Source organism: Neoarius graeffei, chromosome 1 (assembly GCF_027579695.1).
Source record: "Neoarius graeffei isolate fNeoGra1 chromosome 1, fNeoGra1.pri, whole genome shotgun sequence".
NCBI lineage: Eukaryota > Metazoa > Chordata > Actinopteri > Siluriformes > Ariidae > Neoarius > Neoarius graeffei.
The window spans coordinates 15,010,795-15,082,883 of NC_083569.1; the positions used below are offsets into that span (position 1 = coordinate 15,010,795).

General features: G+C 41.6%; 2 protein-coding genes and 1 long non-coding RNA gene across 5 annotated transcripts in view; 2 read left to right on the forward strand and 1 right to left on the reverse strand.

The window, feature by feature from the left end:
* Positions 1 to 1,152: 1,152 nt before the first annotated feature.
* On the forward strand, positions 1,153 to 50,720 carry c1h22orf39 (chromosome 1 C22orf39 homolog). 3 transcript variants are annotated; one of them, XM_060929909.1, is made up of 4 exons: positions 1,153 to 1,234; positions 44,580 to 44,747; positions 44,850 to 45,004; positions 50,355 to 50,720. In XM_060929909.1, the coding sequence occupies exons 1-3, from the start codon at positions 1,205 to 1,207 to the stop codon at positions 44,967 to 44,969; spliced, it is 318 nt and encodes a 105-aa protein (XP_060785892.1). In that variant the 5' UTR covers positions 1,153 to 1,204; the 3' UTR covers positions 44,970 to 45,004; positions 50,355 to 50,720. The 3 variants fall into 3 exon arrangements, with proteins under 3 accessions (XP_060785892.1, XP_060785901.1, XP_060785883.1); XM_060929918.1 differs by lacking the exon at positions 50,355 to 50,720 and adding an exon at positions 45,395 to 45,929; XM_060929900.1 differs by lacking the exon at positions 50,355 to 50,720 and having other exon boundaries at positions 44,850 to 45,929.
* Positions 45,337 to 52,933, reverse strand: LOC132883798 (tripartite motif-containing protein 16). The gene is made up of 7 exons (XM_060917822.1): positions 52,512 to 52,933; positions 50,707 to 50,802; positions 50,363 to 50,605; positions 49,845 to 50,004; positions 49,688 to 49,747; positions 49,044 to 49,598; positions 45,337 to 45,353 (listed from the first exon to the last, which is right to left on the reverse strand). The coding sequence occupies exons 1-7, from the start codon at positions 52,860 to 52,862 to the stop codon at positions 45,337 to 45,339; spliced, it is 1,482 nt and encodes a 493-aa protein (XP_060773805.1). The 5' UTR covers positions 52,863 to 52,933.
* A 7,792-nt stretch (positions 52,934 to 60,725) lies between these two features.
* LOC132891862 (uncharacterized) overlaps positions 60,726 to 72,089 on the forward strand; it is a 15,373-nt gene continuing 4,009 nt past the window's right edge. Inside the window, exons 1-4 of the long non-coding RNA XR_009655371.1 lie at positions 60,726 to 60,962; positions 66,834 to 66,859; positions 68,871 to 69,016; positions 70,027 to 70,118. This is a non-coding gene — a long non-coding RNA (uncharacterized LOC132891862). The remainder of the gene's footprint in view (positions 60,963 to 66,833; positions 66,860 to 68,870; positions 69,017 to 70,026; positions 70,119 to 72,089) is intronic.

The following is a 72,089-nucleotide window of genomic DNA, read 5'->3' on the forward strand; positions in this document are numbered from 1 at the left end:
TCCCGGATCACACCTCAGTCCTCCTGACTCAGCCATTGCTTCCCTCCTCAGAAATCTCCTTCGTTCATGCCATGATACACTTCCACAACCATGTGTTGTGGAACACCTGATTGTCATCCCATTGATTGAAAACACCTGACTCTCATTTCACCTTCAAATTAACTGCTAATCCTAGAGGTTCACATACTTTTGCCACTCATTTTCCTCAATAAATAAATCTCATCTCATCTCATTATCTCAAGCCGCTTTATCCTTCTACAGGGTCGCAGGCAAGCTGGAGCCTATCCCAGCTGACTACGGGCGAAAGGCGGGGTACACCCTGGACAAGTCGCCAGGTCATCACAGGGCTGACACATAGACACAGACAACCATTCACACTCACATTCACACCTACGGTCAATTTAGAGTCACCAGTTAACCTAACCTGCATGTCTTTGGACTGTGGGGGAAACCGGAGCACCCGGAGGAAACCCACGCGGACACGGGGAGAACATGCAAACTCCACACAGAAAGGCCCTCGCCGGCCCCGGGGCTCGAACCCAGGACCTTCTTGCTGTGAGGCGACAGCGCTAACCACTACACCACCGTGCCGCCCTCAATAAATAAATCTCATCTCTCATCTCATTATCTCTAGCCGCTTTATCCTTCTACAGGGTCGCAGACAAGCTGGAGCCTATCCCAGCTGACTACAGGCGAAAGGCGGGGTACACCCTGGACAAGTCGCCAGGTCATCACAGGGCTGACACATAGACACAGACAACCATTCACACTCACATTCACACCTACAGTCAATTTAGAGTCACCAGTTAACCTAACCTGCATGTCTTTGGACTGTGGGGGAAACCGGAGCACCCGGAGGAAACCCACGCGGACAACATGCAAACTCCACACAGAAAGGCCCTCGCCGGCCCCGGGGCTCGAACCCAGGACCTTCTTGCTGTGAGGCGACAGCGCTAACCACTACACCACCGTGCCGCCCTCAATAAATAAATGTCCAAGTATAATATTTTTGTCTCATTTGTTTAACTGGGTTCTCTTTATCTACTTTTTGGACTTGTGTGAAAATCTGATGATGTTTTAGGTCATATTTATGCAGAAATATAGGCAATTCTAAAGGGTTCACAAACTTTCAAGCACCACTGTAGCCATTAGGTGGCAGTCCAGAATCAGAAAGCTCAATCCAGCCCAAGAAGAAGTGGGCGAGATGGGAGAGACACAGCCGTTATCTTGGCGAGTACGTTTTTCTTTCTTTTTGAATTTGTTTATATATGAGTTTGTGTATGTTTGTCTTCTCTGCTTTAAGCTATCGCTCAGGCTTGTGTAATGTGTAGTTAGTTCGTGTGAGGACCGCGCGCGAGCATGTCTTTTTGCATCTCACACAAATATACGCGTTATATAACGCAAAGTTAACGCAGAACCACACCGAGCGTTTAGAAAGCTAGTCAGATAGAGATATATACACTTACGGTTTATGTACATTTGTATAGCCCCCCCCCCTTCACTTTGCAGTAGACTGCATACACATCAGCATCCCTGTGCGATTTCCTGGAGGAAAGTTCAGGTAGACAAAATGGCGGCTTCCATGAGGTACCTGAAGACTCTCCAGGTCCTCTGTCTCAGGGTCAGTGTAAGGGGTTCAGACAAGGATTAGGCTCAAAATAAAATCTTTGGGATTCTCAAGTCACACTTTAAAGGGGAGCTGAAGGCAAGTTTTTTTTTTTTTTTGGAACTTATTTTTTATTTGACAACTACATACATACATACATAACTTAAACACAGGGGAGATGTATATTATATACAGTAGGGTGCATTAGTTGCCCTCACTTTCATAAAATCTGAGGCATTTTTGTTTGGGTGTTCCTTTTCACCAATAAAGACATCCTGTAAAATTTTTTGACCATATTCAAGTCTAATGGTGGCACCATGAGGTTCATTTTTTTTTTTTTTTTTTGCCAAAAACCACTTATTTTATGTTTTCGTGTAAGGTTTGAATCACAATGTTGGACTCCATTTATTGATTTCTTGTGACCCAGAGATCATGTTAAGATAGGGTGACCAGACGTCCCGGCTGTACCGGGACAGTCCCGATTTGGGGTTGTGTGTCCCGAGTCCCGACAAAAGTCTGTCGGGACACGGATATGTCCCGGTTTTCGCCACTCGCGACGTTTGCGACTGAACAGCGTGGGAATCATTAGCGGAGAAATGTCTGCATTTACTATTTTGATGAATTGACAGGAATCACAAACTTTCCTGGTTACTGCCCCCTGTGGCATGGGTGTTTATTTAGCCACATTATTCCAGACAACAGAATGTGTTGCCATGCAACAATAAAATAAACATTAACTGGCGCGAATGTTCTTTGTCTAGCAGCTAGCAGCAGTAATGCCGCAGCAATTATGCCGAAAAGAAAATGTACCTTTTCCAAAGATTTACAGGGCACCTACCCCTTCCTCCGAGAGGTGCAGAACAATGCGCACGAAGCCTACTGCACACACTGTAAGTGTTCCTTCTCCGTAGCCCACGGTGGTAACGCCGATATACAGGATCACATTAAAACTGGAAAAGATTCACTCTTCTTGTAAATATACGTAGGCTAATGCATTTTGTTTAGGGTGGGTGGATTGACAGTCGCTTTAGCTTTGTTCCTGTGCTTTGTTCTTGTACTGAGTTGGGTAGCCTATGTTGCAAATGATGTGCGCTCCTGTGGGAGCTTTCCTCGGGCTGTTGCCCCTCTCCTCCTTTAGTGCTATTTTGCTTGAGTGTATATTCTCAAATCACTTGTCTCTTTTTTGTTTCTGTTTAACATACCATTCTGACAGTTTGGCCATACATTGATAAATGTGAGCTTCAACAAAATGATAAGCGCACCTTTCTGAGTGTTACGTTTATGTAAAATAAAAGGTGTGCGTGCATGAGCATGGTCGCGCGCAAAAGTGTCCCGGTTTCAGACTAGGGAAATCTGGTCACCCTATGTTAAGAACCGTTGCAAGGGATTGAGAAGCATTAATGTGATTTCATAATACATTTGTATTGTTTAAAAGTAGTTAAACAATGATTCAATGAACAGCTAAAACTCAAACTGTGCTTGATAATATATTTAGAATATGTACTAAAAATGTGTATCTAAGATATTTGGTATACTCTATAAGGTGCCATAATGTTTCATGAAAAGTGATCAAAATTTTGTCATAAAATAGCAGCTTTTTCCATAACTTTGAGCTCCTGGTGCCACCATTAAACTTTTGAATTTTGTCAAAATATTTCACCCAGTATGTTTTCTTACCAAAAGGAACATAAAAATACATCATGATTGGAGGAACTTTTCATTTGTAGGGGGCAACTGATGCACCCTAATATACAGTTACACTTGCTTGTAATTCTAGAAATTGAAAATTTCTTTTTTTCTTCTTTTCCCCCCTCCCTTGGTGTTGAATATATCTTTGTAAATATCAGTCCGTATTCTTGTACTTGTACGTCATATTTCTCCTCGACCAAATCTCGCCTCCATTCCGTTAGCCTTGATCAACATTCTCTTTAGTACGAGTACTTTTTCAAGTAAGAAAAAAAAAAACCCAGTACAAAGTACGTGTAATTTAGGCCACCCATTTTTTTATCTTTAGGTTCACTGATTTTTTTCAACATATTTTTGATGTCGGTTGAAATAAAAATAAGTGTCCTTGTCCAGTTTTTTTTTTACATGGCAAAATTTCAATGTCGGATTAAGATTTATATATATATATATATATATATATATATATATATATATATATATATATATATAATGTATGTGTGTGTGTGTTCTTGTGTATAAGTTTATAACACGGACTAGCATTCCAGTATTTACTTCTCTGAAGGTATGTGATCATATGACCGTTGAGCTCTCATGAGCACATCGAAGGCTGATACGTTCGTGCTGCTTGATTCGATAGGACTCTCTGCGGCACCATCCTCTTCTAATTCCACAGTCAGATACTTGCAGCCAAAATCGCGAACTAACGTTATGGCAGGCATATTTGGCATCGCGCTCATTACATCACCTTCTTTCTGAGAACCAAAGATCATTTTGATCTTTTCGTTGTTTACTTTCAACGCTTGAGAGACGAAATCGCCCACGTTTTGGTTAGTGAGACAGTTAAAAGACTTTTCTTTACCACACTTTATGCTTACGTACAGTTGAGGCGATAGCTCGGAATCCATGCTGTCAGCGTCAGCCATGGTCAGCACGAGGTTGACACTGTTGTAAAGCGGTCGTAAATACCATAAAAACATTCAAGTGAATACTCAATGTCGTAAATAGTTTCGTTTTCGGACTCGGCTGAAGTGGATATATACAACACACATTGTCGTTTGTATTTGCGATTCTAATACTTTTTACTTAAAGAAATATGACCCTGTACCAGGGATGCAGTGCTGTTGCAAGAAAAATATGTGAGGTTTTTTTTTTTACATTTCTTTTTGTACGTTTCGGTGGTTAAAATAAAAATACGCACAGACTTTTTATTTTTCTAGCGGTACTATTTAACTGCCGTCAGCGGATCTGTGATCCAAAAAATCTAAAATGAGTCGCCTTACAAGTAAGAAGATCAACAGTACAGAATACGTGCATTTTCGTCTCGTCTCGTCTCTCGTCTCGTCTTCTTCCGCTTATCCAGGACCGGGTCGCGGAGGCAGCAGTCTAAGCATGGAAGCCCAAACTTCCCTTTCCCCAGACACCTCGGCCAGCTCCTCGGGAAGAACACCGAGGCGTTCCCAGGCCAGCCGAGAGACATAGTCCCTCCAGCGTGTCCTGGGTCTTCCCCGGGGCCTCCTCCCGGGGGGACATGCCTGGAACACCTCCCCAGGGAGGCGTCCAGGAGGCATCCGAAAAAGATGCCCGAGCCACCTCAGCTGGTTCCTCTCGATGTGGAGGAGCAGCGGCTCTACTCCGAGCTCCTCCCGAGTGACTGTGCTTCTCACCCTATCTCTAAGGGAGCGCCCAGCCACCCTGCAAAGGAAACTCATTTCAGCCGCTTGTATCCGCGATCTTGTTCTTTCTGTCATTACCCAAAGCTCATGACCATAGGTGAGAGTCGGAACGTAGATCGACCGGTAAATTGAGAGCTTCGCCTTTTGGCTCAGCTCCTTCTTCACCACGACGGACCGGTAAAGCGACCGCATCACTGCGGAGGCTGCACCGATCCGCCTGTCGATCTCACGCTCCATCCTTCCCTCACTCGTGAACAAGATCCCGAGATACTTAAACTCCTCCACTTGAGGCAGGACTTCTCCACCAACCTGGAGAGGGCAAGCCACCCTTTTCCGGTCGAGAACCATGGCCTCGGACTTGGAGGTGCTGATTCTCATCCCAGCCGCTTCACACTCGACTGCAAACCGCCCCAGTGCATGCTGAAGGTCCTGGTTTGAAGAAGCCAACAGGACAACATCATCCGCAAAAAGCAGAGATGAAATCCTGTGGTTCCCAAACAGGATTCCTTCCGGCCCCTGGCTGCGCCTAGAAATTCTGTCCATAAAAATTATGAACAGAACCGGTGACAAAGGGCAGCCCTGACGGAGTCCAACATGCACCGGGAACAGGTCTGACTTACTGCCGGCAATGCGAACCAGACTCCTGCTCCGTTCGTACAGGGACCGGACAGCCCTTAGCAAAGAGCCCTGAACCCCATACTCCCGAAGCACCCCCCACAGAATACCACTGGGGACACGGTCGAATGCCTTCTCCAGATCCACAAAGCACATGTGGACTGGTTGGGCAAACTCCCATGAACCCTCGAGCACCCTATGAAGGGTATAGAACTGGTCCAGTGTTCCGCGACCAGGACGAAAACCGCATTGTTCCTCCTGGATCCGAGGTTCGACTATTGGTCGAATTCTCCTCTCCAGTACCCTGGAGTAAACTTTCCCTGGGAGGCTGAGAAGTGTGATTTCCCCTATAATTGGAGCACACTCTCCGGTCCCCTTTCTTAAAAAGAGGGACCACCACCCCAGTCTGCCACTCCAGAGGCACTGTCCCCGACCGCCACGCGATGTTGCAGAGGCGTGTCAACCAAGACAGCCCCACAACATCCAGAGACTTGAGATACTCAGGGCAGATCTCATCCACCCCCGGTGCCTTGCCACCGAGGAGCTTGCAAACCACCTCAGTGACTTCGGCTTGGGTAATGGACGAGTCCACCTCTGAGTCATCAGCCTCAGTCTCCTCAGTGGAAGACATGACGGTGGGATTGAGGAGATCCTCAAAGTATTCCTTCCACCGCCCGACAATGTCCCCAGTCGAGGTCAACAGCTCCCCACCCGCACTGTAAACAGTGTTGGCAGAGTACTGCTTCCCCCTCCTGAGGCGCCGGACGGTTTGCCAGAATTTCTTCGAGGCCGACCGATAGTCCTTCTCCATGGCCTCCCCGAACTCCTCCCAGTTCCGAGTTTTTGCCTCTGCAACTGCCCGAGCTGCAGCACGCCTGGCCTGCCGATACCCGTCGGCTGCCTCAGGAGTCCCGGAGGTCAACATGGCCTGATAGGACTCCTTCTTCAGCTTGACGGCATCCCTTACTTCCGGTGTCCACCACCGGGTTCGGGGATTGCCGCCACGACAGGCACCGGAGACCTTGCGGCCACAGCTCCGAACAGCTGCGTCCACAATGGAGGTAGAGAACATGGTCCACTCAGACTCAATGTCCCCCGCCTCCCTCGGAAGCTGGGAAAAGCTCTCCCGGAGGTGGGAGTTAAAGACCTCCCCAACAGAGTGCTCGGCCAGACGTTCCCAGCAGACCCTCACCATACGTTTAGGCCTGCCAGGTCTGTCCAGCTTCCTCCTCCGCCAGCGGATCCAACTCACCACCAGGTGGTGATCAGTTGACAACTCAGCCCCTCTCTTCACCCGAGTGTCCAAGACATAGGGTCGGAGATCAGATGACACGACTACAAAGTCGATCATCGACCTCCGACCTAAGGTGTCCTGGTGCCACGTGCACTTATGGACACCCCTATGCTCGAACATGGTGTTCGTTATGGACAAACTGTGACTAGCACAGAAGTCCAATAACAAAACACCACTCGGGTTCAGATCGGGGAGGCCGTTCCTCCCAACCACGCCCCTCCAGGTGTCACTGTCATCGCCCACGTGAGCATTGAAGTCCCCCAGTAGCACAATGGAGTCCCCAGTCTGAGCACCCCTCAGTACCTCTCCCAGGGACTCCAAGAAGGCCGGATACTCTATACTGCTATTTGGTCCGTAGGCACAAACAACAGCAAGAGCCCTCTCCCCAATCCGAAGGCGCAGAGAGGCGACCCTCTCGTTCACTGGGGTAAACTCCAACACATGGCGGCTGAGCTGGGGAGCTATAAGGAAGCCCACACCAGCCCGCCGCCGCTCACCACGGGCGACTCCAGAGAAGTGGAAAGTCCAGCCCCTCTTGAGGAGCTGGGTTCCAGAGCCCAAGCTGTGCGTGGAGGTGAGCCCGACTATCTCTAGCCGGTACCTCTCAACCTCCCGCACAAGCTCAGGCTCCTTCCCCCCCAGCGAAGTGACATTCCATGTCCCAACAGCCAGCCGCTGTGTCCGGGGATCAGGTCGTCGAGGCCCCTGCCTTCGACTGCCACCCAATCCACACTGCACCAAACCCCTACTGCTACCTCTGTGGGTGGTGAACCCACAGGAGGTCGGGCCCACGTCGCCTCTTCGGGCTGAGCCCGGCCGGGCCCCATGGGCAAAGGCCCGGCCACCAAGCGCTCGCATACGAGCCCCAACCCCGGGCCTGGCTCCAGGGTGGGGCCCCGGCTGCGTCCTACCGGGCGACGTCACGGTCCTGGATTTTTTCTCCATAGGGGTTTTTTGGTGAACTGCTCTTGGTCTGGCCTGTCACCTAGGACCTGTCTGCCTTGGGAAACCCTAAGGCTGCTGGGCCATAGAAGGTGCACGCTGCATGCTGCACGCTACACGCTACACGTTCACGTGAAGAACCGGACCCTGGGCCATTAAACTTCATGCTTGGATGTTCACGTGTTGCGTCTGTTCTACTTTGACCGAGTAACCAACAATACGGACTCTTCGGATGACGACGATTGCCTCATTCTGCTTTTACTGAGACAGAGGAAGAGAAAAAGGAACAGAATTTGGAGCCGAGAACACTTCCTTCTGAGAGAAACCCGTGGTGAATTTCACCGAACATTCTATAATCTGCTTGACAATCCCGATGAAGAACTATTTTTCAATTATACCATTCAATTATATTTTTTCTGAAGTTTTCCCCTGAAAGCATAGAGTTATCTCCCTAGACCCGTTCTGATTGGCTGGCGCGGCGGTGACCGCATGCATTGACTGGAATTTCCATCTTCACGCCTAGAAAAAAGTGTGCATGTTCATTTCTCGCTTCACGCGTGAAGTGTGCAGCGTGCAACGTGAACGCCGTTCTATGGCCCAGAGCAAGTCATGCTACGTTTGTCCACTTTTCTTTACACGCGTGTAGCGTGTAGTGTGCAGCATGCAGCGTGCAGCGTGAACCTTCTATGGCCCAGCAGCCTAACAGGGGCATAATGCCCCCGACAACATAGCTCCTAGGATCATTCAAGCACACAAACCCCTCCACCACAATAAGGTGGCAGTTCTAGGAGGGGACGTGCATTTTACAAGTGAAAAAAAAAAAACCACGCAGAGCATGTGCACTCTACAAGTGAGAAAATCAACAGTACAGAGTACACGTACTCTACACGTGGGAAGAAAAAAAACCCAGTACAAAGTACATGCACTATACAAGTGAGAAAAACAGTACAAAGTTTTACAAGTGAGGAGAAAGACACGCTCCAAAGAGGAGAAAAAAAAAAGACCGCAGAGTACCGTGCGTGTACTTAACAAGTGAGAAAATCAACAGTACAGACTACATGTACTTATAAGTGAAAGAAAAAAAACAGTACAGAATACATGCACTTTACAAGTGAGAAAAACAACAGTACAAAGTACGAATCTTTTTACAAGTAAGAAAAAAAGACGCTCCAAAGAGAAGAGAAAAAAAAGTGGAGGAGATTAGAGTTCTGGCATTGCTTGTTTTAATAATGACCATCTTTTATCAAACAAGTCTGTTTTCAACTGTAGTCTTGCTGTAATTTTCTCCATGATAAACACATTTTTTACCCTGTCTCTCCATTGTGTTATACTTGGAGGCTGTGGTTTCAACCAGGAAGCTGTTATTGTCTTTTTTGCGATCAGCAGCAGGATTCTTAGTAAATATTTAGAGCTCTTGTCTGTCATACTGTCAGGAATTATACCCAAAATGTACAGTGCCGGTTCCATAGGAAAATTAATACCCATAATCTGTTTAATTTCCTTCTGAATATTCTCCCAGAAATCTTTTATTTTTGGGCAATCCCAGAATATATGGGTGGTGTCACCCACCGCTCCACACTCCCTCCAGCATAAATCAGTTGCATTGCTATATTTTGATGTAATAAATGGGGTGTTGAAGTAGCGCGTTTTTACTTTCCAATCGAATTCCCTCCATGTTGGGCTGTTAGTTAGTGTCCCTCTTTAAATGTTTCCTCCCATTCTTCATCTGATATTATGATGATGGCTTCCAGCTCCCATTTTTCTTTGATGTCAAAGTTATCATTAGATTCATATTGTAGTACTTTATAGATTTTTGATATAACCCCTTTTTTTGACTTGTCCTCTGAAAATGACCACAACACTTCCTCTAATTTAGATGGTGTCTTACAAATGTTCTCCCATTCCTGGTGTTTTTGTAAATAATCTCTTAGCTGTAAGAATTTGTAAAAGTCATTAGCTGGTAAGTTAAATTCTTTTTGGAGTTGTGTGAATGATTTCAATGTTTGTCCCTGAAACATTTGATTATATTAGCCCCTTGTTAGCCCATTTGTTAAATCCTGAATCCATGGTAGATGGTACAAAGTCTGGGTTCTTTAGGCAAGTTTTTATTTTTTTTTTTATTATCAATACTCTGTTTCTCATTTTCTAAAATGTAGGAATGCATTTCTGACAGCTATTTTGTCACTGCTATAGCAAGTTGAATGTTTGAAATATGCTGTGTAATATATCAGTCCATATGTCAAAGCAATGACATGACAGGGCTCGAAATTCATATATTTTTTCACCAGCCAGCTGTCCAAAGTTACCTTCCAAAGTAACTAGCCAAACAGAAAATCAACTCGCCAAAATTTGTTCATGTATGAATTTTACTTCTGTCAAAAATAACACAGAAGAGAGTAGTTACCATTGTTCATGACTAATGTGCATTTATTTCAAGACCCGAGTATTTTGATACTACTTTTTTTTTTTTTGCACACTTTACAAATTGGCATTTGCTGTTCCATGTCGTCCTCGCGATATCCAAAAAAAATGCCAGATGACTGACCCCTTACTAGTTCTTTTAGGAACCAATTCGTCCGCTTCCATTTTTAATTTGTTGTTGAAATTGACAGAGCTTACACGGTAGCCAATGCAATACCAGCGATTTCACGAACTGAGTCAGCACTGTAAACTGAAACTAGGAAATCTTCCCGCAAGTTCCTTTCAGCACCGAGATGTCGCCCGGGATTGGTTGGCGAGTGCGTGACATTGTTTTTTTTGTTTTTGTTTTTTTTTACCCTTAGGCAGCCTCTCGCGTTACTGCCTGAGGGACAGGGAGAAAACCACCTGAAAAGGTTTTAAACAAACGCAAGTCGGCAGATGACCATAAAATACTTGATAGTTACGATATAATTATATGTATCTCACACGGAATTTTCGGAGATATATCGAGTATATTCGATATATCGCACAGCCCTAGTCTGAATCTTCGCTTCATATATATTTTTTATTTTGAACTAGCCAGCCGGGCTGACTAGTGACAGGAATTACCCGCCAAATGACAAATTAAGTCGCCTCGGGCGACCGGACCACTGCGAATTTTGAGCACTGCATGAGATTCGCTGAGACCTGTGTGAGACTTCATAGGACAGAAGAAAAACGTACAGCGGAAATCAAAGTGACCATCATCTGCCAACGCTGTCAAAAGACACGTGCGCTCTCCTTCGAATGCTGACGTAATCAAGCCGGAAGTTTTCCTTGTGTCCGATATCGCTCCCTACTTGCTATATAGTGGGGATGCCATTTAATAATCTGGTACCTCTGGGCTTTTCTTCATTGTGTCCAGAGTGGCAACACGGTGGATGGCAACACAAGAAGGAAAGGCATTTCTGTGAAGTTTGTTTTTGTTTGTTTGTTTATTTATTTAAAATTGATGCATATCACAGCACATTTAACAACACCGCAAGGACAACATGGCACAATAATACATCATTATAAGGGGGAAAAGAGGAAATACAATTATCTTTTTAGGACTGTGTGGAACAGGCAACATACCTGACTGTTTTTTTTTTATTTTATTTTTAAATGAAGGAAACATTTAGCCTGCAAAATAAAGTTCAACACATTCCAGACTGGCGAGTGGCCTACTGGTTAGTGTGTCTGCCTCTCGATCAGGAGATCGTGAGTTGTACTCACAGTTGGGTCATACCAAATTATAAAAATGGTGTCTACTGCCATTTGGCAAGGCACGCTGCAATACAGATGTGAGTGGGGAGTTAAACTCTCACGGTTACCAGAGGACCAGCCCCCCCACTGTAACCCTAGCTAAGTAATCTAGGCGAGAGGCCGAGGGCTATGAAACGGAGATCGGTACCGCCAAAGGCACCATGAATGGTGCAGGAAGGACTTTGACTGACACATTCCAGTGATTTGTTTGTGGGGTTTTCATAATAAAAATAATCTTTATCCCTAAGGGAGTACGGTGTTTCGAGATGGCTAAAGAGGTAATTGTTTTAGTCCTTTCACATTAAAAAAAAAAAAAATGTAGCAATGTTTCGTCCATGTCCTCACAAAAAGAACAATCAGTGCTTATGTCTGTATATTTAGCTAAGGTAACATTAAAGGGGAACAGAGGGCAATATATAGAGTAAATATAACAATAAAACACACATTAACGAACCTTATTCAAGACTTACAAAAGTTTTTTGTTCTAAGGTTGGAAAGTTATAGTGTTTTGAAAGTAGCTCGAGCAAACTATTTCCGCAGTTTGAACAGCCCGCCATGATATTAATTTTATCCAATCAGAATGCACGTTCATTTTCTCTGCGTAACACTCATGACGTATGTATGTGCCCAGTTGTGTTGGCTCATTGAGGTTGGGACTAGCACGTGTGAATCGGAAAGTAGGATGAATTGTAAGTGATCGGCTACACAAACCTGGTTCAAACTGATACCCTTCTAAGCCATAGCCTGCTTGCAGTGTGTCTTGCGGGATCTCTTCGTATGATTCGACAGAGCTGTCGCTTTCACTTGATGCGCCCGACGCCATGATTACATGCTTCTCTCCTAGTGCAGTGGGTAGGGCTGACGTCACGGTCTTTTAAAAATGGCGACTCTTGTGCCGTTTAGCGTACCGACTATTATATTTACAATTACCAAGATATTTCGTTGTTTTCTAGTATATAAATTTGATAGAATACTTAAGAATACGTTACTTTGTCACATCAGCAACTTTATATATTTGGTACCCCTTTAATAGGGTAAATTTTGTGACGAATCTTAAAATTAACTTCTTTCACTTTATTTGTAATGCAGTATTTGTTAGGTAGAAGTCACACTTTTTTCCAATTAATATCCTGAATCAGAGATCCCCAATAAAATTTCCCCCTTGGTGCAGTTCTTTTTCTGACCTGAAAAATCTGGCGAACATGTTTGTCACATTTTCTGTCTACCACATTAATCCCATTCAATAAAAGTTGTTAGACTACTAGTAGGCAAACCACAAGAGAGGTGACTTTTAATTAGTTATATTAATCCCTCAGGGATAGCTTTAATTAATAAATTAAACTCCCTAAATGGGACTGGGAGGCCATGGCGTGACACAAATTGTTCATAAGTCAATATAGAGCCAGTTCTATCAAATAAAGCAATAACATCATGAATGTCATTTTCAAACCATCTGGGGTAAAATAGGGATTTATTTTTAATTGTAATATCTACATTGTTCTAAATAAGCATTTTGTGAGGTGAGAAGTTATGAACGAAACATATCGCTACGTTCACACTGTAAGGCTTAATGCTCAATTCCGATTTTTTTTGTGAAATCCGATTTTTTTGTGAGGTCATTCACATTAACAAATATATGCGACTTGTATGTGATCCTCAGTATGAACGAAAAGCGACCTAAAAGTGTTCCACATGCGCATTGCAGGATACGACGACGTCACACGCAGTGAGCATGGCCAGTGTTTACGGAAGTAAAACCGCCCGGTTGCGGTATGACCCATCCAATCTAGCTTGAATAGCTGCATCCCCCCAAATGGAAATCAGCTCCCTAACCTCTGCGTCCTTCCATTGAGAAGATTCAGAACCTTCACAGCCCGAAGCGTCCCTCGCATTGACGTCATGCGCAGGGGCGCAGATACGTTTTTTGAACTGGGAGGGACAAAAAACTGGGGGGGGACAAAGCTGCCAGCAAACCAACCCCAACCCCGATATGCCTGTCAAACTTGTTATTAGTAACCATAGCAACCAAGCTCGAGCTCGCAACCTGTGCAGTCTGCGCAGCTCAACCAACCGAATATCAGTCTTTGTTTTGTTTTATGTGAGTTGTTGCAACTATGTATACACTGCCGTGCACCTCAATAAACCGAATGGTAATTAGTCTTTTGATTTTTCCGTGAGGTTTGCCTTATGCAAAGAAAGACAGCATAGACGTTTTTTCCTCCCTATAAGTGGGGGGGACCGAGCGAGGTGAATTTAAATCTGGGTGGGACGAGTCCCACCCTCTATCTGCACCCGTGATTATGCGCCATGTTGTTGTAACTTTTTTTGAGAGACCCGCCGCCTACTTGAGCGCAGAATAGTGACGTTTGTGGCTTGTTGATGACGTGTAAGTCGGATGAATGCGACCTGGCGGTTCAGACTGAAGTCGCATATGAAAAGAGCCGATAGGAATCGGAATTAGGACCACATATCCAAACGGCCTGGGTCGGATTTGAAAAAATCGGATCTGTGTCGTTCATATTGTCAATAAAAGATCGGATACAGGTCACATATGGGCGAAAAGATCGGATTTGAGTCACTTCAGCCTGCAGTGTGAACGTAGCCATAATTTCCAGGCAAGAAGACATTGCTGGTGAAATTTAGATGATATAATGGGTAGTTTCGTAGGAGCATAGTTACATTGAAGAACAAAGGAAAGACCACAGTCTGGTTAAATATATGATTAGGGATGAAAAACCATTAGGATTTGGACTGAACAAGGCACCTCTTAATCCATTCAATCCTAAATGAGTTAACTGTGTCAGTGAAGCCCAAAAAGTCTAAACCTCCTGGGGCTCTACTTTCAGTGAGCAGCATTTTTTTTTCTTTTCTTTTTTTTTATAAAAAGCTTGTGAGGCTTATTTTTCTAGATAAAGCCCAGAAAGATTTTGTTAATCTCCTTTAATATTCTATCAGTCATGGATAATGAGAGGGCAGGTATACAAAATGAGAGTCCATCCGCCTTGGACAAAATAATTCTCAGGGCTCGACATTAAAGGAGATACGCAAAGCCTTTATTTTAAAATAAATTTCTGAGTGGATAGTATCTCCATCCTTGACTCTTGTATGCTGCATAAATGGGAATTAAAAAAAATATTTTTGGGAGTTAAAATCGACCGCAAAGTTGGCATTCAAGCTGCCCCGCTGAGCCAGCCAGCCCTGAGTGCGTGACATCACAGCAGGAACCGGTTTTAAGGCCAAGGCCTTTTACAGCTATAGACCAAAGTCATATAAATAATTTACGGTGAAAGTAAGAAGTACCGTTACCAACTTGCTCAACTAAGACTGATTTGACTTCATTGATACGATAAGATAATACTTTAATGTCTGTTTGCACAGAAATTTGTCTTGCATTGCACTTCTCCACAATCCACGCACAGTAAAAGACACACAAACACAATATAGCCTACAGAGTCCGGTCATGCATCTAGATCCATAAGCTGTTAGGGCAGCACAGTCCAATAAATTAAAAACCTTAAATGTTCCTGGGATGTGTAATATAATATTGAATGAAATATGTATTCCATGTAAATGTGTGTGAGGGCTATTTTGTTCTCCTTTGGTTGAGCAGTGATATAGAATGAGGGAGAAGGGTGTTTGTTTATATTTGTTTCTTCGGCAGCTAGGCATTCTGAAACGTCTTCCAGAAGGGAGGAGCTCGTACTCCTGATTCAGCACATGGGAAGGGTCCAGAGCAATCTTGTCCGCCATCCTGCGTATGTTTTTAGTGCAACTGTCCAAGAAATTTCCCTCCAAAGTTTTTTTGATTGTGGGTTGACTCTCATTAAAACAGGATAGGTGTTATAACTTGTGCAACATACATGTACATGCATGCATTTTCACTGATAAAATGTAGAAGGCTAATTAAATAATCAGATGAACTGGACAATCACATTCTGAAGCAAATTAAATAATCTTACACCAGTAACTTAAATACACAGTACAAGTTACAGGTATTAATCTAAATGCAGGTAAACAACGTTTTTTTTTTTTTAAATCCAAATGAGAGTCGGAGCTTACCCGTCTTGTGTTCTCGCTTCTTGAAGGCCGATTTGTTTTTGAAACAATCTGACTTTCAGCTGTTCGTTCAGTTCTCCATTCATTCACTTCTTCCACGTAAGGGAGAGACGGCAGCAATATCCAGTTTAGAAATAAGATGGCTGCTCCACTCATTCACTTTTCTTCATACTGTGTATTCTGCCATTACTGCTGGGCTCAGGCAATTACTAAAACCCGAGAAGGAACGGGATGTCCCCAGTTTTAGCAACAACTGTGGGGGGAGTCACTGCCCGAGCGATATGTCGTGTCCTGTTCCGTCCTGGGTTATAGCAACAACCCTCGGCTCACTCCGGGAGGGCTGGTGCAACTGAACTCGCTTTCCTTTAAAAAAATAAATAAATAAAATAAATACTTGTAGTTTTCTTTTTCTTCAATTGTTGATACTGCACCCTCTTTCAATACGGGCTTATAGCCAACACTCCTCAACATATCAGAGGTTTTGTATGAGTCTTTAGTAAAATGAGCAGAGGAGAGACCACGTCATAGGCGCCCAATGTGCCTGTGAACTTCTCGCAAAACGCGTCCAAATCTTTGCAGTTTGAACATTCTTGGGCCATGAATGCAATGTAAATCCACCTTCTGTCGTGTTGCTGCACCTGCCAAAAACGTGTCTATGTGGCATGGCGATAAATTAGCTGGAAATGGAGGATCGGAGTTGCAGTCAGCTCTGTGTTTTAGCATAGTGGAAATGGCGACAAGACCGATAGACTTCCTGCTGTGACGTTACGGACGTCAAGGTTATTCACTCAGACCGCTACCTATATAAATCACTTTAATCGTAAAAATTACTATATTAGATTTATTGTTAATGCTTAAAACTATTCCTGTGCCATTCTTGAGGTCTCAAGGCATTTATAAATGAAAGTGAGGCCATGGCTCTGCGTATATGCTTTAAGGACTGCCCAATTGCCCGGGGCAAGTGAAACATGCATTTGGGCAAGTGAGATACAGTGGGGCAAAAAAGTATTTAGTCAGCCACCAATTGTGCAAGTTCTCCCACTTAAAAAGATGAGAGAGGCCTGTAATTTTCATCATAGGTACACTTCAACTATGAGAGACATAATTGGGGGAAAGAATCCAGGAAATCACATTATAGGATTTTTAATGAATTAATTGGTAAATTCCTCAGTAAAATAAGTATTTGGTCACCTACAAACAAGCAAGATTTCTGGCTCTCACAGACCTGTAACAACTTCTTTAAGAGGCTCCTCTGTCCTCCACTCGTTACCTGTATTAATGGCACCTGTTTGAACTCGTTATCAGTATAAAAGACACCTGTCCACAACCTCAAACAATCACACTCCAAACTCCACTATGGCCAAGACCAAAGAGCTGTCAAAGGACACCAGAAACAAAATTGTAGACCTGCACCAGGCTGGGAAGACTGAATCTGCAATAGGTAAGCAGCTTGGTGTGAAGAAATCAACTGTGGGAGCAATTATTAGAAAATGGAAGACATGCAAGACCACTGATAATCTCCCTCGATCTGGAGCTCCACGCAAGATCTCACCCCGTGGGGTCAAAATGATCACAAGAACGGTGAGCAAAAATCCCAGAACTACACGGGGGGACCTAATGAATGACCTGCAGAGAGCTGGGACCAAAGTAACAAAGGCTACCATTAGTAACACACTACGCTGCCAGGGACTCAAATCCTGCAGTGCCAGACGTGCCCCCCTGCTTAAGCCAGTACATGTCCAGGCCCGTCTGAAGTTTGCTAGAGAGCATTTGGATGATCCAGAAGAGGATTGGGAGAATGTCATATGGTCAGATGAAACCAAAATAGAACTTTTTGGTAAAAATTCAATGTGTTTGGAGGAGAAAGAATGCTGAGTTGCATCCAAAGAACACCATACCTACTGTGAAGCATGGGGGTGGAAACATCATGCTTTAGGGCTGTTTTTCTGCAAAGGGACCAGGACGACTGATCCATGTAAAGGAAAGAATGAATGGGGCCATGTATCGTGAGATTTTGAGTGAAAACCTCCTTCCATCAGCAAGGGCATTGAAGATGAAACGTGGCTGGGTCTTTCAGCATGACAATGATCCCAAACACACCGCCCGGGCAATGAAGGAGTGGCTTTGTAAGAAGCATTTCAAGGTCCTGGAGTGGCCTAGCCAGTCTCCAGATCTCAACCCCATAGAAAATCTTTGGAGGGAGTTGAAAGTCTGTGTTGCCCAGCGACAGCCCCAAAACATCACTGCTCTAGAGGAGATCTGTATGGAGGAATGGGCCAAAATACCAGCAACAGTGTGTGAAAACCTTGTGAAGACTGACCGAAAACGTTTGACCTCTGTCATTGCCAACAAAGGGTATATAACAAAGTATTGAGATGAACTTTTATTGACCAAATACTTATTTTCCACCATAATTTGCAAATAAATTCTTTAAAAATCAGACAGTGATTTTCTGGATTTTTTTTTTCTCATTTTGTCTCTCATAGTTGAGGTCTACCTATGATGAAAATTACAGGCCTCTCATCTTTTTAAGTGGGAGAACTTGCACAATTGGTGACTGACTAAATGCTTTTTTGCCCCACTGTATGTCCTCGACATGCCTGACCGGACAAGTTGGAATGAGCATATATTACAAACTAGCACCACAAAAATAAGGCTTTTTGATCTTTTTATTTCAGTTCCTAAAAGCGTCCCTCACCACATATCCGCCATTATGTCTTGGCTGTTTTCTTAGTCTAGGTTTCATTTACTGCTTTTGCAAGTTATTTTATTTACTCCCGCTGTTGTATAGTACGCATACTGTTTATAGACCCCTTGTGCATGATGTCTTGCTTCATGTGATAATTACAGCTGGGGTCAGAAACACACCATCTTTCATGCTAGCAAGGCTTAATCTGTCTTCAGTATGGTTAATTTTTGCGCTGTTTTTGCTTGTTCAAACAGAGAAATGGATAAAAGGCATTACTGTCTCTCCGTTACCAAGAAAAATGTTAACAAATAGAAACAAATGTTTCAAGAACAATGAGGAAATGAGTGGTTAAAGAATACAAAGAGAGGAGCTAAGCCTGAAAACTCCAGAGAAATTCATGATTGTATTTAAAATGTACAGTGGTATGCAAAGGTTTGGGCACCCCTGGTCTAAATTGCTGTTACCGTGAACAGTTAAGCAAGTTGAAGATGAAATGATCTTCAAAAGGCATAAAGTTAAAGATGACTCATTCCCTTTATATTTTAAGCAAAAACATTTTTTTATTTTCATCTTTTACATTTTCAAAATGACAAAAAAGGAAAAGGGCTCGAAGCACAAGTTTGGGCACCCTGCATGGTTAGTACCTAGTAACACCCCCTTTGGCAAGTATCACAGCTTGTAAACACTTTTTTTTTGTAGCCAGCTAATAATCTTTCAGTTCTTACCTGGGGGATTTTCACATATTCGTCCTTGCAAAAGGCTTCCGGTTCTACAAGTTTCTTGGGCTGTCTTGCATGCAGTGCTCTTTTGAGATCTATCCACAGATTTTCAATGATGTTTAGGTCAGGGGACTGTGAGGGTCAGGACAAAACCTTCAGCTTGTGCCTCTTGAGGTATTCCGTTGTAGATTTTGAGGTGTGTTTTGGATCATCGTCTTATTGTAGGACCCATCCTCTTTTTAACTTCAACTTTTTTACAGATGTTTGCTTCCAGAATTTTCTGGTATTTATTCGAATCCATACTTCCCTCGACCAATGAAATGTGCCCTGTGCTACTGGCTGCAACACAACCCCAAAGCATGATCGATCCACACCCATGCTTCAGAGTTGGAAAGGTGTTCTTTTCCTGGAATTTGGCACCTTTTTTTTTTTTTTCTCCAAACATACCTTTGCACATTGTGGCCAAAAAGTTCTATTTTGATTTCATCAGTCCACAGGACTTGTTTCCAAAATGCATCAGGCTTATTTAGATGTTCATTTGCAAACTTCAGATGCTGAATTTTGTGCCTAGGACGCAGGAAAGGTTTTCTTCTGATGACTCTTCCATGAAGGTCATATTTGTTCAGGTGTTGCTGCATAGTAGAACAGTGCACCACCACTCCAGGGTCTGCTAAATCTTTCTGAAGGTCTTTTGCAGTCAAACAGGGTTTTTTATTTGCCTTTCTAGCAATCCAACGAGCAGTTCTTTCAGAAAGTTTTCTTCATCTTCCAGACCTCACCTTGATCTCCACTGTTTCTGTTAACTGCCGTTTCTTAACATTTACAATCTGAGGAAACAGCTACCTGAAAACACTTTGCTACGTTCTTGTAGCCTTCTCTTGCTTTGTGAGCATCGATTATTTTATTATTCAGAATGCTATGGAGTTGCTTAGAGGAGCCCATGGCTGTTGATTTTAGGGACAAGTTTGAGGAGTCAGAGAATTTTATACAGCTTTGAAATCTGCATCATCTGACCTTTCCTAACGAAGAATTTGAACAAGCCACAGCTCAATAAGCTAATTAAGGTCTGGAACCTTGGTAAAAGTTACCCAAGAACTCAAATGTATTGGGGTGCCCAAACTTTTGCATGGTGTTCCTTTTCTTTTTTCACTCTCCAAAAATAATACGCATCTTGTAGAAAACGCTGAAAAGAAATGTCGCGTTTCCTTTATGCCTTTTGGTCATCAGTTCATCTTGTGCTCACTTAACTATTCACAGTAACAGACATTTTCAGTAAGGGTGCCAATACTTTTGCATGCCACTGTATTTTACAGAAACAAAATCGGAAGCGAGTATGGAAGAGTTTGCTTAAGAATCTTGTTTATTTTTTTTCTGCTCTCATTCGAGTTAGCGCCTTCATGAAAGTGTTTGATTTTCTTACAGGTGAAGCCGCTTCCTTATTTGACACTGAAAACCCAGTTTGGTTTCGGACAACTTGGGCATAAAAAACTCAACAAGGGGCAACATGCATAATAAATCCTGAAAGAACAGATTAAGAGCAGAGAGAGCTGGAGCTTTGTTTCTGTTATCAGAGGAACACAGTGCTGTGCAAAAATATTTATATATGTTTTTAATATCCACCTCTAGGTTTATTTAAGGCCACCCATTTTTTATCTTTAGGTTCACGGATTTTTTCAACATATTTTTGATGATGTCGGTCGAAATAAAAATAAGTGTCCATTTCCAATTTTTTTTTTTTTTTTTTTTTGCATGGCAAAATTTCAATGTCGGATTAAGATGATAAAATAATTTAAATTCAAGAGACACTTACACACACTCATAATGTGTGTGTGTTCTTGTGTATAAGTTTATAACACGGACTAGCATTCCAGTATTTACTTCTCTGAAGGTATGTGGTCATATGACCGTTGAGCTCTCATGAGCACATCGAAGACTGATACGTTCGTGCTACTTGATTCAATAGGACTCTCTGCGGCACCATCCTCTTCTAATTCCACAGTCAGATACTTGCAGCCAAAATCGCGAACTAACGTTATGGCAGGCATATTCGGCATCGCGCTCGTTACATCACCACCTTCTTTCTGAGAACCAAAGATCATTTTGATCTTTTCATTGTTTACTTTCAACGCTTGAGAGATGAAATCGCCCACGTTTTGGTTAGTGAGACAGTGAAAAACTTTTCTGTACCACACTTTATGCTTACGTACAGTTGAGGCGATAGCTCGGAATCCATGCTGTCCTCATCAGCCATGGTCAGCACGAGGTTGACACTGTTGTAAAGCGGTCGTAAATACCATAACGTTCAAGTGAATACTCAATGTCGTAAATAGTTTCGTTTTCGGACTCAGCTGAAGTGAATATATACAACACACATTGTCGTTTGTATTTGCGATTCTAATACTTTTTACTTAAAGAAATATGACCTAGTACCAGGGATACAGTGCTGTTACAAGAAAAATATGTGACTTTTTTTTTTAATTTCTTTTTGTACGTTTCGACAGTTAAAATAAAAATACGCACAGACTTTTTTTTATTTTTCTAGCGGTAGTATTTAACTGCCGTCGGCGGATCCGTGATCCGAAAAATCTAAAATGAGTCGCCTAAAGAAGAAAAGAACCCCACACTGCATCATGACAGAGCGGCTGCACTGATTCAGTTACAGGTTGCCAGATCTGTTTAAAACACCCACAACCTACACACTAAACAATTTTAAACTCAAACGCTATCCTGTCTGTCATGATGTAGCACGAGGTGTGTGTATTTTTATTTTTCAAGCCTAGATGTGGACGATATAACAAAAAAAGGATATATAAATATTCTCAACACAGTACTGTTAAAGTATTGGCACCCTATTGTTTTCTTCATACAATTTTTGTTATAGATTGTTTTATTATTTCTACATTATTGAGTAATGAACCTACAGTTTGAGAGAGTTCTACACAAACACACTGAACTTTACAACAGCTGCATGCATGTGAAATGGAAATAAATCGATTAAGGCAGGAAAAACTATTTTAGATAAAATTATTGTCCGTTACAAGTAAAAAGTAACCAAAATTCAGCTCAATGTGTGATCTTCATTTTATGTTGCAATTCACAACTATTCTATGGTTTTCCAAAAAAAAAAAAATAAATAAAAATTGGTACTCGCAAAATGGGGTGCAAGTGGAAATTTATCCCCACTTGCTCCCCAGGGCAAGTGGGTTTAAAAGTTAATGTCGAGCCCTGATTCTGCCAAACATGCTTAAATCTCTTTGCAACCAAGATTTAAGAATGTTTTTCGTTTTAGCCTTTTTTCCTGTAAAGTTTAAGTGCTGTCTATCTTTGGGATCCTTGGTTATCTGAATTCCTAAATATTTAACTGTTTTTTTTATAAGAATATTGCTAATACTAGTATCATCACACTTGCGTAAGGATAATATCTCACACTTGGAAACATTCAGTTTAAGGCCTGAGGCATTAGAGAAATACTCAACCAGGATAAAGCAGCTAGAGATAATGAGATGAGAGAGGAATAAAATAGTCATCTGCCAGTTGTGCGATTTTTAATTTCTCTGTCAAAAATAGTTATCCCCTTAAACTCTAGATCATGAGCTATGCTTAAAGGAATAGAAAATGTAAAGTAAATACATGCATGGGTTGGTAGCTTGTAATATTGAGAGCCTGTAAGAAAAGTTTCAGGCACGTTTGACCATTTAGGTGGTGTTTACATTAGACCGTATCAGCGGATCATCAGATTAACGTTTTTAAAATGATTCGCGTGCACACAGCAACGCCAATACACGATTCGCGTGTACACAGCAACGCCAATACACGGATACGCTAATCACATGACTAATTAGACGGCACGTAAGTTGAAATGTGTAAATTCCTCCTCAGCGGCTCGGCTCCACAGGCATCCTGCGCTCCAAATCACTCCGCCCTGAACAGCGAGTGCCCTCTGGAGGGTGCGCACTCCGGCCCTGCGCAGCTCACAGAGCGCGCGAGTGAAGCGCACGAGCAGTGATTCGGGACTGAGCCGCTGTGTGTGTGATCCCAGTGCATATCGGGCATGCGCAAGTCAATCACCACTTGCAAGTGGAAGGATGGCAAGCCTAAAGACAATCATAACTACACAATGGGCAGTATTTGCATCTTACCATGAACAACATTTAAGAATGGCAAAGCATTATATTCATACTTTTATACTCTTTTTAATATACTTTTTTTTTTATACTTTTTTAATCCATACTTTTATACTCTTTACTCCAGCGAATCAGGAAGGTGGAGGTCACAGTGACGTTGTCCAATGACATCAGCTAGAGCTCAGCACAGCGTATCCTCGTTCCTCAATGTTTACACAGCACCGGATCAGATACGAACTGGGTTGAATGCGTGGGCCCTGGCGGATTCAAGTTGTTCCGCCTGTGGAGTCGTTTCCCGGTGTTTTAATGTGCACGGACAGTGCATCCGCGACGAAAACGAGACAGATACGGTCTAATGTAAACACCGCCTTAGTTGTGAGCGTTTTTGTATTGCTGCTCTAATGCCACCAGGAGGCTGCCATGTTGCCTGTTGGAAGGACGCTGTGTGACGTCATTTGGGTGCAAGGCTGAGTGTAGCTCTTCAGTACTGAAGGGGCAAAGTGAAAGGTCTACTAAAGGGGTGTTCACACGGCACATATTTGCATCGATGCTGCACTGATGTATTTTGTTGCGATATATCTTACAACCGGTGTAAATTTTGTGGAGCGTTCACACGTCACAAACCTGCTTACTAGAGAGAAGCGTGTTAGCACTGGTGCAGCCCCACTTGCGTTCACACGACAGTTTTTGCGACCGTGCTATACGATAGTAATAATGCGGAAATGAAATATGCGCATGCGTGAAAATGTACTTCCTTTTCCCGGTTGTCATGGCATCACCAAGCGCCAGGAAAACAACGTGGATGAAGACACCAGTGTTGCCAGATATTGCTGATGTTTTCCAGCCCAAAATATGTTCAAATCCGTCAAAATGCACTTAAAACCGCCCAATCTGGCAACACTGGAAGACACGCAATTCTGTTGTTGATATTCGCCATTTTGGAAGTGCAAAATACCAGGATGCAAATTATGCAATGCCTGTATGTAATCAACTCTCCTCATGCGTAGCGAGTCTACCCCTGTAGTGTTCAGACGTCCCATTTTATATCGGTGCTGCCCTGCAAACTAGCATTTACTCCGGAGTAGGGCTGCAACTAACGATTATTTTGATAATCGATTAATCTGTCGATTATTTTTTCGATTAATCGATTATTAATCGGATAAAAAGGAAAAAAAGCAATTTGATTTCCAGCATTTTATTTAATTAACTAAACTGTCTTTGTTCAAAAGTTGTTTCCAACTCATGAAAAAATTAAATGTATGCTACATTGAGTACAAAAAAATAAATAAAAATAAAAATTTTGTAGCCGCTGAATTAATGTAAAGAAAATAAAATCACATAAAACATCTTTTTTTATATAGTGCAACCACCATTTCTTTATATTATTTTGTCAAACAAAATCCTATTGAAGTCTTGAATTTTAAGATGGTGAACAGTTTAAATAACTGTAATGAAAAACAAATGAACATTGGGTAATGCTGCCATGTGCTGACAATAATCGGGAAGCTGCGCACATTTGCCTGAGCGGCAGGACTGCGCAAATGTGCGCAGCTTCCCGATTTAAACTGTTTTTTCCTCATCCTTATACTTCCTGTTTCATGGACTGTAACGGATTTGCTTATTTAGTAATTTTAATACAGAATTTACTTTGAAATTATAATCAGACACTCCAACGCCCCCCCCCCCCCAAAAAAAATTCGGATCTGCGCGATTCAGCCGTGAAAAAGGCGCCATCCGCCAAAAGGCGTGCTGTTTGCATCCCTGTATATTTGACCAGATATTGCTCAAGTTTCTGTTATGAAGAAATGAAGGATTCGCGTTAAACTGTCCCTGAATAATTGCATAAAATAATCCAAAAACTTCACAAAGTCATGTTATCCACCTGTGTCTCTGACTTAATTTCAGCTAATTATCGTCAAATATATCTACAGTTTCCGGCAGATTTGTGTCCGTTTTGACGGACAAACGCACGATTTCAGGCCAATTTAAAAATAAACTTAATGGACAGAAATGCTCTCTGTCTGTTTTCTCCAGTTTTGTTGATGGATAAGTGATACGTTAACTTACCGTGAATCTCCTTCACCCATGGCTCCAACGTGCTTCCTCTTCAGGTGCTCATTCAGCGATGTTGTGCTTCCGTGCCATGCGAGATCAGCTCTGCACATTTTGCACCTAACGCTAGACCCCGAAGCCGTTTGTTTTCAGGATAATGGCTGGCTGATGAAATTATTGGCTGGCTAGCTGACTCAGCCAAAACCTTAATGGCTGCTGCAGCCACCAAAATGTTTATGGCTACAAATGGCTGATACTGGACGTCACTGTGTGGCATATATCCGGGCGAACGGATCAAACAAATGGGGGGAATAAATAGCAAATTACCACAGGTCCCCTGGTCTCTTACTTCATTGTAAATATAAATCTAGCAAGATTGTAGTTCAATGCTAATAATAAGCTAATCTGGATTGTTCGAGGAAGGCATCTAGCTATCTACTCTCACTAGCAATGACCAGTGAAGGACTGGCAGCTATCTTACTATGATGAAAGTAGAGTGGTGGAGTACTTTTTTTTTTATCAATCTCGAAGTATGTGAAACAAACAACAAAAAAATACCTTTACACTTTCCCTCAGCAGCGGCAAAGAATGCAGCCATCTCGTCGATATCGGAGTCGATTGATGCCCTGGGTGGGTTCCCGGGTTCCCCAGTGTATCGTGGTAACGGTGTGAGGGGCGGGAAGCCAGACAGGTAGTCACAACGGCAAGCTTGTGGTGGCTCTCTGTGCTGTGATATCAGTTCTAAATCTCTACAGTGTATGCCTATACGTCTCTATTGTGTTACTACTAGTGTGTACAGTTGATCATGTTTGTGTCACTTTTCTTGTAGCTCATGATGTGGATAAACCCATTATTTGATGTACACAATTCTTAGTGGCTCAGCCAAATTTTATTAGATAGCGGCTCAAATTGGCTTACAAAATTATTGGCTGGCGGCGGCTCAAATTCTAAATGGCGGTTTTAGCGGCGCCTGGCGGCGGCTTCGGGGTCTACCTAACGCTGTTCTTTGAAGGCGTTAATGTAAAGTGCTCCCATACTTTTGATGACTTGGGTCGGACATTTTTCTCTCTACTAACGTTAGCCTCCTCCGCCATTTTTCAAACGCTTCTTCCAGGTGAGCTACACAAAGCACGGCATTGGTTCGCTTCTCCTGCTTCTTCTTTTACGGCGGTCGGTATCCAGCTTAATGGTGCTTTACTGCCCCCACATTAGGGAGTAGCAACTGCAGTTATGTGTATGATAACGTAGACCCAACTAATCGACTATTAAATTAGTTGCCAACTATTTTAATAATCAATTTTAATCGATTTAATCGATTAGTTGTTGCAGCCCTACTCCGGAGTAAATTTCTTAAACCACCTCCCGAGCAGGGTTAGATTTGCATCGGTTTAAGCAGCTTTCAGGGGCTACACCGGTATAACTTTGTACCGTGTGAACGCTCTACCGGGGCAGCCCCGGTGCTACACCAGAGTAAAAGTTGCCGTGTGAACACCCCTTAAGGTGACAGTGTTTTTTCTTTTCATTAATACAGTATTTCAGATGTATAATGAGCTGCAAACCTGAACTCTTTACCTGTAAAACAAGGCTGAAACTATGCATTATACTACTCGTTGGCATGCTCTCGACTCATTCATGAAAGACTTCAAGATGTCACCAGGCTAGCCTACCGTAATTACCGTGATAGACCGTCCAATCACCGAGGACAACACAAAGTATAAAATACACATTTCCAATATGGCCCTCTTGATGCCAGCAGGAAACAATAAAATATGAGACAATAATAAATTGACGCAATTGTATAAACAAAAATATATGCTAACTGTAATTATCACAGAGTACAACTAGATTACAGAAACATCAAAATGATTAAAAATTAGTTAAATACACATCATAAAACTGGGTTTATTATTATTATTATTATTATTATTATTATTATTATTATTATTATTATAACCTTTATTTAACCAGGTTTGTCCCATTAAGATTGAAGATCTCTTTTACAAGAGAGACCTGGGCAAGAGTGGCAGCAGAAAACAACAGTTTCAACACATTGTCACATTAGACATGGACATAAAAATACAAATAAACAACTGAATTTACAAAATCAGGTCAAGATCAAATAATACATTTCCATTCAAATAAAACATTTGCACTCATGAAGCCTTGAAACAATGGGATTTATTATGGACTTAAATACTTTCAGAGATACCAGATTATGGAGTTTGCGCTCTGACTGCAAATGATTCCATGTAGTTGGAGCAGAAAACCTAAAAGCTTTCTTCCCCATTTCTGTTCTAACCCTAGGACCAGTAAAATGTAAAAAGTTCAGAGAACGAAGACTGTAGGCTCTATTATTCAGGATTAAAAGAGATGATAAATAAGATGGAATCATCTCAAGGATAGCCTTGTAGATAGACATATCAATGGCCGAGCCGGCGCGCATATAAAAATGGCTAATTTACTTTAGTGTATAAGACACAGTGATGAGTTGGAGCTCCACAGTTTATGATGCACTCTATCCAGCACGTGGAGGCATTGAGCAGAGGCATTCATATATAACACATCACCATAATCAATTATCGGAAAAAAGGTCAGCTCCACCAGTTTCCGTTTCACCTCAAAGGAAAAACAAGACTTATTTTGAAAATAAAATCCAAGTAAAACCTTCAGCTTTTTAGCAATGTACAGAATATGTGCCTTAAAAGACAAATGGCCATCAATCAAGAACCCCAAATATTTAAAAGTAGATACAAGTTCAATTTGTTGACCATTACTGGTGACAATGGCAAACTGATTTAAAGTGGCATTCCACCATTGGATGTATTCTTTGGCATAAAATACGACAACATATATAAACGGTATCACTAGATAGAGAAATCTTTTAGCTTCAAAATGATATATCAAACAATTTTTTGACAACGACAAGTATATTAATTTTGCGACCAAAGTCACCTACCCTTTTAATTTCCGCGCGGTAGTGAAACGTGATGTCATCGGCAGGTTCCCCTTCTTGTGTACCACGTGTCGGTGTTCTGTAAAGTTATCCCACCTCTTGGATTTGTCCTACCAAGCCTACTGCGCATGCGCAAAGCCTACTGCGCATGCGCAGAACACATGACGCCATTACAGTTAGCAAGTTCTCATGCAGACCGTTTTATTATTCACAACAAGTCATTACAAATTATTTGACTCGGCCAAAGACTCGACCAATACCCACAAAAAATAAAAATCGGCAAATGCGTGAAATACTCACCGATTTTCTATCAGCCCAGCTGATCGGTAGGACAAAACTACTGTTTAGTGATGTGTCGGTCGCGAACGATCCGGTTCAAAGAGCCGGCTCTTTGAAGTGAACGACGGGAGCCGGCTCTTCGGTGGGAGCCGAGTTGGGGAGCCAAATTAGTTTTTTGTCCTTAGGTGCCTCAGAGAGAGAGAGACTTTCACAAAAAAAGTTGCTGTCCGATTGCGTCTTTGTGTTGTCTATTACCATTCAAAGGAGCCCCTGTTACAGCGAAACGCAGACCCACTAAGCTGGTGGGAGACCATGGCTGCACTCTATCCACGGCTTACACACGTGATGGCACGGAGGATGTGTATAGTGGCAACATCTGTCCCCTCAGAGAGGATCTTTTCAAAAGCAGGACAGATTATAACTGAGAGGAGAAATAGAATCAGCCCTTCCAAGCTGAGACACGTGGTTTTCCTCAATGCCAATCTCCACTAAAGACTTATTCTGAGAGTTTGTGCAGCCTTAATGTAAATAGTTTTTTGTTATTGACACTTCGTTGTAATTTTTACTTCTTTGTTCATTGTACTTTATACTTTTTATACTTATTTTATATACTTATTTAATATTTTATTTAATAAAATATTTTGTTGCACATTTGTTCTGTGTTTGTTAAAATAATTTCCAACTTTGCTTCATAGTTTCTTAGGCCTGATTTATACTTCATAATTTATTTTGTGGCATTTTGTTCAAGGTCGAGTGTGAAATAAAGCCATAAAGGATAAACAGTTGATGTCTTCTGTGTATTTTATATTGGTAATATAATACAGTTTTGCATTATGTTTGTGAGAAAATAATTTATTAATTGGTAAGTTTTATTTCTATAGCTAGAACATTGTTACACTGCTATACTTTACAAAGCTTTACAATGGCTACAAAAATTAAAAAATAAAATGGAAAACATCCTATTGATAAAATATAAATAATGTAATTAATTAACTAGTTAATTGCAGCAATTAAATCAAAAATAAAATCTCAGGAGCAGTTTGGGAGCCGAAAGAGCCGGCTCCTTATAGTAAGAAGAGCCAAAAGAGCCGAAATTCCCATCACTACTACTGTTGAATTTTCCTGCCCTCCTGGATTTCGCGCATGCGCAGTAGGCAATTTCGCGCATGCGCAGTAGGCTTAGTAGGACAAATCCAAGCGGTAGGATACGTCACGTGGTACACAAGAAGGGGAACCTGCCGATGACATCATGTTTCACTACCGCGCGGAAATTAAAAGGGTAGGTGACTTTGGTCGCAAAATTGATATACTTGTCGTTGTCAAAAAATTGTTTGATATACGTTTTGAAGCTAAAAGATTTCTCTATCTAGTGATACCGTTTATATATGTTGTCGTATTTTATGCCAAAGAATACATCCAATGGTGGAATGCCACTTTAACCTTGCTGATTTTGAATTAGTGAAAAACGTAAGTTTTGTTTTATCAGCATTTGGAGCAAGTTGCAATTGGCAGAGTTGTTCTTGCACTCTATTAAACGCATTCTGCATATATGCAAACACTTCTGAGGCCGTGGGTGCAAAGCAATATATGACTGTATCGTTCGCATAAAAATGAAAGGCTGCATTTGGGATATTCACTCCAATATTGTTTATATACAAGGTAAATAACAAGGGGCCTAATACTGAACCTTGTGGCACCCCCTTGTGGACAAACTGAACCTCAGAAGAAACACCTTCTAACTGGACAGCCCGGGTTCTGTCTTTTAAGAGAGTTTGCAAACCATCTAACTGCATGTACAGAAAACCCGACTGCTGTAAGATGTTCAGTCAAAATGTTATGGTCCACGGTATCAAAAGCCTTAGAAAAATCTATAGAATGAGAAAGACGGCACTGTTTTTTTTTTATCTAAGACTTCTGTAATATCATTTATAACCTTCAAGGTTGCAGTAATGGTGGTGTTTTTTGCGAAATCCTGACTGGGAAATTGATACAATAGAATTAATTGCCAGGTATTCTTTTACTTGTTGACTGACAAGGAATTCAAGTACCTTAGCCAGAACAGACAGTTTAGAAATAGGCCTGTAATTGTTTGAGAGTTGGATCTCCTCCTTTCAAGAGGGGGATAACAAATGCAGATTTCCAGACTTTGGGAATTGCATTGGTCGACAAACTAAGATTAAAAATGTAACACAGTGGAACAGCTACAATTTCAGATGCCAGTTTTAAAAAGAAAGGCTCCAAATTATCTGGTCCTGGTGATTTTTTTTTTTTTTTTAGGATCAAGGTCTTTTAGTGCTTTAGCAACCTCTGCTGTAGAAAAAGGGGTGAAATTAAAAGCCTGAACATTGCCAGCGGCCCCATCAACCTGTGAAGGGTCATTAGAGGACTTGTAACTAGGGGAGGGTTGTTTAAAAGGGTTTTTAGAGTTAAACAAAAACCCAGAAGAAATAAAATGTTTGTTAAAACAATTTAATATATCTGTTTTGTCAGTTACCCCATCAATCAGCATACTGGAAGGGAGACTGAGTTAGAGGTGGAAGACAAAGATTTAATTGCTTTCCAAAATTTCTTTGGCTTTTTCAAGCTTTTAGTAGTCATAGACAAGTAAAACTCAATGAGTGTTGCTTTTTGAAAACATTTGGGGTTGGGGTCTAGTAGGGGAAGTAATTGTGTGAGATTAAGAGAATCACATTGTGCTTTCAGATCGGACACAGGCATAAGCCGGTCCCAGTTTAAATCTCCCAACAAAAGTAATTCATTGTATTTCAGCTGTGATAAAAACTTCATAAGGGAAGATAATGCATTTTTAGAAGCAGATGGTGGTCCATAACATCCTACCAATATAATTCTTCGATAATTCAATTTCAAGAGCAAGCAACTCAAGCTCTTTAGATACTGACTCTTTAAGCACTAAATTAACATCAAAATTACTCCTGATATAAATCGAAACTCCGCCCCCTTTTCTTGGACGATCAGCATGATGAACATAACCATTAAAGGAAAAGACAACTTTTGTACAAAACCAGGTGTGTAATAGGAGAAAAACATATACGTAATCAATTCCGTTAATTATTTTCATTATATATCGAACATGAAAAAATATTTTTAACTTTGAAATCATGAATTGACACAGAGGAGTCGAAGTTGGAGGAGTCAGCCATTTTGAGATTGTGGGCAACTATAAACCAATCAGAATCTTTCGTTAATGCACCTTGCTCTGACCTGTGACGTCACTGGGCCCATGAAAACAGTGACTACGTTTACATGCACATCCAAATCGAGCTGCTGTTGGTAATCGAGCTGAAGGTCCCAGCAGGGTGCCAGAGAAATTCAATCCTACATGCACACAATGAAATCGGGCTATTGTGTGAGGTGCATTGTGCATCCGAGCCACAGGTGGCGCAACACGCCCCATCGTGTTGGTACACTTCCGGTTGTCGTCATGAAGAAGAGCTATTAAAGAGTGTAAACAAAGTTATCAGTTCCGTGTTCTCCATTGCACGTTTTTCTCCCGTCCATGAATTTTAATATATTCAACTCCTTAAGCTGAATGAGCATGAACTCTGTCTCCTCATTGCGCCAGAAGTGCACGTTTCTGCTTGCCTGTGGCAGTGGGGGCGTGGTCAAGCGCCGGTCTGTGACAGGAGGCCGGAGCCAGGGAAGGTGAGTGGCAGAATCACTTCACCTGACGGTAATTAACCTGTGTTTGTGTGTCTTCCCAGTAACCGCGCCCTATTTAAGGAGGCAGAGAGAGAGCAGAGGGGAGAGCTCATCCCGGGACTAGAACACAACGCGCGCGCGTGTGTTTTTCTCTCAAGAATAAAAGTAGGCTGTTAAACTGAAAAGTCTGACAATAAAAAGCCTATTAGTACCAGAAGCTTTGTCCTGCCGTCCTCTGTGCTCCACCCACACTTCAGAGAGCTCTACATCGCCATTTTCTCTTCTTCGTTTGTTCCTCTTCTGCTGCTCGCTACTACTGTTGTCATGCCGACCGAGGCTGTTGTGTTTCCCGCTTGTGGTCTCGTCACTCGTCACTTCCGGAAGTAGCTCGACAACTAGCTCGATAGGGTATACATGCACAAAGTAGCTCGGCAGAAATCGCATAAACTAGGTCGTGTAGCTCGATTCCGAGAAATCAAGTTCGGTTCAATTTCAGCCGAATTAAGGTGTATACATGGCATTTTGAACTTCGATTTCAGTCGAGCAACGGCAGAAATTCGATTCTCTCTATGTGCATGTAAACGTAGTGAGTGTTTACAAACAGATCACTGTGATTAGGAGTCCTGGCGGGTGGCTTGTATTCGAGTCGTTTATATCCCGACCTTGTCAGCTGTCAGATTTATGTTCATGGACCCGGTAAGCTGGTAAATAATATATATATATTTTTTTCTTTACCAAATTCTAACAGAAAACGAGAGCGCCCGAAAGGGAAAACCGAGCCGAGCCGCTTCGTGCATGCGCAGTAGGATTGGTAGGACAAATCCAAATAGGAGTCATTCAGGATTCAGCCATGTTTTTGCTCCGTGTTTTTACTCAACCAAAGTTATACAGTATTATGAGCTTTAAGTTGCATAAATAAAACCATGTGGTGAAACTTTGAAGAAGCGATTGTACTGGTTTTTTACCTTATTACCATGAAGCACTGAAGAGTTCTTTTCAGTGGTGGGCCGCATGACGTCACGCAGTAGATCAATATGGCGGAACGCATCTTCGCTGAGCTCAGCGCAAGCCCATATTATTAAAAGTTAAAAGATACTGTTATGCGGTCTCTTCTTTCTCTATAAATTCCATGATCGATTACTTTATATATTTATCTATCTATTTGTGGTGATTTTGTACAAAAGTTGCCTTTTCCTTTAATACAAATATCCTTGTCAAGCACAGATTTTGTGAGCCAGGTTTCAGATAAAACAATAACATCAGCATTTGTTGAGTTTATCCAGACCTTTATCAAGTCCATCTTGTTTAGTAGACTCCTTACATTTATATGATTTGGTCCAAGACCAGTTCTGGATTTAAAATCTGCAGGGGTGTAACACTGTGCCTGTGAATCAGGGCCTGGATTAGTCTCAATGTTCCCTGAAAGCAATAACAATAGTAAAACTAAACGTTTTTATTTAGCCTGGTGCTACAATCTTTTACATCAGACACTAGACTGGAGGAGTAAGTGTTCGCAATAAAGGAGGTTGTAGAACTACAAAAATGCTCACTCAAAACAAGGAGACAGCAAAACTGAAGAGACATGTCAGATTTAAGCAACCACTTGGATATATTCAAAGACACTGCTACCCTTTGTTCAAGTGAAGTTGTAAGAGTAACTCTACAACAGTCATTGTAGGGAAAAGTCACATTTTCCTAGCTAGATTTGAAGCCTACCCAAACTAATATATCCTCCTGAGATGATGTTATAGTAGGAGGAGGAATGCCACACATGTGGGGCCACCACCAAGCTAGCCCACACAAAGAAATAAAGTATAATACAATGATTAGCGACATTGTAGAAGAAAAACAGTAAAACTATAGGCTATGCTGGAGGCTTGGATTGGGTTAATGTCCGGATGGTTACCTCACAGCCCTCAGGTTGCAGAGCAGGGTGAATGAAGCAGGCCCCAGGCCGCACAGCAAGGCAGAAGAAGCAAGCCTCAGGCTGCAGAGCAGGGCGGAAGGAGCAGGCCTCAGGCCGCAGCGAAGCGGACACAGTGGAGGGAAAAAAATGATAATTGATGCACCAAACCAGAGGTTCAGGTGATGGATCAGTGTCCAGGCCGTGAGGCCAGAGAGGCGGTTGCTGTAACCGTCTCACACTTTTTTTTTAAATTATTATCCTGGCTTTCATCACGGAGATAAAATGATTAGTACAAACATGAGCTGTTTTGGTTTTAGCCTGTTAGATCAGCCCTGCCGATGTTGTTCAGCCGTGCTTGTCTCCTCTCCTGAACGTTTCACCGGTCTCCCGTCTACTGGACAAGTGCGTCCCAAATCCGAAATTCTCACAAAGACGAAAGCGAAAGTGTGTTTAAATTCTCTAATTTTGGGAAAAACGTGTCTAAAAATGCAGGTATAAAAAGTGGTACCGGTGCGGCAATCATGCACGGTACATATCCTACTTTTCCTTTCTTGGAGAGAGAGAGAGAGAGAAAAGATTTAAGTTTGTATTTAAACTGTATTTAGAACATTTGACCACTAAACATGTACAGCTCCGCCAGAGCAAAGCCTGCAAAAATAAGTTGGGTTTGGAATTTACTCCATAAAAACGGTTTCACGTGTTTGACTAGATTGCAGTGATCGAGGTAGGCTATTCCACAAACAAATTCCTGCATACCTAAAAGAACTCCGAATGGTTTCCATAAAGTGTGACTTCACTTACAATACATGGCCATATTCGACAAAATGGACCATGGTGCCAGCGACATTTCTTCACTTGTTTTCCTTGAATATTTTGGACAATGACATGAATAACGATGATCGTGATAAACAAGCATTACCATGTCAGTTGGTTACAAACAAGTGAACAATATTCATAGAGTTTTCTTACCCTTTGAACTTCTCTTTTGCGGACTACTGACCGTGTTGTCTCGTTTGTCTTGTCCACTTTTTTTGCTGAAGATTGTGGGAACCGCATCTGGATTCAGCGCTGGCTTGTATGGTGTTCCTAATGCCCGGTGCAGCCGAGTTGTTTGAGTGAAGCAATTTTTCTTCAAAATGTTCTGAGCACACGAGCTGCGAATGTGCTGTTTATGCACCCAAAGGACCATTCCAGTCAGCCCGTGTGAGGTCTGTCTCTGTGCGGCATATGGCATTTATTCCACTACCTTCTTACCTTTTAGTACTTGGGGTTGGACTGTCTACTACGATAATTACGGTAGGCTAGCCTGGTGATGACATCATGAAGTTTTTCATGAATGAATCAAGAGCATGTTAAGCGTGCTAATGAGTGCTTATGCTGCCAGGAACGTGTAAAAACTCACACTTCACTTGCCTCTTCGACAGATTCAGGCTACATCCACACGACAACGGCAATGAGATTTTTTTTTTTTAGTGGGTAAAAAAAATATCGCGTCCACATGGGCAACGGATCAGTAAAATATCAGGTCCATATGGCAACGCAACGCTTGCTGAAAACGATGCAATACACATGCCACACCTCTACGTGCGCTGTAGGACGGTCCCATCGGAGACACCAGAACAATAGAAGAAGTAGTAGGACGCATGCGCATGTAACGGGTTTATTTTTTTCCACTTGCCATTGTGTGTAGTGGTAGGGAAATTCTGCGCTGGCCCTTTAAGAGCGCAGGTAGTTATGGGAACGAGGCGCTGGCCTCTTTCAGTTCGTTTTGGAAAGGTAAGCACCAATGCCACTGGACGTTTGCAGCCCGTCCTCAGCAGTGTATTTGTGTCTCATTTCTTCAGAATAAAAAGACTGGTGAACAACACAACGCAACGTCTGTTACACGCATAAACCCCTTCTTCTCTCCGGCGTGAAGCACTCACAGGAACAAATGCACAACAACAACAAGAAGAAGATGGCTGCGACTACGCGAGGAAATCGTGCCTTCTGTGTGTACAAATTAGTTTTATTAGTGTGCATAGTTTTATATAATTTAATTTTCTTATTGTGTGTGAACATTTTGAAAAGCATTTTTATATAATTTATATAACTTTTATATTGTGTGTGAACATTTTGAAAAGCAGTCTTATCCAATGAAAAAAAGAAATTCAAGAAATGGTTCAGTTGCTTGTTTATTTAAAAGAAAAGCTGTATACAAAAGTGAATGCAATGCAGTGGTTCATACAAAACAGTCTGTTGAAGGGTCTTCTGACCCTTTTCCCCTCTGCCTCCATTATAGTCAGGTAACTGTTGCTTTGTGTGGAAGGCTGTACTTTCTGTTCATCAAAGCAGGTGTAAATTGTCTGTCTGGCAGGTCAGTCAGGTTAATGTGTAAACAATTTCTGTTGTTACGAATGATGCGTGTGAGAGTGCTGCTTGTTCTAGTCGTGGGCAATTCCATGTAAATGTCAACCTCACCATGCAAAAATAAAGCAACATGTAATACATCAAAACCACTCCCAGAGATATCACCTAGGCCTGTATTTTACAGATGTGAATAAGTTGAACCAATTTGTAACCAACCTAATGTGTCACTGTCAGTCTTTCTTTCTTATAATGTAAAACCCAAGCTAAAATCAACTTTGATCATGTACAATTCTATATTATTGCCACAAGCCACAGAAATGTATGCTAAAATCCACAAAACAGCAAAACAATAGCCATCCTAAATATTATTTAAGAACTTTGATAGTTTTAGCTGATATTTAGAGAGTTTTTCAAAGGGTTATGGTGGTTAAATTGCTGATTTTCTAAACATATGCCATGTCTATTTCAGACGCGTCACATCCATAACGGAATTTCGTCACATCCATAATGCTGACTTTTCCTTCCGAAAGTCTGCATGAAATACAAAATATTTTAAACAAAGATTTTTTTAATATTCACCTTGGACCCCTCTATCAAATGGATATCTCCATTTCGACATTAGGTTTACAATTTCACAGAGTTTGATAAAAATGTACAGTCACCCAAGAAAAGTGATACTTTTTCTGTCACGTCCATAACGCATCTTTTATTGGCGTTTTCTGGCATGCCCTAGATGTACTATGGGAATTGTTCTTGTTCTGTCACTTCTCCAGTATGGTACAGCCTTAAAATATGCAACACCTGTTTAAATACTGGGAGACAATAAAACATGCACTGGGTCATTTGTTGCCATTTTGAGTTCAAGTGTCACGTCCATAACGCTGGAATTGCTCTCATGTGGTTGTGACGTCATCGTAAACAAATCCGTTCTACTCATCCAGACGACTTCGCAATGGCTCCGTTGCCAGATTTTTTCACTCTGGAACCCGTTCTCAAAAGATTTCGTTTTGGGGCACCCAAAACGCCGGTGCCGTGTGGACACCAGGCCGAAACGATAAACAATTTTATCGGATTCACCTGAATCCGTTGCCGTGTGGACAGGGCCTTAGGTAAGTCAGATTGTATGCAAATCTGTTTGTAGGTAGTCTAGCAAGGTTACAGTCCACAGAATGAGGCTGTCACGGCAGCACTACTTGTGTGTGTGTGTGTATATATATATATATATATATATATATATATATATATATATATATATATGAAAAGTTGCCTCCTCCCATTCAGTCACCTAGGAGTACATCACCTGTTCACTCTTCCCTCGCTGTTTATCAGCGACATCAGTATTATTCCACACACACACACACGCTTTTTTTCGTTAGAATTTCAATTTTTTTCATATAAACTTTTTAATGAAATAATCTCCAGCCAGTGGCAGCTTCAAGTCTTACTCAATATGCGAAGCTTCCGTGTTTTTTGCCCAAATGACGTCAGAGCATTGCCGGAAACGATCGGGGGGATTTTTCTGATTGGCTAAAATATTTTCAATAGTGGCATCCATGAAATCGTCCATTCTGCATAGAAACTGACTTTCGGAGATGGATCTCTTAGTTGTGTGAGCTCCATATTTTCAATTATTCACATGAATTGTTAAATTATGATATAAACTGTCTTCATAACCTGTATTTAAAAAATATATATTTTTTCTTTTAAGGCTAGCAGTTCTGTGTCCAGCAAAAATAAGAAGGGGGGGAAACTGGGCATTTTTGCTTGATGCCACGCTCAATCTCAAACCTTTGAGATGTATTGCAGTTAATTATCTCAGAGCTATTTATATCTTTATAAAGCATCTCAATAATATTGATTAAAATGACCAAATAACTCGAGACTGAAAGATAAATCTATGTTCAATAGTATCAAAGGCCTTATAAGAGCCTAGAAAAAGTACAAGAGCCTGAGATTGCACAGCGTCAGCATAATCTAGTAAATCAAGCACCAGCCTTATATTATTTATGTGATGGTTTTTAATAAAGCCAGACTGTTTGATATAATGCCAAGGCAGTTTTTAGTCTGTTTGCATAAACTGAGGCTAACACATTTTATAATCAATAGTTAACAATGAAATTGGATGCCAATTGTCAATAAATAGTGCGTCTTTACCTGGCTTAGATATAAGTGAGAATTCCTTGCTTCATAGCAGTGGTCGTTTCTTTTTGTCCAATGCATTCTTCAGACATACAAAGCAAAGGACCCTTGATGAATACCCAAAATGTACATAAAATTCTACTGAAAGCCCATTGATCCTGGGAGCCTTTCCTTTCTGCACTGAGTGGAGGGCTTTCTTTATTTCAGCAGCTGTTACATCAGAGTCACAAACCGCTTTATAACGATCATTAATAACTGGGATGTATTTTTTTTTTTTTATTCTTTCAATAAATATTCTTCAGTTACTGGGACTAAACCTAGATGTGTATAAATCTTTGTAAAAGGGCAGTAATGTGTTTGGAAATTTAAGCTAGGGTCATTACATTTTATTCCATTTATATTAAGAGAAGTCACAGTTTTTCTTTGTCCATTTCTCTTCTCTAATGCAAAAAAACCCAACAAAAACTGGAGGAGTTCTTCTCCCTCCTCTAACCATTTGGCCCTCGTTCGCACAAAAGCTCCTTTAGACAAATCCAAATAAAACTCATCAAGCTGCAAGCTAACCTTTTTAATTTTTAATAACTGCTCTTCTGTAATGTCCTCTTTTGGATAATTTTTTGTTGTTAATAGTTTTGCCTCTAATTTATTTCTGCTGGCCTTGATCATTTTACATCTCTTAACAGCAAGGTATCTTGTACTTAAAGAACTCCCATTTTTGCTTATATCTCTCAGTAGAATAACACAACACTGTTATTGAAGTCCTCATCCCTTAATAAGGCATTATTCGTCTTCCAATATCCCATTAATGATGGTACATCATGCTGGCTACCCAATTTGATAGTGATCACCTTCTGGCCTGACAGCAGTGCAAATGAGCGTGAGACATCCTGAACAAAACGCATAGCAGGGTGGGAAATTAAAAAAAGATCAATCCTTGATTTAAGTGTTGAGTTTTTGTTTGACGAGGCGAAGTCTATTAAGTCAGGGTTGAAAAACCGCCAAGTGTCTATCAAAGAAAGATCAGAACATAAAGATAAAATCAAATTATTTGCAAGTGGTCCTTGACTCAATTTTGGAGGGAATCTATCAACACATTCATTGAAGTCACCTCCCAAAATAACGAGTCTTTCATATTTGTTAACGAGCTATCTGGCACTGTTGGATATCTGAGCGAATAAGGTTTTGTTATACAGATGTGAGTTATAACCATAAACATTGCCGTTTTCTTGTTTGATAACAATCAACACCCATCTTTCAGAAGACTTAACTGTCTCTAGCACTTGTCATTTAAATTTGTGCAGAAGTATAGCAACCCCTGCTGAATGACTACTACCATGACAATAATACAGTGGTGCTTGAAAGTTTGTGAACCCTTTAGAATTGTCTATATTTCTGCATAAATATGACCTAAAACATCAGATTTTCACACAAGTCCTAAAAGTAGATAAAGAGAATCCAGTTAAACAAATGAGACAAAAATATTATACTTGGTCATTATTTATTGAAGAAAACAATCCAATATTACATATCTGTGAGTGGCAAAAGTATGTGAACCTCTAGGATTAGCAGTTAATTTGAAGGTGAAATTAGAGTCAGGTGTTTTCAATCAATGGGATGACAACATCCACTGGTGTATGACCTGCAAACAAGCTTCCATTGCAGAGATTTTATTCGTATAGTGCTTCTAACAGTAGATATTGTCACAAAGCAGCTTTGCAGCAATAGATAAATATCATAGAATAGAATATCAACTGGAATCCATGCATCCATTATCTGTGCCGCTTATCCATCAGGGTCACGGTGGAAGCTGGAGCCAATCCTAGCTGACTTCTGGTTAGAGGTTGGGTTCACCCTGGGCCGGTTGCCAATCTTATCTCAGAATGAACACGGGAGACAACCAACCTTTCACACCTATGGGCAATTTACAGTCAACAGTTGACCTAATTCACAAATCTTTAGACTGTGGGAGGAAACCTCACAAAGGCCCCAGACAACCATGAGGTTCGAACACAAACTTCTTGCTGTGAGGCAACAGTACTAACCACTGCACCATAGTGCACCACCATGCCACCTGCTTTTGAAATGGTTAATCATTACATGTTCAACTTTTAACCTTTACATGCTTAACTGTTAAACATTTTGATTTTTAAAATCAAAGACAACAGAAGCCACTAATATAATTGAACTTTTTTTGTGTGTTCAGAGGGCTCCGTCAAGCCAGCATCAGAGTTCACCCATGAACTCTAATGTTCTAGCTCTTGGGTGGCCAACCCTCGGCTCGCGAGCCGCATGCGGCTCTTTGCCCGGTGTCATGCGGCTCTTACTTTCATATCGAAGTTTGTGTTTGTGTTTTTTTAATGTGCGTGTGTGCTTTGCTTGAGTTCAGTATGGTATTTTCGTCAAATGCATCTTCGCTTTGTTTGGGTATATTACGGTATTTTCAGGTCATGTCAAATGCGCATGTGCATGAGATAATCGCTAAGATTTTGGGCAAGGTGCATCTTGTGTCAAGTAGCCTCTCAAAATGGCAATGAAAAAATGCACAGCAAAACGAAAATATGAAGACGAACATAGGACATTTTTAACAGAGTGGGAGAGTTTATACTTTTTTGTTGAACGTAATGGCAAGCCATTCTGCCTTATATATCAGTCGTCATTAGCTCATTTCAAAGCAACATGCATAGTAAAGTGCACACAGTATTGATTGCTGTAAATGACTGGCCTGTGGTATTAGTACTGACTGAAGGAGTAAGTTTCTCTCATGTTGGCGTGTGACATTTACTATTAATCTGGCTGAGCAGAGGTGCGTGCGTGAGCGTGTGCGTCTGTGAGGGAGGGGTGATGTTCATGTGCGGTCATGTGTATGGTCTGGCTTTTTTTTTTGGTAATGACCATAAGTCCCACTAAGCAGCATGCATAGTAAGTGCACACAATGTTCATTGTTAAAAATGACTGGCCTCACCCTGTGGTCTTAGTACTGTAGGAGTAAATATGTTGGTGTGTGACATTTACTATTAATCTGGCTGAGCAGAGGTGTGTGTGTGTGTGTGTGTGAGAGAGAGAGAGACAGACAGAGAGAGAGGAAGGGATGGGTGATGTTCATGTGCCCATGTGTATGATGTGGCTCTTTGCGGTAACACAGTAAAAAAATGTGGCTGTTGGTCTCCAACTGGTTGGCCACCCCTGTTCTAGCTAATTGCAATTCCAAATCAGAAAAAGTTGGGACGGTATGGAAAATGCAAATAAAAAAAGAAAAGTGGTTTTCTAAATTGACTTTAAATTGTATTTCATTGCAGACAGTATGAACCCAAAATATTTCATGTTTTGTCTGGTCAACTTCATTTAATTTGTTAATATACATCCATTCCTGAATTTCAGACCTGTAACACATTCCAAAAACAGTTGGGATAGGGACAGTTTAGGCCTAGGTAATGAGGGTAAAACAATTAAACGAGACTGTCAATGACCTTACTCTAGTCCAGAAGGAATGATCTAAGCCCATGTTTACATTAGACCGTATCAGCGGATCATCAGATTAACGTTTTTAAAACAGTTAGTGTGCACACAGCAACACCAATACACGATTTGCGTGCACATAGCAACGCCAATACACGGATACGCTCGGCTCCGCAGGCATCCTGCGCTCCAAATCACTCCGCCCTGAACAGCGAGTGCCCTCTGGAGGGTGCGCACTCCGGCCCTGCGCTGCTCACACAGTGCGCGAGTGAAGTGCACAAGCCACGATTCAGGACTGAGCCGCTGTGTGTGTGATCCCAGCGCATATCACTTACTACTTGCAAGTGGAAGGATGACAAGCCTAAAGACAATCATAACTACACAATGGGCAGTATTTGCAGTATTTTCATACTTTTATACTCTTTAATGAAAGGTGATACAAGGCGGAAGTCCGCACTGTTTTTCAGCAGTCGCGTCATATGACCAACGCCAGCGAATCAGGAAGGTGGATGTCACAGTGACGTTGTCCAATGAGACGCCAGCTAGAGCTCAGCACAGTGTATCTGCGTATTCTGAATGTTTACACAGCACCGGAGCTGACACGATCTGGATTGAATACGTGGACGCTGGCAGATTCCCGTTTCCCGGCGTTTCCAGGCGGTTTAATGTAAACGGACAGTGCATCCGCGAAGAAAACGAGACAGATACGGTCTAATGTAAACGTAGCCTAAAGTGGGCCACATTGCGCAATAAATATTACAAGCTGTATATAGTCACTATCTTCACCCTAGGAATACCGACCTATTTGCCAGAAAGAATCCAAAATGGTGAAGAATTGACAGAGAAGTGATTTTTGTTGAGCTGCTCATTAAGGCTTAATTAGTCCATAACTTCATTAATAATTGTAATTAATTAAATCTGGGTAGAAGTTATATGCACCCTAGGGACGCTTGCCTTTATGCCAGAAAGAATCAAAATCAGTGAAGAATTGAGGGAGAAGCAGCGATTTGTATGGAAACTGCTCATTAGGGCTTAATTACTCCATATCCTCATTATTAATTGCAATTATGCAAATTTGGGTGGAAGTTATAGGCACTGCAGGCAGACCTACCTTCCTGCCAAAAAGAATAAAAATCTGTGAAGAATTGAGAGCGAAGAAGTGATTCTCGTGAAATGTGGATGATGGACAATAAATGGCATAAGCTCATCGCCTGTCGGCCAGATGAGCTAATGATGATGAGATTTGAAGCAGGTGATGTCAACAGGTGACTGTAATCATGATTTGGGACAAAATTGTTGCCCAGGAAAGGCCTGGTATTTAAGGAGCAAAGATGGGTCGAGAATCTCCAGTTTGCTATTAAAAAGCTGAGAAAATTTGAATATTTCACCCTGTATGGTGCATAATATCCTTAAAATCTGGAGGAATTTCAGTGAGTAAGGCTCTGGTCACACTACAGCTCATGATGGGTTTGTGAATACTTGGCAGTGCATGATTGGCGGTGATGCTACCAATTTTTCAAGAGACAGTGATTGTTCTCTGAACTTCGCAAGGTGTGTTTTGTTGCGTCTCCGCCTCAAGAGTGGCCAAAAACATTGCAAAAAATTTCAGTGCATGCGTTGAAATTTGGTGGCGATGTTTTCATCGGTAAACTAAGCACCGAATACACACAGATGGGTTTGGGGGAAGCTCCTTCGAGCCTCTTGAGATGTATTTGTCTCAAATCCATGTCCCCGATGCTCATGGGAGCCTCAACACAGCAGCATGGCATGGTCTAATCTTTGCAGAGACTTAAAAAATACATTTACATTCGGGTATCCTTCAGGGTGCATTGTGCACCCAGTCGTTATGGGAAACGCCTGATGCTGATTTCAGCGCAATCAGCACATGCATATAAGGATGCTGTTTTCAGAGACTTTGCAAGTATTCTGCCAGGTATGTGGCAGGAGACAGATCCAAGTGCAGGAAGGGAGTTTGTTAGCAGGTGTGATTATTTACAAAAACAAAACACAAACAAAACTGAAAGCAGTCATAAACACAGCTAGAAACAAATGTGACGGTGATTGATAGTACTTTGCAAAGCCTCTGTGTTTTTACATGCTCAAATCATCATCAGGTGTTTCCCATAATGACTGGGTTCTGTGAGCGAGCGTGGCCGCTTGAGTGCACGAAGGCATGACAGTCAAGTGTTCACCTGCTGTGTGACTACAACTTTTAGCTCGCTTGTATATCGCCATGCATTGTCACCAAAATGCCTCATTTTCATCGATAACCCATCGCAAAGCATCAGGAGCTGGAGTGCGACCGTAGCTTAAAGGGCAAGGGTGCAAGCCTAAGCTGAACACCCGTGATCGCTGATCCCTCAGATGGCACTGCATCAAGAACAGTCACTGATCTATAGCTGATATAACCACATGGGCTCAGGATTACTTTGGCAAACCTTTGTCAAGCTACATTACACAGTTACATTCACAAATGCTACTTAAAACTTGACTGTGCAAAAAGGAAGCCCAATGTTCACTGTGTTCAGAAGCGCTGTCGACTTCTCTGGGCTCGGAAGCAGTCATTCTAGACTGACAGTTTTTATAATTTATCATTTTTTGAAGTTAAGAAGCAGTTGATAGTTTAGCATCGCTGAAGCAATGACTAAAAATCTCTGCATGTTTTTTTCATCTCAGCCGCCGCGGGTATGTGACGTCTACTGGACCGAATTCAAACACTGTAAGAGTTTACGCAACCGTTTGCATCACTACTACACGTACGGGACGTCACCTGTCTGCCTACAGTGGAAAGATGACTATGAAGCTTGCAGAGAATGGGAGAGGAATCGTAGTCCACATGCCAAGGTTAGTGTCTGTTGTAAAGCATCGCATGATCGCTGCAGTACTACTGAAGTCTTTCAGTACTATTGTGTTTTTGTTTTTGTTTTTTTTCTTCCTCCCCCCCAGGAGAGTCTTCAGAAAAGTGAGAGACAGCGAGTGGCTGAACAGAAGAACTTCCCTCCATTTTGGGAGATGAGACAAAAACCACCAGCTGACTGGCATTTGCCTCTTAATGAGGGAAAATAATGGTTCTTGAAGACACAACAAACAGCCTTAAGCATGTCAGTCTTTATTTATTTAGCTTATTCAGTCTGCCATTGTTTCTCTTAGTCACATCACATCATACATGTACACAAATGTCAGAAATAAGGTACAAATTGGATCAGACCTGATTTTAAGCTAGTAATGCATTTTAAAGCACATTGAAAAAGACACATGAACAAACTTGGACACTGATTCATGTCCTCAATTTGCTGTGGTGTACTTTGACAAAAGTGTCATACTTTTTATAGCAAAATAAAAGGGTAAGGTGAAGTAGTCTTAGGAATTTTTTGTTAATTGTTCCAATTTACTCATGCAAGAACAAAATATCATACTCTTTAGCCCTTTATCGTTAATGTTGTGGAATACCTGCCAAGATAACGTAGTTCCTTTTATCACTTGCATTATAGCAGCTGTGAAATCCAAAGGCATGCAGTTAGGTTGGCGTGGGGCAGCCTTGGGCTGAGATGCCCTTGAGCAAGGTACCTGACCCCTGACTGCTCCCCGGGCGCTCCGGTGTGGCTGCCCACTGCTCTGGCTGTGTGTGTGTGTGTGTGTGTTCACTGCTTCAGATGGGTTAAATGCAGAGGATGAATTTCACTGTGCTTGAAGTGTGCATGTGACAAATAAAGGTTCCTTCTTCTTAAAGTTACCTCACCAGCCCCTTCCTGAATTTAATAAAGCAAAGAAAACTACTCACCTTTATGGAGAAAACAGGAAGTGCTGTGAAAGTCCTCTGTCCTTCCCGGTCCTAATTATAAATTTTTCTTTGTTAAATAATGTTTATTTTGAAAATAATTAAATGTTTAAGTGGCACATCTGCTTTACAAGTACATGTAAATGAGTGATGTGTTTTACTGAGATCATAATGTCGAAGAACACTTTCTGACCAATCAGATTCAAGAAGTGTTGTGGTATAATGCAATAAAATGTCCTTGTAACAAATTTATGTCTCACCCCCAGAATTTTACACACACACAGTGCGCAAACTTGTTGACGTTCCCCAAAATCTATTGTGGCCTCTGCTGCTGGTTTTGTAGAACTACACACTGGAGGAAAAAAAAATTCATATACAGTGGTGCTTGAAAGTTTGTGAACCCTTTAGAAATTTCTATATTTCTGCATAAATATGACCTAAAACAATGTCAGATTTTCACACAAGTCCTAAAAGTAGATAAAGAGAGTCCAGTTAAACAAATGAGACAAAATTATTATACTTGGTCATTTTTTTATTGAGGAAAATGATCCAATATTACATATCTGTGAGTGGCAAAAGTATGTGAGCCTCTAGGATTAGCAGTTAATTTGAAGGTGAAATTAGAGTCAGGTGTTTTCAATCAATGGGATGACAATCAGGGGTGAGTGGGCACCCTGTTTTATTTAAAGAACAGGGATCTATCAAAGTCTGATTTTCACAACACATGTTTGTGGAAGTGCATCATGGCATGAACAAAGGAGATTTCTGAGGACCTCAGAAAAAGTGTTGTTGATGCTCATCAGGCTGGAAAAGGTTACAAAAGCATCTGCAAAGAGTTTGGACTCATCAATCCACAGTCAGACTGTGTACAAATGGAGGAAATTCAAGACCATTGTTACCCTCCCCAGGAGGGGTCGACCAACAAAGATCATTCCAAGAGCAAGGTGTGTAATAGTTGGTGAGGTCACAAAGGACCCCAGGGTAACCTATAAGCAACTGAAGGCCTCTCTCACATTGGCTAATGTTCATGAGAATACTGAACAACAATGGTGTGCATGATAGGGTTGCAAGGAGAAAGCCACTGCTGTCCAAAAACAACATTGCTGCTTGTCTGCAGTTTGCTAAAGATCACATGGACAAGCCAGAAGGCTATTGGAAACGTTTTGTGGACGGATGAGACCAAAATAGAACTTTTTGGTTTAAATGAGAAGCGTTATACTTGGAGAAAGGAAAGCATTGCATTGCATTCCAGCATAAGAACCTTATCCAATCCAGGGCTCGAAGTTTTTTTTTTTTTTTTTCCACCAGCCAGCCGGACTAGTTACCTTCCAAAGTAACTAGCCAAACAGAAAATCAACCAGCCAAAATTTGTTCATGTATGAATTTTACTTCTGTCAAAAATAACGCAAAAGAGAGTAGTTACCATTGTTCATGACTAATGTGCATTTATTTCAAGACCTGAGTATTTTGATACTGTTGTTAAATACATAAATGAGAACACCACAGGGCACCATAATATAATATCAACAAATAATAATATTGGAAAACTTGGCAACTTGGTGTATGACTATTGAAAGCAAATATACTTACTATCATGACTATAGCACCCAAAATATGTCCAACATGCTTTCTGTATTTAACCATTTATGAGAGAGAAAACATTAGGAGCTTCATATTGACTAGGAATCAACTTTAAATAAATTAATTATTCCATAAAAATCGTATCGCAGCCAAGGCCTACCCTGCTCCCACGTTTGCTTATAAGCCCTTTGTCATTTCTCCTCTTCAGACTGAGGTCGCTTTGTCCCCGTCTCTGGCAGTTTCTGTACACCTTTCAGAAATTTCCACATCGCAACGTAGCTTTGGCAGATGTAGATGTAAACAACAACAAAAACACGTGTTTAAATGGGCGATAATCTGGCCACATCTATTGAATTTGATAACGTGATGTGGCAGCGGGGGCGTGGCCAAGCATCGGTCTGTGAATGGAGGGTGGAGTCAGGGAAGGTAAGTGGTGGAATCATTGCACCTGATGGGGATTAACCTGTGTTTGTGTATCTTCCCCAGTGACCGTGCCCTTTAAAAGGAGAGGAGAGCAGACAAAGGGAGCTCTCTCTCCCCAATCAGAACACGTGTGCGCGCGCGCATGGCTGGGAAGTGATAAAAGGCTGAAAAGCTAGCAATAAATAGTTCATTGAGAACTCAGTTCTGGCCTGCCGTGCTTCTGTGCTCCACCCACCTGGTCCAATACTACACATGATTACCGCGATATTCAACGAGATGCGTTATATGCATGTGCAGTAGTGAAAAAAACGACAGCCTGACTCGTACACGATATGATTCGGAATTCTTCGGTAGTTTCCATCCTGCTGATAAACACATTGATTAACACAGGCACGGCACACGCTTAATATGTGGTGGCTTTAGTTGATGGTGTGTCTGAATCTTCACTTCATACCGTATATATTTTTTATTTTCAACTAGCCAGCCGGGCTGGCTAGTGACAGGAATTACCCGGCAAAAGAAAAATTAAGTCGCCTTGGGCGACCGGACCACCGCAAATTTCGAGCCCTGCAATCTGTGAAACATGGTGGTGGTAGTATCAGGGCTTGGGCCTGTTTTGCTGCATCTGGGCCAGGACAGCTTGCCATCATTGATGGAACAATGAATTATAACAGTGAATTCTAAAGGAAAATGTCAGGACATCTGTCCGTGAACTGAATCTCAAGAGAAGGTGGGTCATGCAGCAAGACAACGACCCTAAGCACACAGGTTGTTCTACCAAAGAATGGTTAAAGAAGAATAAAAAGTTAATGTTTTGGAATGGCCAAGTCAAAGTCCTGACCTTAATCCAATCAAAATGTTGTGGAAGGACCTGAAGTGAGCAGTTCATGTGAGGAAACCCACCAACATCCCACAGTCGAAGCTGTTCTGTACGGAGGAAAGGGCTAAAATTCCTCCAAGCCGGTGTGCAGGACTGATCAACAGTTAACGGAAACATTTAGTTGCAGTTTTTGCTGCACAACAGGGTCACACCAGATACTGAAAGCAAAGGTTCACATACTTTTACCACTCAGAGATATGTAATATTTGGTCATTTTCCCCAGTAAATAAATGACCAAGTATAATATTTTTGTCTCATTTGTTTAACTGGGTTCTCTTTATCTACTTGTGTGAAAATCTGATAATGTTTTAGGTCATATTTATGCAGAAATATAGAAAATTCTAAAGGGTTCACAAACTTTCAAGTACCACTGTACATTGATAAGGTGCTTAAATATCAAATCATTGTAACCACCACTTCCAGTTCCTTCATGTTAATTTGTTACGAGAGTAACCCCCCCCCCCCCCCCCCCCCCCACTCATGGCCGCCGCCTCTAAATCACAGAGCTTAATGTGAGTGCGTTTTCCTGCCAGTCCAAACCCAGCATATACAGGTTCAGTAAACTTGGTCTGGGCCTTATAGATGAGACTCATGTCATCTGAGACATTGTAAAACTCCAGAATTCCTATTCCATGATCCAGATACACTCCTATTCTAGAACAACGCCTGCTGTACTTAACTGATATGTACTCATTATTATGCCAGAATTTATAGGAAGATGGATAACAGCGCAAGCCCCAGGAACAGCAGTTTCTGCCAAAGAGACTGCTTTTCTTTCCCCATTTTTCTTTCCTGTAGATTCCGATGTAGGACACAGCGATGCACACCCAGTTGTTGCCTCCATACTCCACCTCCCAGTACTGCGGGGTGCCTTGAAGACCCTCATTGCAAAGGATTTGTGCTCTGCGGTCAAATCTGTCCGGGTGGTCGGTGTAATCCTGCTCCAGAGTCATGGCACTCACCTCACTGTTGTCTTCAGACAGGCGCAGAGACACGTGTGCTGTGTCAGGGTTCAGTGTGAGCTTGGAAGCACCTAGGTTATGAGGAGTCACAGACATTGTGAAAAATCATCATTGGTATAAAGTCAGGTATGGAGTGTTATGGGTGGAATGGTAAACTCACTTTGCAGTAAAACTTCCCGTGTTTTCAAAATGGGTGACGCCAGAATTTCTGCTGTCTGGACTGCAAAAAGAAAGATAGATTAGTCCTGGTAAGTGTCTTGCTTGTGGTAACAAAGATTAAATTGTTTTATTTTGTCTGCAAAGTAATCTTTCCTCACCATGTTCAGAGATGTTGGTGAAGTGCACATTGCAGACATGTTTCATCTTCTTTATAAGGTCTGAGACAGCTTCAGTAGCGAGCTCAAATGAGGAGTAAGGATGGACAAAGAGCACAGGGGAAGACAAGGATGAAGAAAGTGCAGGAGTGAACAAAATACTCTGTGGACAACAAAGAATAAAATATATTCATGTGCATTTTTTAATTAAAAGAATATGTGTAACGTATATTTATTCAACGTTTACAAGGAATCAAAGATCACAAATGTGCTTAAAAAAATGAACCAAGCTTCAGAGATTTTACGTTTCACCGTGTCACTATGGCATGTGAGCAAAGCTTGACCAAATCAGCATTAAAAGGCACACCTAGCTAACTAGGTTCTCGACACCTTTAGGCAGAATGACTGCATTTCTTGGTGCAGTTCAGGCATGTCCAATGGGTGTTTAATGAAATTAAAATTACCCTGAACATCAGTGAGGAACTTTTTCTTAAAACATTTTGTTTTATTTAGGCGGCTACCTGTAGAAAATGGACGCCATGATCTGCTTGAGAGAGCTGCTCCAGGCGCTGCAGTTCAAGCTCTCTCCTCTTCAGTTCAGTGATCTCTGATGGCAGTCGCTCCAAATGTTCAAGGGCTTTCTTCACAGCAGCTTCCTCCTGAGCCAAGATCAGCTCCTTCGCTGCACACTGTCTCATCTCAATGTAGTGGGTCAGCTCTGTAAAACTCTTCTCATTCTCTTCCACTGCTTGCGCCGCTGAAGCCTTTTTTTTTTTAAGAAATATGGAAGCAAAATGTGACTCAGAATATGATTTTAAAAAAATCTACTGCTTCATGAATGAATTAATGCAGGGATTTAATAAACCTTGAAAGCCTTGATTGCTTGTTTTAATTCTTGCATTTCTCTCTCTCTGATTTTAATCCTGTCAAGAATCTCCCTCTGTGTGGTCCCAAGCTTAAACTGAAAAACAGACAAATAAAATAAAACAAGCTACAGTTGTAGTCAGAAGTTTACATACAATGACGTGAATGTCATATTGGATATGAATGTCATGGCAATATTTGGGCTTTCAGTAATTTCTTTGAACTGTTATTTTTCTGTGGCAGAATGATTGTACAGCATACATCTTTAATTAAAAAAAAAACACTAGAATTGGGTGCACAAGTTGTAATTTTCTTTGGGTTTTCTGAAATGAACACAGGGTCAAAATTATACATACAGGATCAAAAATTTATGTACGCTCACTTAGATTAATAATTCAGAGGTGCTGAAACTTCCAGATTGTCTCTTATCTTGCTAAGTCTCAGGTCTCTTAACTTCCTGTTAGTGATCATGATTGACTACAGCTGGTAGCTTCTCTGTGCCATCATAAAAAGGGTTTGTTTACAGCACTCATTGGATTGACCAACACACAGTAAAACGGCAAAGTCCAAGGAGCTCAGTGCAGATCAGAGAAAGAAGATCGCAGATATACACAACTCCAGAATGTCTCTTGGAGCAATTTCTAAACAACTGCAAATTCCAAGATCAGTTCAAACAATTGTATCCAAGTTATTGTGAGGTGTAGTCACTTTGCCAAGCCACTTTGCTTCAAGAAGACCCAACTGTCACCCTCAGCTGAAAGGAAAATAGTTAGGATGGTCAGGAACAACCTGGGAACCACCATGGCACAGTCCTGCCATGAACTGGAAGCTGATGGATTACTGTCTACAGTTCAGATTACCATGGACTAAGAGGCTGCTATCCAAGAAATAACCCCCGCTCCAAAATCAACACCTTCAAGCTTAACTAAAGTTTGAAGCTGACCACACAGACAAAGAAAAAGCCTTCGGGAGGAAAGTTGTATGGTCAGATGAGACAAAGATTGAGTTGTTTGGCCACAATGACCACAATGTACAGAGGAACACTGTACCAGCTGGTGGTGGTGGTAGGATCATCATGCTCTGGGGCTGTTTTGCTGCCAGTGGAACTGGTTCATTGCACAAAGTGGATGGAATAATGAAGAAAGAGGACTATCTCAGAATTCTTCAGCATAAACCATCAGAAACTTGAACATGACTTGGGACTTAGGAGTTACAACAGGACAATGAACCAAAACATGCATCAGAGCTGGTTGTTGAGGATAAAGCAGGCTAACATTAAGCTTGCTCAATGTCCTTGTTAAGCTGGCTTAAAAAGTCCTGACTTCAAACCTATTGAAAATGTATGGAGCGTGCTTATAAGTTGAGTCCATGCCAAGAAAAAAAAATAATTGAACTCTACCAATTCTACCATGAAGAGTCGTGAAATATCCAACCAGGATTCTGCCAGAAGCTTGTTCATGGAAAACAAAAATGTTTGGTCAAGGTGAATCTTGCAAAGAGATATTTTACTCAGATATTAGATGTGCTGTATGTATAATTTTGACCCTGTGTTGATTTCAGAAAACTCAAAGAAAATTAAAACTTGTGCACCAAATTCTAGCCTTTTTTTAATTAAAGATGTATGCTGTACAATCGTTCTGTCACAGAAAAAGTACAGTTCAAAGAAATTACTGAAAGCCTAAATATTGCCATGACATTCATATCCAAGATGACATTCATGTCACTGTATGTAAACTTCTGACCACAACTGTATATTTGCAGTTATCATGCTTACACCTTATATGATTTTTTTAAAAAAAATCCTACTTTCACTTCTGCCACCACATGGTCAATGGAGACGACATCGTGAGCTCTGTGTTTATTTGTAATGCACCAGTGGCAGATGTACTGCTGATCCGTGCGGCAGAAAACCTCCATGAGTTTATCATGTTCAGGACAGATGCACTCCTTGAATCTTTCTGTAGCTGACACCAGTTTGTGTCTCTTCTCATTCACATGCAGCATGTTGTGCATGTCCAAATGGGTTTCGCAGTATGAAGCCAAACACTGCAGACAGGACTGCTCTGCTTTACGCTTCCTTCCTGTGCACGCATCACACGCTACATCTGAGGGTGCAGGAAAGCTGAGATCTGAGGGTATGTCCGTTTCTTCATCCATCCCGATCGTAAAAAGGAGATAATGGAAGCAGCAAAGCCAGGCTGGCACTGGTTAGTTTCGTTTCTCCTGAAGTATGAGTGTGGCACTGCCAAGTCCAAATATTGTCTCTAAGCGAGGGCGTGGATTTGGAAGGTTTAAGCTTCTGACTCAAAGGACTGATATTCACTTAACCACAGCATGAGCACAACATTTTCCACACATGAAGATGTTTCCTCACATGGTTTCACGTTACTAATCCTTGCAGAAACTTGTCCCACAAGCCAACATGCATAAAAAAAATGTTAAGGCTATGCCATGATGCAGTTTGTAGTGATTCATTTTATGGAGAAAATTCTGTTATGAAAAGCAATCATAATAGGGAGAGCAAAAAACAAACTGTATTGCTTATACAGAAAACATTACACACTGGAAAAAACACATCAGTGCTCTTTGTTTTCACGTACAGTACATAAGTATTTGGACAGTGACATACTTTTGGTAATTTTGCCTCTGTACACCACCACAATGAATTTGAAATGTAGCTTTTCAGCTTTAATTCAAGGGGTTAAACAAAAACACATTAACCGTTTAGGAATTACAACCATTTTTTACATAGTCCTAGCAGTTTCACAGGCTCAAAATTAATTGGACAAACTAACATTATTATAAACATAAGCATAATTTTTACTACTTTGAAGTCAATGACTGCTTGAAGTCTGGAACCCATGGACGTTACCAAATGCTGAGTTTCCTCCCTTGAGATGCTTCGCTGGGCCTTTACTGCAACCACCTTAAGTTGTTGCTTATTTTGGGACTTTCTGCTTTCAATTTTGTCTTCTGTAAGTGTAAAGCAGCTCAACTGAGTTGATTGACTTGGCCATTTAATAACATTCTATTTCTTGCCTTAAGAAGCTCTTGGGTTGCTTTCATGGTATGTTTTGGGTCATTATTCATCTGCACTGTGAAGTGCGGCAGCACTGTAGTGTAGTGCACTGTCGCCTCACAGCAAGAAGGTTCTGTGTTTGAGACCAGTGGCTGATGGGGGCCTTTCTGTGTGGAGTTTACATGTTTTCCCTATGTCTGCGTGAGTTTCCCCCATAGTCCAAAGACATGCAGGTTAGGTTAATTGGTAGCTCTAAATTGACTGTAGGTGTGAATTGTTGTTTGTCCCTATGTGTCACCTCTGTGATGATTTGGTGACTTGTCCAGGGTGTACCCTGCCTCTTGCACATAGTCAGCTGGGATAGGCTCCAGCTTGCCTGCGACCCTTCATAGGATAAGTGGTTACGGATAACGGATGGATGGATTGTGAAGTGCCTCCCTATCATTTTTGCAGTATTTGCAGCTGTCTATACTTCAGAATTCACCCTGTTACTTTTATCAGCAGTCACATCATTAATAAACACCAGCGACCCATTTCCATTGACAGCCATACATGCCGATGTCCACAATTGCTGTACAAGTTAATCTTGGCTTTATCTGACTAAAGTACTGGGCCATCTTCCAGAACTGGGCAGACTTTCCAGCAAAGTCTAATCTGGCCTTTCTGTTCTTGAGTGATACCATTGGTTTGCATATTGAGGTAAACCCTCTGTATTTACATTCATGAAGACATTTCTTGATTGTAGACTGACAATGATAGGCCTACCTCTTTGAGAGTGTTCTTGACTTGGTTGGATGTTGTGAAAGGGTTTTTCTTCACCAAGGAAATAATTCTATAATCATCCACTTTATTTGTCTTCTGTGGTCTTCCAGGCCTTTTGGTGTTGATAAGCTTGCCAATGCATTTCTTCTTGTTAATGTACCAGATTGTTGACTTGGCCACTCCTCAAGTTTCTGCTGTCTCTCTGATAGGTCTTTTTTTTTTCAGCCTTTCAAGTATGATGGTTTCCTTCCTTTGTACTGAGACCTCTTTGGACTGCATGTTGAGAGTTCCCATGAACTAAATGTAAACTCAACACTTGGAATCAACTCCAAACCTTTCATGTCCTTAATTTGTTATGAAATAACGAGGAAATGGGCCACAACTGGCCATGAAGCTGTTTATCAGTCAATTGTTCAAATTACTTGTGAGCCTGTGGAAATGGAGGGACTATATAAATCAATGGCTGTAATTCCTAAACAGTTAATGCAATATTTTTGTTAAACCCCTTGAATTAAAGGTGTCAAGTTTATTTTTATAGCAACAGACATTGTCGCAAAGCAGCTTTACAGAAAATTAAAGACTTTAAACATGAGCTAATTTTATCCCTAATCTATCCCCAATGAGCAAGCCTGCGGTGATGGTGGCAAGGAAAAACTCCCTCAGATGACATGAGCAAGAAACCTTGAGAGGTACCAGACTCAAAAGGGAACTCATCCTCATTTGGGTGATAACAGACAATGTGATTATAAATAACTTGCTTCTATAACAGTGTCCTATATAGTCACAAAGTCTAACTGTGAAATCAGGAAAATCATTATAGTTTTAACATGAAGTCTGTTTTGCTGAAGTTATCAACTGTTCACTGATGAAAACTTGTGTAAAACTGTTCATGACAACGGCAGTCCTGAAGTTAGCAAGTCGACTATAGTCCTCAGGCATAAAAGTCTAACTGTAAGTGTCCAGAGCTTCTTCTAAGTGTGACTTTAGACTGTCCATATGGGCCCATCCTCGACAGGAGCAATGCGATGAGACTCCAGCCAGACATAGGGCATCAGAATGGATCAGGCAAGTCCGAGGAGCAGAAGAGGTCAGCATTTCGATCTCAGGATCGGCCTGTAACTCAGGTCTTCACTTCAATCTCACCATGATGGCTTCATTTCAATCCATTGCACTGGTATACAGAGGCAAAATTACAAAAAATGTCAGGTCCAAATACTTATGGACCTCACTTTTATTTTATATGTGAAAAATGTGTAAAACATGAAGTGTCTTTAAAAAAAAACATCTTGTGATTATTCATATTGCATATTGTTTATTATGCATGGTGTGTCTTGCTTGTATTTTATAAATGTGACATACAGAAATCTGGACATCACAATTTATCATAGATGAGAGTATTTTGGCCTGTCAATATATCAATATACACAGTTAAGTACAGGCGGCACGGTGGTGTAGTGGTTAGCGCTGTTGCCTCACAGCAAGAAGGTCCAGGTTTGAGCCCCGTGGCCGGCGAGGGCCTTTCTGTGCGGAGTTTGCATGGTTTCCCCGTGTCTGCATGGGTTTGCTCTGGTTTCCCCCACAGTCCAAAGACATGCAGGTTAGGTTAACTGGTGACTCTAAAGTGAGTGTGAATGGTTGTCTGTGTCTACTGCCGCTTTTCCACTACCAACGCGGCTGAGTTGGGCTGAGCCGTGCGGTGCTGAGTTGGGCTGAGCTGAGCTGAGCGGGGCTGTTGGAGTTGCATTTCGACTACAACCGCGCTGAACCGTGCTGGCTGGAAATGGGTGGACACATTGGGTGGAGTTAGCGAAAGTGGGTGGACGTCACGTGATGTCGTTAGGCGGCGCAAACAGTGACATCAGTGATCTTTTAAGCGGTAGTCTCATGACCCGGATAGTAAACAATAAACATGGAGTCGTTAGTGTTGCTGGTCTTGGTGCTGTGGCTTGTTGTCACCGACAACGCCAACAGATACTGGCAAGAGCATATAGATGAGGCGAGGCTTCAGAAATTCTCGTAATTCGTAATTCTTCTTCTTCCGGGTTTACGGAGTTTACAGATCCCAGCGTGCTCGCGGGGCGTGTGTGGGCATGTGAGGACACTCCTCCTCACCAATCAGTGCACAGGGGAGTGTCCCCTCACGCCCCTAGCCCCACTCGGCTCGGTTTGGCTCGCTTCAGCCCTACTCCAAAACCGTGCGAGTTTTGGGGGCTAAGCAGGGCTGAAGCGAGCTGAGTCGTGCTGCTCTAAGGTAGTCGAAACGAGAGCCGTGTCGGGCTGAAGCGAGCTGAAGTGAGCTGAAAAAGGGTAGTGGAAAAGGGCCATGTGTCAGCCCTGTGATGACCTGGCAACTTGTCCAGGGTGTACTCCGCCTCTCACCCGTAGTCAGCTGGGATAGGCTCCAGCTTGCCTGCGACCCTGTGGAACAGGATAAAGCGGCTAGAGGTAATGAGATGAGACAGTTAAGTACAACAAAAAATGTTTTTAAGAGGTTTTTTTGTTTGTTTGTTTTTGTTTTTGAAATGCAATTACATAAAAAATACAAGGGTTCAATTTCTATAACAGTCAAGAAACATATAAATAAGCCAAATAATACTTAGGTGTGGTACAATTACTCAAGTATTTCCCACCCTGTCAGCTCCTTTACATTTAATTTCTTCTTATCTAGGTCTGTCTGTCACTGTTTGAAAACACATCTTGGACCAAATCTACTAGGAAGAACGGGTTTGCAAAGCTGGTAGGAATTTACCCCAAGAAATTTAATGCTGTTTTTCCAGCAAATGGTGGTTTTACCAAGTATTAGTTTGAAGGGATCTATGCAAGCAGTATTTTTTTATATATATTTTCTCAAGATCTGCTTATAAATAATGAATTTTGACTTTGAAAATTGACTTCAAGACCAGTTTGCAATTAAAAAAAAAATGCTGCCTGGAACAATCTGTGTAAGTGTTGTTTGTAATCCAGATGAATCTGACTTTTAAGGAGACTGAATATTTTGCAAGGCATTGTATATGCTATGAAAGACAGCATTTGTTTATAATTTAACTACACTTAGACAGGATGTGCTCACAGGTCCAATCTTACAATGACAGCCCCGACAGTGCTGCAACTGGTGAATTCAGTGCTGCTGTTCCATTTTTTTTTTAATTATTTGGCTTATTTATATGTTACTTGGGGCGGCACGGTGGTGTAGTGGTTAGCGCTGTCGCCTCACAGCAAGAAGGTCCTGGGTTCGAGCCCTGGGGCCGGCGAGGGCCTTTCTGTGTGGAGTTTGCATGTTCTCCCCGTGTCCGCGTGGGTTTCCTCCGGGTGCCTCGGTTTCCCCCACAGTCCAAAGACATGCAGGTTAGGTTAACTGGTGACTCTAAATTGACCATAGGTGTGAATGTGAGTGTGAATGGTTGTCTGTGTCTATGTGTCAGCCCTGTGATGACCTGGCGACTTGTCCAGGGTGTACCCCGCCTTTCGCCCGTAGTCAGCTGGGATAGGCTCCAGCTTGCCTGCGACCCTGTAGAAGGATAAAGCGGCTAGAGATAATGAGATGAGATGAGATATGTTACTTGACTGTTATAGAAATTGAACCCTTGTATTTTTTATGGAATTGCATTTCAAAAACAAAACAAAAACAAACAAAAAACCCTCTTAAAAACATTTTTTGTTGTACTTAACTTGAGTGTTCTGCTGTTCCATGCACACAGCTATATAAATAAATAAGAGGAAGTTAGGATAGCTTGCATAATACAAATATATGTGTGACTGGAAATATGCCTCATCTTTACTGAATCATCAACGACTTTTTAGGCTACACAGGGCTACACAGAACGTCAGTCACACTCACAGTCATCTGATAGTATGTGTCCATTGTGTCCAAATAGTCCTTTGGACTTTACAGATGATATGATGAATACCTGCACTCCTGCTCATTCATACAATTATCTAAATCAGAAAAAAAATGTGCGGTACAGTACACATAAACACAACTGTCATCTACAGACACTGGTAGAGATGCGTTGTCTGTGTTAGATGCAATGAAGATGAATGGCAAGATGTTGGGCAGGAGGCCATTGCATGTAGCGCCAGCATGTACAGAGCCAAGAGGAGTGCACAACTTGCCTCACTCAGCACAAGCAGAAGACAGAGAGCAGACAATCTACCAAGCCCCACCCAAGTCCACACAGGGCTACACAGAACGTGAGTCAGTCATCTGATAGTATGTCAGTGTTGTTTTAAGTATAACAACACAGTGGAATCAGATATGTGATGTTTTCCACATACTTAATCCTTAATTTACTCCCATAGAGACCTATGCAAGGTCTGATTATCCTCCCAACTCCTATTTACTTACTGCTGTGCCAATCCAGTACTTTGGCCTAGATTTTCCTGGCAAAGTAATTAGGACTTGGGTTGTTGCCTGTGTAAAACTACAGAACAGCTGGGCCTGAGAAGCTATCAACATCTAGTAATTAGAAGCGGTCATACATTACTAGGGAAAAGCACTGAAGAACTTGGGGTACCCACTAGTGCAAATAAATAGTCGCTCGGGGTGGTCCCAGCTTTAGTGGAGCAAGTAAATAGGTACTGGGGGTGGTCCCAGTTTTATTCATCCATTATCTGTAGCCGCTTATCCTGCACAGGGTCGCAGGCAAGCTGGAGCCTGTCCTAGCTGACTATGGGCAAGAGGCAGGGTACACCGTGGACAAGTCGTTAGATCATCGCAGGGCTAACACATAGAGACAAACTATTCACACTCACATTCACACCTATGGTCAATTTAGAGCCACCAATTACCCTAACCTGCATGTCTTTGGACTGTGGAGGAAACCCACGCAGGCACGGGGAGAACATGCAAACTCCACACAGAAAGGCCCCTGTTGGACACTGGGCTCGAACCTGGTCCTGGGTTCGAGCCCAGTGTCCAATGGGGGCCTTTCAAATGTACTTAAACAATTTAATTATTTTGTACAAGAAGGTCCTTTCTTGCTGTGAGGCGACAGTGCTAACCACTACACCACTGTGCCGCCCAGGTCCCAGTTTTAGTGGTGCAAAAAAAAATAGCACCAGGGCATGGTCCATGTAGAAATTTAGTAATATTACATCGCATCTGAAAGAATTAGGACTTGGGAGTAGTCAAGATGTCAGTAATTAGTGATTGAAAGCAGACACATAAAAGTTATAAGCAAGAATTGGCAGCAGAGTGACCCTTTTAGACTCTTTTCAGAGTGATGGGTGTGGGGGGAAAACTGTTTTACTCTTTAGCCCCTAGGGGAGGTCTGAAATGCATGATACTCCCCATCACTCACTCTTTCCTGACACCTATGTAAACAATCTGCTGCTTGACCTCCTGACCCCAGGGGAGGTCAGGTTTCAACCACTACCATCAGTAAAAGCAAGTAAGAGCTGGGTTAAATCGAGCGGCAAGTGGACATGAGGTAAAGTAATTCAGACCTGGGCTATATTTGTTTAACATATAATTTATCGGGGGTTTGAGGATCAAAGTATGAGTCTGAAATATGCTTGGGGTTTGGGTGGAGCTTGATGTTATACACTGTTAGCCCGGATTTCAAATGTACTTAAAACAATTTAATTATTTTGTACATGAATGATTTAAGTCTGATTGCATTACTATCAGATGTCAGTATATTCCACTAATTTGTAGGAGAATATACTTACATTTGAAAGTAATGCAATGTGTGAATAACTTTAAGTTAAATGAATTCAAGTTTAAATTTTAGTCATGACCACACCTGTTAGGTTTTTTTTTTATTTTTTTCACTCAAGGGGCTGTTTGTTAGCAGTGAAAACTTTGTTTTAACAAACCAGCTTGATGGACGTTTTTCATCTGTTAGCTGTCTGAGCTAACTCCAGGGGCTGTTTGTGAGCAGAGAATTTTTTTTTTTTTAATTAAGTTCGACAGGATATTTTCAGGGCAGCACGGTGGTGTAGTGGTTAGCGCTGTCATCTCACAGCAAGAAGGTCTGGGTTCAAGCCCCGTGGCCGGTGAGGGAGTGTGCAGAGTTTGCATGTTCTCCCCGTGTCCGCGTGGGTTTCCTCCGGGTGCTCCGGTTTCCCCCACAGTCCAAAGACATGCAGGTTAGGTTAACTGGTGACTCTAAATTGACCGTAGGTGTGAATGTGAGTGTGAATGGTTGTCTGTGTCTATGTGTCAGCCCTGTGATGACCTGGCGACTTGTCCAGGGTGTACCCCGCCTTTCGCCCGTAGTCAGCTGGGATAGGCTCCAGCTTGCCTGCGACCCTGTAGAAGGATAAAGCGGCTAGAGATAATGAGATGAGATGAGGATATTTTCACCTGTTAGTAAGCTTCTTTTCTCACTTGCGTGAACCGGGCCAAGCGGACACTGTCAGCGGACATCACCATGCATTGAACCCTCGCCCTGCATTGGCCCACACACCGCGCTTCCAGCGGAGGAGAGACGAGGGCGACGGGATGATTGCTGTACCATGGTTTACTGAATCTGGTGAGTACCTTTAAGTTAACATTAGCAACCTCTTTGTGTGTTTTGAGATGGCTATTGATGTTCCTTGCCTGCCCGCTACAATGGTTAGCTATTGCAGAGTCAAGGCAAATTTCTCGGGGGTGCAGGAATGTGTGGATTTGAGGGGCTGCTGGTGAGACGTTCACCAATTCGACAGACATTTTAACCTGTTACTTTTTTATTGTTTTTTATTGTTTTTTTTTCATTCAAGGGACTGCTTGTTGACAAAACAATGGCATTGTAACGTCAACTGTCCAGGTGACTCGACCACACTACCACAGGGTAACATTACTGAGCTAATCAGAAGGGAACATAAGCTAAATGTGGAGTCATATGGTCTAAACATTACCCAGTTTGGAGTCTCATCTCATCTCCACTAGCCGCTTTATCCTGTTCTACAGGGTCACAGGCAAGCTGGAGCCTATCCCAGCTGACTACGGGCGAAAGGCGACGTACACCCTGGACAAGTCGCCAGGTCATCGCAGGGCAGACACAGACAACCATTCACACTCACGGTCAATTTAGAGTCACCAGTTAACCTAACCTGCATGTCTTTGGACTGTGGGGGAAACCGGAGCACCTGGAGGAAACCCACGCGGACACGGGGAGAACATGCAAACTCCGCACAGAAAGGCCCTCGCTGGCCACGGGGCTCAAACTCGGATCTTCTTGCTGTGAGGCGACAGCACTAACCACTACACCACCGTGCCGCCCCCAGTTTGGAGTAACAGTTTTAAACCAGAAATGTGTTCAAGGAACATGAGGGCCCTCCCGACAGCATTTTTGTAGGCAGTCATGCAGCTGTCATGAATAGTCAGTTACCTAGTTTTTTTTATGATTTTTTTTTGAAGTTTAATCACATTTTCTGTCAAAAAGCTTATTATGGCATTCAAAAAAAACCCAGCTCAGTCTGCTGACCTATCATAGTTCTTTGTCATTTTCACTGTAGAAAGCATGGAAGCAACAGAGGAGGCCAAAGAAAGGAGGCCAATCTATACTGTCGATTTACTGGACAACATATGCCATTAGCCTTATAATTACACATAGTGTCAATGAGATCCAGAGCATTACATTACGACGCAGAACATGCACAATGTAAGAGGAATATCAAGTGTTTCATATTTCAAGTGTTTTTCCAAGGCATTTTTGGCATTTCAGCAGAAATAATCCCCAACATGAACATGTTAAACAAGAACACAAATGGAATACATTCTCAGAGAAATCCAGCCTGTTCAGCCACTGCCATGGTGGCTGGATAGATGCCCAGTTCATTAAATAAAAGTCACTTTTCTCATATGAAATGTTGACAGACTGTATCCAAACTGTAGCCAGGTCGAGAAAAAGGCATCCCCCAATATATTTCTGCTCATTAATGCTTGCCCCAGGCCTTAGTATTTCCTGGAGTTTTGTGACAAGAATGGTCACAAATCTGTGCCGGTGAATCTCTATATAAATGTGTGGTCACAAAGACAGGTTGAAGGAATAAAAGTCAGTTTTCTGAAATTAGACGTTGACAGTTTGTCACCGAACTGTTGCCAGGTCGAGAAAAGGACATTCCGAATATATCTGCACCCATTAATGTGCGTCCCACGCCTTAGTATTTCCTGGAATTTGGTGACAAGCATTTTTGAAAGTGAATATATATATATATATATATATATATGTATGTATGTTTAGTCAAGCCTTTTGTGAATGGTGTTTATGAGGTAAAGGTGTAGATCTGGAGGGTCCTCAGACATAGTGTGTTTTGGTAAACTGGGATGTATGGATGCTGTCAGTCCCCCACTCGCCGGCTCACTCGAGTTTGTTGACGGTGTAGTGGCTGGCTGCTTTATGTCCCGGGGCTCCCTCATGCCTGTGTTACCTTCTGGCTCTCTCCTTTTAGTTATGCTGTCATAGTTAGTTTTACCGGAGTCCCTGCTTGTACTCAGCACAAAATGTATACTGTACCTAATGAAGAGTTATAACATCAATGAAACTGACTTCATGTTAAAACTGTTAATGTCATAGTCATGTTGTCTGTTGTTGTCCAGGTGAGGATTGGTTCCTCTCGAGGTTTCTTCCTCATGTCATCTGGGGGAGTTTTTCCTTGCCACCGTCGCCGCAGGCTTGCTCATTGGGGATAGATTAGGGATAAAATTGGCTCATGTCTTGGGTCATTCAGATTCTGTAAAGCTGCTTTGGGACAATGTCTTCCATTAAAAGCACTATACAAACAAACTATATATATATATATATATATATATATATATATATATATATATATATATATATTGGTGCTTAAAAGTTTGTGAACCCTTTAGAATTTTCTATATTTCTGCAAAAATATGGCATAAAACATCCTCAGATTTTCACACAAGTCCTAAAAGTAGATAAAGAGAACCCAGTTAAACAAATGAGACAAAAATATTATACTTGGTCATTTATTTATTGAGGAAAATGATCCAATATTACATATCTGTGAGTGGCAAAAGTATGCGAACCTTTGCTTTCAGTATCTGGTGTAACCCCCTTGTGCAGCAATAACTGCAACTAAATGTTTCCGGTATCTGTTGATCAGTCCTGCACACCGGCTTGGAGGAATTTTAGCCCATTCCTCCATACAGAACAGCTTCAACTCTGGGATGTTGGTGGGTTTCCTCACATGAACTGCTCACTTCAGGTCCTTCCACAACATTTTGATTGGATTAAGGTCAGGACTTTGACTTGGCCATTCCAAAACATGAACTTTATTCTTCTTTAACCATTCTTTGGTAGAACGACTTGTGTGCTTAGGGTCGTTGTCTCGCTGCATGACCCACCTTCTCTTGAAATTCAGTTCATGGACAGATGTCCTGACATCTTCCTTTAGAATTCCCTGGTATAATTCAGAATTCATTGCTCCATCAATGATGGCAAGCCGTCCTGGCCCAGATGCAGCAAAACAAGCCCAAAACACGATACTACCACCACCATGTTTCACAGATGGGATAAGGTTGTTATGCTGGAATGCAGTGTTTTCCTTTCTCCAAACATAATGCTTCTCATTTAAACCAAATTGTTCTATTTTGGGCTCAGCCATCCACAAAACATTTTTCCAATAGCCTTCTGGCTTGTCCATGTGATCTTCAGCAAACTGCAGACAAGCAGCAAGTTTTTTGGAGAGCAGTGGCTTTCTCCTTGCAACCCTGTCATGCACACCATTGTTGTTCAGTGTTCTCCTGATGGTGGACTCATGAACATTAACATTAGCCAATGTGAGAGAGGCCTTCAGTTGCTTAGAAGTTACCCTGGGGTCCTTTGTGACCTCGCCAACTATTACACGCTTTGCTCTTGGAGTGATCTTTGTTGGTCGACCACTCTTGGGGAGGGTAACAATGGTCTTGAATTTCCTCCATTTGTACACAATCTGTCTGACTGTGGATTGGTGGAGTCCAAACTCTTTAGAGATGGTTTTGTAACCTTTTCCAGCCTGATGAGCATCAACAACGCTTTTTCTGAGGTCCTCAGAAATCTCCTTTGTTCATGCCATGATACACTTGCACAAACATGTGTTGTGAAGATCAGACTTTGATAGATCCCTGTTCTTTAAATAAAACCGGGTCCCCACTCACACCTGATTTGTCATCCAATTGATTGAAAACACCGGACTCTAATTTCACCTTCAAATTAACTGTTAATCCTAGAGGTTCACATACTTTTGCCACTCACAGATATGTAATATTGGATCATTTTCCTCAATAAATAAATGACCAAGTATCATATTTTTGTCTAATTTGTTTAACTGGGTTCTCTTTATCTACTTTTAGGACTTGTGTGAAAATCTGATGATGTTTTGGGTCATATTTATGCAGAAATATAGAAAATTCTAAAGGGTTCACAAACTTTCAAGCACCACTGTGTGTGTGTGTATATATATATATATATATATATATATATATATATATATATATATATATATACACACACACACTGTATATGTATGTATATGTGTATATATGTATGTATGTACAGTATATATGTGTATATACAGTGTGTGTGTGTATATATATATATATGTGTGTGTGTGTGTGTGTGTGTGTGTGTGTGTACACAGTGCTCAGTGTAAATGAGTACACCCCCTTTGAAAAAGTAACATTTTAAACAATATCTCAATGAACAAAAACAATTTCCAAAATGTTGAAAAGACAAAGTTTAATATAACATCTGTTTAACTTATAATGTGAAAGTAAGGTTAATAATATAAACTTAGATTATACATTTTTCAGTTTTACTCAAATTAGGGTGGTGCAAAAATGAGTACACCCCACAACAAAAACTACTACATCTAGTACTTTGTATGTCCTCCATGATTTTTAATGACAGCACCAAGTCTTCTAGGCATGGAATGAACAAGTTGGCGGCATTTTGCAACATCAATCTTTTTCCATTCTTCAACAATGACCTCTTTTAGTGACTGGATGCTGGATGGAGAGTGATGCTCAACTTGTCTCTTCGGAATTCCCCAAAGAAAATAATTTCTTTACACCACAAAGGTGAAGGCTACAAGAAGATCAGCAAAGCTTTACTTATCAGTCGGAATACTGTAGCAAAAGTGGTACAAAAATTTAAGAAAGATGGAACCACAACCATCTTACAGAGACGTCCAGGTCGTCAATGGAAGTTAACACCTCGACAGGAGTGTCTTCTGATGAGGAGGGTTGAAGAAAATCGGCATGCAAGTTCACTGCAGTTATCTAAAGAAGTAGAAAGCCAAACTGGGGTGACTATTTCCCGTGACACAATACGGCGTACACTGCAGAGGAATGGCATGCATGGATGCCGTCCACGAAAGAAGCCTTTCCTAAAGCCCATGCACAAAAAAGCCCACCAGAGTTTGCCAGGGCCCATGCTGACAAAGATGAAGACTACTGGGACTCTATACTCTGGAGTGATGAGACCAAGATAAATGTTTTTGTAACTGATGGCTTCAAAACTGTATGGCATCACAAAGGTGAGGAATACAAAGAAAAATGCATGGTGCCTACAGTGAAACATGGTGGTGGCAGTGTCCTTATGTGGGGCTGCATGAGTGCTACTGGTGTCGGTGAACTGCATTTCACTGATGGCATCATGAATTCACAGATGTATTGCTCTATATTGAAAGAGAAGATGCTACCATCACTCCGTGCCCTTGGTTGTCGTGCACTTTTCCAACATGACTAAACACACATCTAAGGCCACTGTTGGATTTCTGAAGAAGAACAGGGTGAAAGTAATTCAGTGGCCAAGTATGTCTCCTGATCTGAACCCACTCGAACACCTATGGGGGATTCTGAAGAGACAAGTTGAACATCACTCTCCATCCAGCATCCAGTCAGTCACTAAAAGAGGTCATTGTTGAAGAATGGAAAAAGATTGATGTTGCAAAATGTCGCCAACTTGTTCATTCCATACCTAGAAGACTTGGTGCTGTCATTAAAAATCATGGAGGACATACAAAGTACTAGATGTAGTAGTTTTTGTTGTGGGGTGTACTCATTTTTGCACCACCCTAATTTGAGTAAAACTGAAAAATGTGTAATCTAAGTTTATATTATTAACCCTACTTTCATGTTATAAGTTAAACAAATGTTATATTAAACTTTGTCTTTTCAACATTTTGGAAATTGTTTGTGTTCATTGAGATATTGTTTAAAATGTTACTTTTCAGAGGGGGTGTATTCATTTATGCTGAGCACTGTGTGTGTATGTATGTGTATACACACGTGTGTGTGTGTGTGTGTGTGTGTGTGTGTATATATACACTAGATATATATGTATACAGATACATTGTTAGGATAAACTTGCCTAACTTAAATTTCTTGTCTCTTATTTGTTTTTATTGTGGTGCAGGTCCCAGGAAGAGATGCTTTGGAAGTGTAAGTATTGCCCTTTTACCTGTGAAAAGAGACCATAGCTATTTAAACATTATTTATATATATATATATATATATATATATATATATATATATATATATATATATATATATATATATATATAGGCTAAAACATGGAAGTTATGCAAGAACGGAACATTTCCTTGTTTACAGTGTATGTACAGTGGATATTACAGATTGTGTATGTACAGTGGATATAAAAAGTGTACACACCCCATTAAAATGATAGGTTTTTCTAATGTAAAAAAAAAACAAGACCACGATAAATAATTTCAAAACTTTTCCCACCTTTAATGTAACCTATAACCTGTACAATTCAATTGAAAAACAAACAAACCTGTTAGGGGGAAAACATAAAAAATAAAAAAAAACTACAATAATCTGGTTGCATAAGTGTGTACACCCTTAAACTAATACTTTGTTGAAGCACCTTTTCATTTAATTACAGCATTCAATCTTTTTGGGTTCACACCTGCTATCAATTAAAATGACTCTGATTAACCCCAAATAAAGTTCAGACATTTACTCAGTTGCATTCACCAGCAAAAGCCAGTGTTCGCAGAGAGCTTACAAAGCATCAAAGGCATCTAATTGTTGAAAGGCATCAGTCAGGAGAAGGGTGCAAAAACATTTCCATGGCATTACATATGCAATGGAGCACAGTGAAGACAGTCATCAAGAAGTGGAGAAAATATGGAACTACAGTGACATTACTGAGAACTAGATGTCTCTCCAAAATTGATGAAAAGACAAGAGGAAAACTGGTCAAGGAGGCTGTCAAGAGGCTTACAGCAGCACTGAAGGAGCTGCAGGAATTTCTGGCAAGTACTGGTTGTGTACTACATGTGACAACAATCTCCCGTATTCTCCATATGTCTGGACTATTGGGTAGGGTCGCAAGACAGAAGCCTTTTCTTACAAAGAAAAGCATCCAGACCTGGCTAAATTTTGTAAAAAAAATTACATCAACTCTCCCAAAACCATGTTGGAAAATGTTATGATCTGATCAAACCAAGGTTGAACTTTTTGGCCACAATTTCAAAAGGTATGTTTGGTGCAAAAACAACACTGTGCATCACCAAAAGAACACCATACCTACGGTGAAGCATGGTAGTGGCAGCATCAAGTTTTGGGCTTGTTTTTCTTCAGCTGGAACAGGAGCTGAAGATCAAGGTGGAGGGAATTATGAACAGTTCTAAATATCAATCAATTTTGGCCCAAAACCTTCAGGTGTCTGCTAGAAAGCTGGAGATGAAGAGGAATTTCATCTTTCAGCACGACAATGACCCCAAGCATACATTGAAATCAACAAAAGAATGACTTCACCAGAAGGAAATTAAAGTTGGGAATGGCCCAGCCAGAGCCCAGACCTAAATCCAATTGAAAATCTGTGGGGTGACCTGAAGAGGACTGTGCACAAGAGATGCCCTTGCAATCTAACAGATTTGGAGGGCTTTTGCAAGGAAGAGTGGGCAAATATTGCCAAGTCTAGATGTGGCAGGCTGATAGACTCCTAACCAAAAATAATGAATGCTATAATTAAATCAAAAAGTTCTTCAACAAAATATTAGTTTAAGGGTGTGCACACTTGTGCAACCAGCTTATTGTACATTTTTTTATTTTTATCTTTTCCCCCTAACAGATTTATTTGTTTTTTTCAATTGAATTGTACAGGTTATAGGTCACATTAAAGGTGGGAAAAGTTTTTAAATTATTTATTGTGGTCTCATTTTTTACATCAGGAAAAATGTATCATTTTAACAGGGTGTGTACACTTTTTATATCCACTGTATGTATGAATCTTTTGAATATTTACAAAAAGGACTTTGTGTTCTAAATGTAATGTTGAATAAAGTTTTCATTAGAGGATTTTTATATATGACCATCCAGGAGTGATCAGTGCTGTGGGATCCAAATCATGGAGTGTGGTGGTTCACAGATGGGGCCATGTGACCATGGGCTTATACATGGTTTCCTATGTTTTATGTTTCAGGCTTGTTAAGAATTCAACAGAATAGTGGGGAAAAATCTGAGAGAACGATTTTGATGCACTTGAATGTTTCTCTCCAAGCCTGATGGACCTCTTCAGGAAGAAGAGGCCTCACCGGCCAGCTTTTGGCTGAGCTTATACCTACAAAGGTAGGTTGACTTGTCTCCATCAGTCTACTCCCTCTCTTCCCTCGATCTCTGTTCCTCTCCTTTCTCTTTTGTCTTCTTTTTGGTGTTTTATGGTGGTTGGCAAACAATGTTATGGTGCATTACCACCAACAACTGGTATGGAGCGTGGATTGGGATATCTAACTCGTCTTTTAAAAAAAAATTCTCTCCATCAGTTTCACTCTTCTGAGATACATTTCTCTTCAGAACTTCTTTGTAAAAGGTCCCGCTGATCCAAATTTAATTTAAGTTTTTCAAGGTTCAGTCTCAGTTCCCTTCTCATTGTTTCATATTTTGGACAGTATATCATAACATGTTCTATTGTTTCTTCTTGACCACAAAATTCACAACTTCCTGTATTATGTTTCCTTATTGTGAATAAAGTGCTGTTTAATCCTGTATGACCAAAACACAGCCTAAATATGACAGTTTCTTTTCTCAGTGTTCTCCTTATGTTTCCCATCATACGTACGTTTCTTTGAATTCCATAATACCAACTTCCTGTTCTCTCTTCTTCCCACTGTTTTTGCCACCTTTCTTTCAACTTTTGCTTGATTACAGTCTTCATTTCTATTTTACTAAAGGATACTGTGATGTCAATATGATTTTGTTCTTGTGGCTTCCTTTGTCTCCTTTCTCTTTCCTCTCTTCTTTTTTCCTCATCTTTGCTCTCTATCTTTTCTCCTTTTCACACCTTGCTTTTCCTCTCCAATCTTTAAACTCCTCCTTACATCTCCTGGCTCCTTTTTCCTCCTCTTTTCTCTTGTCCTCTCTGCATTGCTCTCTTTTCTCATTTCATCTCTCCTGTCCCATTCCTCTCCTCTCTCTTTTTCCTTTCATGTCCTCTCCTCTTGTCCTCTCCTGTGCTTTCTAGTCCTGGTAATTTGCAAGAAAGTCATAAAAGGTTGTGGGGAATACATGTGAGTATCCTGAACAAACTGTGTATTGTACAGTTTGTTCTATCTGCACTATCTTGTTGCACTATCTTCCAGACCACTGAGCCAACAGACATCAGGTGCCTTAGTCTTCAGGGACTGCTGGTCATCTTGGAGATGATCCTTCTGCCTTCTTCAAGACCTGCTCTGTAAGTAACTTAATTTGTTGTAAAATGTCACAGGTGAGGGGTGGCATGGTGGTATAGTGGTTAGCACTGTCGCCTCACAGCAAGAAGGTCCTGGCTTCGAGCCCAGCGGCCGATGAAGGCCTTTCTGTGTGGAGTTTGCATGTTCTCCCTGTGTCTGTGTGGGTTTCCTCCAGGTGCTTGGGTTTCCCCCACAGTCTAAAGACATGTAGGTTAGGCTAATTGGTGGCTCTAAAGTGAGTATGAATGTTTTTTTGCCTCTGTGTGTCAGCCCTGTGATGATCTGGTGACTTGTCCAGGGTGTACCTTGCCTATAGTCAGCTGGGATAGGCTCCAGCTTGCCTGCAACCCTGTACAGGATAAGTGGCTACAGGTAATGGAGGTTGCAGGTGAAAGGGAACACTGACTATCCATCCATCTATTATCTGTAGCCCCTTATCCTGTTCTACAGGGTCGCAGGCAAGCTGGAACCTATCCCAGCTGACCATGGGTGTCGCCACCATTGAATGTTCATAATTCTTCATTTGGACTCCCCCACATTTAACACATGTTATTTACCAGCTGGGAGGTCCGTATCATGAAATACCATGACCGAGATCTTGAAAGTACTGACTGAGGCCCTCTGGGCCCAGGTCAGTATTCAAGGCCGAGGTCATGGTATTTCACCATACAGACCGACCTTAAGCTGGTAAATAATATATTTATTTTTTTCTTTACCAAATTCTAGCAGGGGGCGGCACGGTGGTGTAGTGGTTAGCGCTGTCGCCTCACAGCAAGAAGGTCCGGGTTCGAGCCCCGTGGCCGGCGAGGGCCTTTCTGTGTGGAGTTTGCATGTTCTCCCCGTGTCCGCGTGGGTTTCCTCCGGGTGCTCCGGTTTCCCCCACAGTCCAAAGACATGCAGGTTAGGTTAACTGGTGACTCTAAATTGACCGTAGGTGTGAATGTGAGTGTGAATGGTTGTCTGTGTCTATGTGTCAGCCTTGTGATGACCTGGCGACTTGTCCAGGGTGTACCCCGCCTTTCGCCCGTAGTCAGCTGGGATAGGCTCCAGCTTGCCTGTGACCCTGTAGGACAGGATAAAGTGGCTACAGATAATGAGATGAAATGAGAAATTCTAGCAGAAAACGAGAGCGCCCGAAAGGGAAAACCGAGCTGCCATTTTGAATCCTCATTCACGGCTGTAATGCAAATGGCTTCCTCCTCAGTATACAAGTGCACTTCAGTGGCAGGAAAAAAACTACATTTTGCCGCCTACGTAGTCCCCTATTTATACAAATAGGAGTCATTCAGGATTCAGCCATGTTTTTGCTCGGCGTTAGCAAGTTACAGCTTTTTAGCTTTCTCCTGAAATGTTTTCTTTTATTTTGTCTTCCTCAGGGTAGTAAAACTCGCTTTCGCTGTGAACACTGTCGTTATCACTATCCATGCTGTAAAATTAATGCTATTCTCCTGAGAAATGCTGGTAAAAAATTTATAAGATTTTTGATAACCTTATAAATAAATCTTATAAAAAATATAAATGTTGACAAAAAATTCTACTACAGTATGTTTGTTGTTGTAAACGAGCGAGTTGCCAGAGGTCCGTAACCGGGGTCTGTACTGTAGGATACGGGCCCGCTCGCCAGCCAATCAGAGCACAGGATTTGGACCACGAAAAAAAAAAAATTAGTTCACCCAGCGCCGTTTCTATTGCTTCGTGAAAGAATCCATTCCAATTGATCGATAAGAGAATACACAGACCACTGAAAATCCACTCCGGGTTTTCCTGGCATTGCCTACAACAACTCACTGTACGCAAGTGAATTTCAGCGTGAGCAGAGACATTTTGGTGCAGCTGCTTGAAAGTGGAGGAGGTGACGTCAGCCCCACTGCCACCTCACAATGTCTAGCTTTTGCTAAAACCTTATTCTCTTGTTATATGCCCTCAAAATTAACCCTAGGCCACGTTAAATTAATGTTCAACTAAACAATGAA

Coding starts and splice junctions, on each gene's coding strand:
- LOC132883798 (XM_060917822.1), bottom strand. CDS start 52,862: ATGGATGAAGAAACGGACATACCCTCAGATCTCAGCTTTCCTGCACCC. Junction 50,005..50,362: donor ATGGCGTCCATTTTCTACAG/GTAGCCGCCTAA, acceptor TGTTGTCCACAG/AGTATTTTGTTCACTCCTGC. Junction 49,599..49,687: donor ACGGGAAGTTTTACTGCAAA/GTGAGTTTACCA, acceptor CTCATAACCTAG/GTGCTTCCAAGCTCACACTG.
- c1h22orf39 (XM_060929909.1), top strand. CDS start 1,205: ATGGGAGAGACACAGCCGTTATCTTGGCGA. Junction 1,235..44,579: donor CACAGCCGTTATCTTGGCGA/GTACGTTTTTCT, acceptor TTTTCATCTCAG/CCGCCGCGGGTATGTGACGT. Junction 44,748..44,849: donor ATCGTAGTCCACATGCCAAG/GTTAGTGTCTGT, acceptor CCTCCCCCCCAG/GAGAGTCTTCAGAAAAGTGA.